Genomic DNA, 71,633 nt, shown 5'->3' on the forward strand with positions numbered 1-71,633 from the left:
AATGATTGAGTTCCAAAGTTCTCTGGGGTAGAGAGTTCAAAACATTCTGAGTGAAGAAATTCTTCTCAGCTCAGTCTTGATTGATCTGACCTCTATTCTGACATGATGGACGCAATTATGGGTTCAATAGCCAGAGGAAACTTCCTATCTACATACATCTTGTCAAACCCAGTGAGAATAAGTTGCAGTTATATCACCTCTCATTCTTTGAAACTCTCAAAAATACAGACTTGGATACCTAAGTCTGCCCTTATTCCTGGTGAACCTGCATTGCAAACCCTCTATGGCATGTATACCTTCCCTTGAGATGGAGACAAAAGAGTAACTAGGGACAGAATAGGGCCTCTCAAAGATCAACAAGGCGGCCTTTGTGTGGAGCTGCAGGAGATGAGAGAGATACTAAATTTTGCATATTTACTGTGGAAAAGGACGTGGAAGATAAAGAATGTCAGGAAATAGATGGTGACATAGAACAAAGATCAAAGAAAATTTACAGCTCAAGAACAGGCCCTTCAGCCCTCCAAGCCTGAGCCAATCCAAATCTACTGTCTAAATCTGTCAGTCAATTCTATGTCCTTCTGCTCCCCACCTACTCATGCAACTGTCCAGGTGCATCTTAAATGAATCTATGTGCCGACCTTTACTACCTCTGCTGGTAAAGCATTCCAGATACCTACCACCCTCTGTGTATAGTACTTGCCACATGTATCCCCCTTAAACTTTTCAACTCTCACCTTGAAAGCGTGACCTCTCGTTATTGAATCCCTCACCCTAGGAAAAAACTTAACTCTATCTACCCTGCCTATACCTTTTATGATTTTGTAAACCTCAATCAGGTCCCCCCGAATCTCCTTTTTTTCTAATGAAAACAAACCTAATCTACTCAACCTCTGTTCATAGCTGGCACCTTGCATACCAGGCAACATCCTCATAAACCTTCACTGCACCCTCTCCAAAGTGTCCACATCCTTTTGGTAATGTGGCGACCAGAACTGTACACAGTATTCTAAATGCGGCCGAACCAACGTCATGTACAATTTTAGCATGACCTGCCACCTCTTATACTCAATGCCCCGTCCGATGAAGGCAAGCCTACCAAATGCCTTCTTGACCACTCTACCCACCTGTACAGCAACCTTCAGGGGTACAATGGACCTGAACTTCACCAGTCCTTGTGTCATCTGCAAGCTAGTTGATCATACCAACAGTGCCCTCTTCCAGATCATTTATGCATAACACAAACAACAATGGCCCCAGCATTGATCCCTGTGGAATCCACTGGTCCCCTTTCTCCAATTCAAGAAACTCCTTCAGCCACGACTCTCTGTCTCCTATTGCTTAACCATGATTTGGAGATGCCAGTGTTGGACTGAGCTGTACAAAGTTAAAAATCACACAACACCAGGTTATAGTCCAACAGGTTTAATTGGAAGCACTAGCTTTCGGAGCGATGCTCCTTCATCAGCAGGTGCTTCCAATTAAACCTGTTGGACTATAACCTGTTGTTATGTGATTTTTAACTCTTTTTAGTTAAAACCTTTCTCTTTTACCAATCTCCTCCTCAGTGACTCCATGTAATTTTTATTATAGTTGGTCCCTTGAAGAGTCATGGAGCTTTTGTTACTATTTTAAACACACACATATACACACACAAAAACCCACATGCGCACGTATACATATATGTTTGTGGGTGAATTTGTACTTGCAGAGTTACATTGTACTTTGCTCAAAAACTGCATGAATTCATGTAAGACTCTGTTAACTCACTTTTTAGATTAGAATCAGTCTAAACATTATGGCACAGACAGGGAACACAGGGGGCAAACACCTTCAACATATTATCTGGCTAACATCAATTGTTACAGTTAACCTGAGAATGTAACTTTTAAAAAGTTTTGTGATTTACATATGAAAGAAGTGAAACTGCCATGGTACTCGAACAGACAAAAGACTCAACAAACAATCAAGGTATTTTTCAATGTATAATTTCAGTTACATCACACTGTAAACTTTGGCTATAAATTCTGTGCCTTACAATTGTGTCCTCCACAACCACCTAATGAAGGAGCAGCGCCCGAAAGCTAGTGTGCTTCCAATTAAACCTGTTGGACTATAACCTGGTGTTGTGTAATTTTTAACATTGCTCAACCAGTTCTTTATCCACCTAGCTAGTAAAACCCTGCACAATGTGGACTTCACTTTCTCTATTAATTTACCATGGGGAATCTTATCAAATGCCTTATTAAAATCCATGTATATGACATCTACAGTTCTTCCTTCATTGATCAACTTGGTCACTTCCTCAAAGAACTCTATTAAGTTGGTATGGCACAATCTTCCCCACACAAAACCATGTTGCCTATTACTGATAAACCTATTCTTTTCTAAATATAAATAGATCCTATCCCTCAGTACCTTCTCCAGCAAGTCTCCCACCACTGTCGTCAGGCTCATTGGTCTATAGTTAACTGGAATATCCCTACTACCCTTCTCGTACAGGGGGACAACATGAGTAACTCTCCAGTCCTCTGGCACCTCATCTATGTTTAAGGAAGCCACAAAGATATGCATCAGGGGCCCAGCTATTTCCTCTCTCGCTTCCCTCAGCAACCTGGGATAGATCCCATTCGGTCCTGGGGACTTGTCCACCTTAATATCCTTTAGCCTACCCAACACATCTTCCCTACTTATGTCAACATGATCCAGAATTATCAAACTTCTGTCTCTAATCTCAACATTCATCATGTCTCTCTCCTCAGTGAACACTGATGCAAAGTAATCATTCAGAATCTCACCCATTCTCTCAGGTTTGACACACTACCTTCCTTCATTATTCTTTAGTGAACCAATCCTTTAGGAGAAAGTGAGGACTGCAGATGCTGGAGATCAAAGCTGAAAATGTGTTGCTGGAAAAGCGCAGCAGATCAGGCAGCATCCAAGGAGCAGGAGATTCGGCGTTTCGGGCATGAACCCTTCTTCAGGAATGAGGAAAGTGTGCCCAGCAGGCTAAGATAAAAGGTAGGGAGGAGGGACTTGGGGGAGGGGCATTGGAAATGCGATAGGTGGAAGGAGGTTAAGGTGAGGGTGATAGACCGGAGTGGGGTTGGGGGCGGAGAGGTCAGGAAGAAGATTGCAGGTTAGGAAGGTGGTGCTGAGTTCGAGGGTTGGGACTGAGACAAGGTGGGGGGAGGGGAAATGAGGAAACTGGAGAAATCTGAGTTCATCCCTTGTGGTTGGAGGGTTCCTAGGCGGAAGATGAGGTGCTCTTCCTCCAGCCATCGTGTTGCTCTGGTCTGGCAATGGAAGAGTCCAAGGACCTGCATGTCCTTGGTGGAGTGGGAGGGGGAGTTGGAGTGTTGAGCCACGGGGTGGTTGGGTTGATTGGTCCGGGTGTCCCAGAGGTGTTCTCTGAAACGTTCCGCAAGTAGGCGGCCTGTCTCCCCAATATAGAGGAGGCCACATCGGGTGCAGTGGATGCAGTAAATGATGTGTGTGGAGGTGCAGGTGAACTTGTGGCGGATATGGAAGGATCCCTTGGGGCCTTGGAGGGAAGTAAGGGGGGAGGTGTGGGCGCAAGTTTTGCATTTCTTGTGGTTGCAGGGGAAGGTGCCGGGAGTGGAGGTTGGGTTGGTGGGGGGGTGTGGACCTGACGAGGGAGAGCAGAGGGAGTGGTCTTTTTGGAATGCTGATAGGGGAGGGGAGGGAAATATATCCCTGGTGGTGGGGTCCATTTGGAGGTGGCGGAAATGATGACGGATAATACGATATATATGGAGGTTGGTGGGGTGGTAGGTGAGGACCAGTGGGGTTCTATCCTGGTGGCGATTGGAGGGGCTGGGCTCAAGGGCGGAGGAGCGGGAAGTGGAGGATTTGCAGTGGAGAGCATCGTCGATCACATCTGGGTGAAATTGCGGTCTTTGAAGAAGGAGGCCATCTGGGTTGTACGGTATTGGAACTGGTCCTCCTGGGAGCAGATGCGGCGGAGACGAAGGAATTGGGAATATGGGATGGCGTTTTTACAGGGGGCAGGGTGGGAGGAGGTCTAGTTTAGGTAGCTGTGGGAGTCGGTTGGTTTATAGTCAATGTCCGTGTTGATTCGGTCACCCGAGATAGAAATGGAGAGGTCTAGGAAGGGGAGAGAGGAATCTGAGACGGTCCAGGTAAATTTGAGTACCCTTGAACTCAGCACCACCTTTCTAATCTGCAATCTTCTTCCTGACCTCTTTGCCCCCACCCCCACTCCGGCCTATCACCCTCACCTTAACCTCCTTCCACCTATCGCATTTCCAACACCCCTCCCCCAAGTCCCTCCTCCCTACCTTTTATCTTAGCCTGCTGGGCACACTTTCCTCATTCCTGAAGAAGGGCTCATGCCCGAAACATTGATTCTCCTGCTCCTTGGACCAATCCTTTCTCTAGTTACCCACTTTCTTCTTATATAAGAATAAAATGCTTTGGGATTCTCCTTAATTCTGCTTACTAAAGCTCTTTCATGACCCCTACTCCTCTGATATTCCTCCAGGGCCTGTTCTGTTCTTAGCTGCCTGGACCTTATGTACGCATCCCTTTTCCTCTTGACTAGTATTACGATTTCTCCTGTCATCCACGGTTCACGAATCTTACCTTTCTTATCATTTATTTTCAACAGGACATGTCTATCCTGCACTATCTTTAACCTATCTTTGAAAGCCTCCCATGTATCAAATGTGGACTTCCCTTCAAATAGTTGTGTCCAAGCCACATTTCCCAGCTGCTGCCTAATTTTGACATAATTGGCCTTGGCCCAGTTTAGCACTCTTCCCTTAGGACCACTCTCATCTTTGTCTACGAGTATTCTAAAACTTACAGAATTGTGGTCACTATTCCCAAAGAAATCTCCCACCACAATTTCTACCATCTGGCCTGGCTCATTCCCCAGCTTCAGGTCCAATATGGCCCCTTCCCTTGTTGGGCTTCAAAGGTGAGAATTTAAACAGTTTCCTTACATTCCCAGCACCCTCCTGATCTCCATGTCACCTCCACTCTGTCTCCCACTGCTCCTGAACAGGAAAAAGGGTACAGGCTTCAAAGGTAAGAACTTAAACTGTTTCCTTACTTCCTGGCACCCTTCTGGTCTCCACGTCATCTCCGTTCTGTCTGCCGCTGCTCCTGGACAGGAAAAAGGATATCTTGTAAAATATCCATATTACAGAGGAGGATGTCTTGAAACTCATAAAAGTGGATAAATCCCCAAGACCTGATCAGGTGTACCCTAGAATTCTGTGGGAAGCTAGAGGAGTGATTGTTGGACCTCTTGCTGAGATATTTGTATCATCGATGGTCACAGGTGAGGTACCAGAATACTGGAGGTTGGTTAACGTGGTGCCACTGTTTAAGAAGGGTGGTAAGGACAAGCCAGGGAACTATAGACCGGTGAGCCTGACATCAGTGGTGGGCAAGTTGTTGGAGGGAATCCTGTGGGACAGGATGTACATGTATTTGGAAAGGCAAGGACTGATTAGGGATAGTGAACATGGCTTTGTGTGTGGGAAATCATGTCTCACAAACTTGATTGAGTTTTTTGAAGAAGTAATAAAGAGGATTGATGGGGGCAGAGGGGTAGACATGATCTATATGGCCTTCAGCAAGGTGTTCGACAAGGTTCCCCATGGAAGACTGGTTAACAAGGTTAGATCTCATGGAATTTGTGGAGAATTAGCCATTTGGATACAGAACTGGCTCAAAGGTAGAAGACAGAGGGTGGTGGTGGAGGGTTGTTTTTCAGACTGGAGGCCTGTGACCAGTGGAGTGCCACAAGGATCGGTGCTGGGTCCACTACTTTTCATCATTTATATAAATGATTTAGATGTGAGCATAAGAGGTTTAGTTAATAAGTTTGCAGATGACACCAAAATTGGAGGTGTAATTGACAGCAAAGAAGGTTACCTCAGATTACAATGGGATCTTGATCAGATGGGCCAATGGGCTGAGAAGTAGCAGATGGAGTTTAATTTAGATAAGTGCAAGGTGCTGCATTTTGGAAACGCAACTCAGGACAGGACATCTAAACTTAATGGGAAGGTTCTAGGGAGTTTTGCTGAACAAAGAGACCTTGGAGTGCAGGTTCATAGCTCCTTGAAAGTGGAGTTGCAGGTAGATAGGATAGTGAAGAAGGCGTTTAGTATGCTTTCCTTTATTGGTCGATGTATTGAGTACAGGAGTTGGAAGGTCATGTTGTGACTGTACAGGACATTGGTTAGGCCACTGTTGGAATATTGTGTGCAATTCTGGTCTCCATCCTATCGGAAAGATGTTGTGAAACTTGAAAGGGTTCGGAAAAGATTTACAAGGATGTTGCCAGGGTTGGAGGACTTGAGCTACAGGGAGAAGCTGAACAGGCTGGGGCTGTTTTCCCTGCAGCGTCGGAGGCTAAGGGGTGACCTTATAGAGGTTTATAAAATCATGAGGGGCAAAGATAGGATAAATAGACAAAATCTTTTCCCTGGGGTCGGGGAGTCCAGAACTAGAGGGCATAGGTTTAGGGTGAGAGGGGAAAGATATAAAAGAGACCTAAGGGGCAATTTTTTTCATGCAGAGGGTGGTACATGTATGGAATGAACTGCCAGAGGAAGTGGTGGAGGCTAATAAAATTGAAACATTTCAAAGGCATCTGGATGGGTATATGAATAGGAAGGGTTTGGAGGGATATAGGCTGGGTGCTGGCAGGTGGGACTAGATTGGGTTGGGATATCTGGTCGGCATGGACGGGTTGGACCGAAGGGTCTGTTTCTGTGCTGTGCACCTCTATGATCTGTCATGGAAAGTTTTCTGCCTGGAGGTTAGTGATGAGTGGGGTACCGCAGGGCTCTGTTCTTGGGCCTCTGCTCTTTGTAGTTTTTATAAATAACTTGGATGAGGAGGTTGAGGGGTGGGTTAGTAAATTTGCAGATGACACAAAGGTTGGAGATGTCGTTGATAGTATCGAGGGCTATTGCAGGTTGCAGTACGACATAGACAGGATGCAGAGCTAGACTGAGAAATGGCAGATGGCGTTCAACCTGGATAAATGCGAAGTGATGCATTTTGGAAGGTCGAACCCAAATACTGAATATAGGATTAAAGACAGGATTCTTGGCAGTGTGGAGGAACAGAGGGATCTGGGTGTATAAGTACATAGATCCCTCAAAGTTACAAACCCAAATGGATAGGGTTGTTAAGAAAGCATATGGTGTTTTGGCTTTCATTAACAGGGGGATCGAGTTTAAGAGCCATGAGGTTTTGTTACACCTCTGCAAGTCCCTGATGAGACCACACTAGGGATATTGTGTCCAGTTCTGGTCGTCCTGTTATAGGAAAGATTACGGAGGCTTTGGAGAGGGTGCAAAGAAGGTTTACCAGGATGCTGCCGGGACTGGAGGGCTTGCCCTCTGAAGAAAGTTTAAATAAGCTTGGACTTTTCTCTCTGGAGAGCAGCAGGAAGAGAGGAGACCTGATCGAAGTATGCAAAATAATGAGTGGAATAGATAGAGTCAATAGCCAGAGACTTTTCCCCAGGGCAGGATTGACTGGTTTGAGGGGGTCATAGTTTTAAGATATTAGGAGAAAGATATAGAGGAGACGTCAGAGGTAGGTTCTTTATGCAGAGAGTTGTGAATGCATGGAATGCATTGCCAGCTGTGGTGGTGGAAGCAGAGTCACTGGGGACATTTAAGCAACTGCTGGACATGCACATGGATAGCAGTGAGTTGAGGGGTGCGTAGGTTAAGTTATTATATTTTACATTAGGATTAAACCTCGGCAAAACATCGTGGGCCTAAGGGTCTGTTCTGTGCTGCACGTTTCTATGGTCTATGTTCTATGACTCTATGACTCTAAAATCGTAGACAATATTCCAGGTATGATCTCACAAAGGCTCTGTACAACAGTAGGAGAAAGTGAGGACTGCAGATGCTGGAGATCAGAGCTGAAAATGTGTTGCTGGAAAAGCACAGCAGGTCAGGCACACAGAAGGGCTCATGCCCGAAACATCAATTCTCCTGCTCCTTGGATGCTGTCTGACCTGCTGCACTTTTCCAGCAACACATTTTCAGCTCTGTACAACTGTAGCAAACATTTTTGGAATTATGTGCCTGTATGCCAGTTTTCAGTGACCTATGGGAAAGGACAACCAGGTGCCTTCAAACACTCACACTTTGCAACCTCCACCATGTAAGAAAAATTCTGTCTTGTTGCTCTATCAATGTGAATAGCTTCGCATTAACGTTGTCTTACTCCAATGCAAACAGCTTCACATTTATTCATATTATATTACACCATGTGCTGACCCATTTACTTAGCTTCTCCATGACCCTTGAAGCCTCTATGCACCCACCTCACGCTTTACTTTCATACACACTCTTGTTTGGAAATGTTACAATTTGGCCCCATCTCTAAGTCAGGGGTGGCACGGTGGCTCAGTGTGCCAGGGACCGGGGTTCGAATCCAGCCTCAGGCGACTGTCTGTGTGGAGTTTGCACATTCTCCCCATGTCTGTGTGGGTTTCCTCTGGGTTTTCTGGTTTCTCCCACAATCCAAAGATGTGCTGGCTAGGTGAATTAGCCATGCTAAATTGCCCAGTGTTCAGGGATGTGGTGCATTAGCCAGGGGTAAATGTAAAGTAATAGGGTAGGGAAATGGGTAGGTTACTCTTCGGAGGGTCAGTGTGGACTTGTTGGACCGAAGGGCCTGTCCCCACACAGTAGAGATTCTATGATTCCATAGCTTATGAGCAACTCTGCATCTAGCACTATCCCACAAGTAATAGTCTGTACCCCAAATTTATGAATTTATTCCTGCTCTCTGCTTTCTGTTTCTTTAACCAATTTTCATGTCATACAGTACATTCTCCTCAATCCAATGAGATCTAATTTTATTTGCTTACATATGTGGAATCTTATCACAAGTGTCGCAAGTGGCATCCACAAAAATCTCAAAGATTGGTCAAATATTACTTCCTTTTTATCAATCCATATTGACTCTGCACAATTTTCGCCAATTTTCTAAGTGTCTAGTTATCCCATCCTTTAAAATCAATTCGAATGGTTTCCAGTTGTTGACAGGAAACTACCTGATCCATGATTTTCCACCCTCCTTCCCTTTTAATTGCAGGTTACATTTATTCCTTTCTGTCTGCAGGAACATTTTTACATTTTACAGGGTTTGATCCAGAGTAAAGCTCCTTGCACTCTGGGATAGGTACAGCAGAGGGTTAGTTACATAGTAAATCTTTCTCTACACCTGTCCCTATCAAACACTGCAGGACAGATACAACATTGGGATAGATACAGAGTAAATCTCACCCTGCACTGTCCCCATCAACTATTTCCAGGACAGGGACAGCAAGGAATTGGATACAGAGTAAAGCTTTCTCTACACTGTTCCCAACCAACACTCTCAGTATTAAATTTACATTATAGACCTGGCTTTCAGATCATAAAGTTTCTGTCTTAGAACTGAGTGCTGTATTCACTGACTAAGAGGCAATGTTGCACTTAAAACGAACCCCAGTCACCTCAGATGCATTAATTCAGGTCGGCACCCTGGGAGCATGTAAAACTCCGCTTCCCAGGCTGGCCTCAGGTCCTGAGGCGTGGCTGACACATAGCTACCAGGTTTACATGACACCTCTCTCATAGCACATAGAGGATCTGAAAGGTGAAAGGTGTTAACAGTGAAGAGGATTAAAGGTGAGAATCTGTGTCCTCCCTCAAGATATCAACAAGCATTTCAGGAATTGATTTCCAGAGGCACAACTTTCCAGTTTAACCTTCAATATAACTCTGTTGTGTTTTAAAGAAGAACAAATCTTTCTCAGAAAAGGAGCGGTGTAGCGTATTAAGGAAGATAGTTCAGTGAGTGGAGACTACAAGTTAATGAGACAGCTTTCATCTCTCTTGATTTACTGAGTGTACGTTTTCTAAACTCTGTTATCCTCCGTGGTGCTTTGTTTATAATGTGGTGACAATTATGAATTTGCAAGTCTCTTAGTGAATTCTCTGTTTTGTTTTCCCTCTGGATAAAGTAATTAGAAAAGAAAACTGGGTTGATAGTGCAGTCTAATGATGGAAAGCTTCTCATCGTCAATGGGAAATGGGTCAGCGCTAGGCTGTTGAATGTCCAATGTGGATAGATTCATTTCAGAAGGCAATTCCACAGAAGTGCGAACTGTCCCTGATTTGGGAGATAGGTTTTCTTCCAGTGATTGTAATTCAGGGTCCTGAGCGGTGGAGGGGGGGTGGGGGTGGGGGTGGGGAGGAATATAAGGATATTTAGGAATGTGGAACTGTGTGAATTTATAAAAGCACGTTGTAAGACCTGCATTGTTTTTGTCCGTGGAATTTCGAATGGTCTGTTTTTTTTTCTGCACAGTGGCAAGTACCCGGCTCAGACATCGCGTGGAAACTGATCTAATTGTTGGGAAGGCGGGATGGGGATGGCGCCAGCTTTTGTTCACCGTTTGCTGTGTGTTGCTCGGTCTGTCTGTAGAAAGCTGTTCACACCTTGCAGGCACAGCCACGTGTCGACACGAGCTGTCGACAAATTGAGCCCAAATGTGTATCAAGCAGTCAGGGCCTAACCTTTTGTCCAGTTGACTCCTTAGAAGTGTATGCAAAAGCACAAAGGCATCCAGGCGAACCTCCAACGCCAGTAAAATAAATATTTGGAAACTGAATGTATTGGTGGGGACTGGAACCTGTTGTTGTGAGTGAAACGGCTGAACGTCAGGTCTAACTCTAAACAAAGGAAGCAGATGCTAGAAATCCGAAATGAAAACTCAGCAGGTCTGGCAGCATCTGTGAAGAGAGAAAATCTGTTAATTTTTCGAGTCTGAAGGAGGGGTCACTGGACCCGAAACACTGACTGTTTCACTCCATAGATGCTGCTAGACCTGCTAAGTTCCTCCAGCACTTCCTACTTTAGTCTTTCTGTCAGTCGTTGCTTGTTTTTACTTTCTGTCTCCTTGATCCTCGAAGCATCTTTTATATGGTTCGCTTGCCAAATGGTGTTCCTATCGCAGACGTTAAGTCTTGGTTGGGGTTGGACTGATTATCTTATCGGCAGATATATAAATAATCCGGACAGGCTGAGCAAGTTTTAATATGGTCTCAGTTCGAATGCGCTGATAGCAACAAGAGCTGGTCTATGCTGTTCAATACCTTATTATAACCGCGAGTTTATCCCGCTAAGAGCCATCTGACATTTACTAGTGGCTATTGTAGGTGAGACTCGATGGGTCGAACGGCCTTTTCAGCACTGTATGACTCTGAGCAAATCTGCGCGACTGTGTTCATTACCTCACTCTCTCACACACTCCCGGGAAAATCTGACACCCTGCCCTACTCCCCTGTGTTTTCAATGTGGCTACTCGGCTAGAGCGGTCATGCAGATTAGAAATGATCCAGCCTAGTGCAAATCCCAGTTCGAAAGGATTTGGAGATGCCGGTGTTGGACTGTAGTGGACAAAGTTAAAAATCACACCAGAGTGGAGAGTGTGTGGTGCTGGAAAAGCACAGCAGGTCATGCAGCATCCTTCTGAAGGGTTCCTGCCCGAAGGGTCCATTCTCTGCTTCTCGGATGCCGCATGACCTGCTGCGCTTTTCCAGCACCACACGCTCTCGATTCTGATCTCCAGCATCTGTAGTTCTCACTTTCCCCCAAAAATCCCATCACACCAGTTTATAGTCCCAAAAGGTTTATTTGGACGCACTAGCTTTCAAGCTCGCTGCTCCTTCATCAGGTGGTCAGTTAGAAAAGATGTGATTTGATTAATTCGGTTAACTGCTCTTGATAAATGCTCTCATCGCAGTTCCGGGGCCACACAAGTTATCAACAGTCATTCTAACATGCCTCATTCTGAAAGATGACAATTATCCTGCTTCAGCCATTTACTTGTCCTCTCACACACTGGACGCTCTGTTACTGCATCAAATATTTGGCATCTTTTTAAAAGTGAGATTGTAACATTCACCAGTTCATAGCATGTGTATGGGTGGGTGGGTGTGTACATGTGGAGGGTATGTGTATTGTATGTGTTGCTGGGTATGTGGTTGTGTGTGTATGGGCGTGGGGATGGGTGTGTGTTGATGGGTATGTGGGTGTATGTATGGGTGTGTGTGTATCTATATGTCTGTGGGGGTGGGGGTGTGTGTTGGTGGGTATGTGGGTGGGTGTGTATTTGGGTGGGTGAGTTTGTGTATGTGTTGGTGGGTATGTATGTGTGTATATATTACTGGGTATGTGTGTTGCTGGATATGTGAGTGTGTGTATGTGTGTGTGTGGTGATGGGTGTGTGTGGGAGGGGGGGAGGGTGTGTATGTGTGGAGAGGATGTGTGTGCATGTGGGTGGTGTTATGTACCAGGCCTGTCCCCGCAAAACATTTTTAAGCAGGTAGCCCAGACCGTAACTTTGCTATTTGTTTTAGGTAAGTGTATAGTGGATATTCCTAGAGCAAATCAATTGGTCTGACTGCCAAGTTTTAAACAAATAGAATTTATTTACAAAATTACAGAATGAAAAACAAAGAACAGAAAGTAGAATACCAGATAACTTATCCTATTAAAAAAACCCTGCAGACTATCCCGACTTAATAATGCTGTTCCATAAATATTAGCAACAGTCTCAATAAACACATCTGTTTGCACAGGCTTTACCCAGGACAAACAGGCTTTAAGTTCGAGAGAGAGAGAGAGAGTACCTGCTGGGCTTGCCTCAGCAGCCTTTCTTCACCCACACTGCTGCTGAACTGAATCAAAAACTCTAATCTGAATGAAGGTTAGCTACACAGCTAGCTGGCCACTCCCCTTTGATCATACTGGTTTTTTAAGATATAAAAGCCTCAGGCTGGAGTCTGTGTGTGTGTGTGTGTGTGTATATGGGTGGGTGTGTGCATGTGGGCGTGCACGTGTGTGTGTATGTGTGTATATGGGTGGGTGTATGCATGTGTGTGTGCACATGTGTGTGTATGGGTGAATATGTGTGTGGGGGGTGGGTGTGGGTAGGTATTTTTGTGTGGGTGTTTGTGGGGGGGGCATGGGTGTGTATGGGTATTTGTGTGTGGGTGTGTGTGTGTTGAGAGTGTTGTGCAGAAAAAGCACAGCTGGTGAGGCAGCATTCGAGGCACAGGAGAATCGATGTTTCGGGCATAAGCTCTTTATCAAGAATTTTAGTGGGGGAGGTGATGGCCTAGTTGTATTATTTACTCTAATCTCCAGCATTTGCAGTCCTCAATTTCTCCTTGTGTGTGTGTGTGTGTGTGTGTGTGTGTGGAGGGGGAGGGGTCACTTCTTTCAATGTCTTTCCAGGAACACCATTCACAACCTGTTATGGTGCACTTCATAATAAAGCAACTGCCCCCAGCAATAAACTAACTTCACGTTGCTATAAAATCACACCGTAATACAGCATGGAAACAGGCCCTCTAGCCTAAACTGGTCTGTGCTGACCATGGTGCTCACTCAGCTAATTCTAATTGCCTGCATTTGGTTCTTATCCCTCTAAACTCTTCCCATCCATGTACCTGTTGAAATGTTTTTTAAATTTTTTATTATACTGCCTCAACCACTTTCTCTGACATTCCATATACACATCACTCTCTGCATGAAGAAGTTGCCCCTCAGGTCCTTCTTAAATCTTTCCCTCTCACCTTAAACCTATGCCCTCTAGTTTTCAATTCCCCATCCCTGGGAAAAAGACTATATGCATTCATCCTATCTATGCCTTTCATGATTTTATACACCTCAATAAAGTCAGCCCTCATTCCACTACATTCCAAGGAATGAAGTCCTATCCCGGCTAACCTCTCCCTGTAACTCAAACCTAATAGTCCTGACAATCCCCATCAATCTTCTTTGAACGCTTTCCAGTTTAACTATGTTTTTCCTACAACAGGATGATCAAAATTGTACTCAATACTCCAAGTGTGGCCTCACCAATGGCTTATACAACTGGAACATAACATCCCAACTCCTATACTCAATGCCTCAACCAATGAAGGTCAGTGGGCAGCACGGTGGCACACTGCTGCCTCACAGCACCAGAGACCCGGGTTCAATTCCTACCTCAGGCAACTGTCTGTGTGGAGTTTGCACATTCTCCCCATGTCTGCGTGGGTTTCCTCCGGGTGCTCCGGTTTCCTCCCACAGTCCAAAGATGTGCAGGTTAGGTGAATTGGCCATACTAAATTGCCCGTAGTGTTAGGTGTAGGGGAATGGGACTGGGTGGGTTGCTCTTCAGAGGGTCAGTGTGGACTTGTTGGGCTGAAGTGTCTGTTCCCACACTGTAAGTAATCTAATCTAAATTCCTTCTTCACTACCCTGTCTACCTGTGATGCCACTTTCAGTGGACTATGTAGTTGTACTCCTAGGTCTCCCTTGAATACAATACTCCTCAGGACCTTACCATTTACTGTATGAGTCCTACCTTGGTTTGACTTTCCAAAGTGCATCACCTCACGCCTTCTGTAATGAATTGTATTTGCCAATCCTCAACCTACTTCCCCATCTGATCAAGATCCCTCTGTAATTTTTGGTAACCTTCATTGCTATCAATGATACCTCCTAATTTTGAATCATCCACACAAACTTACTAATCATGCCTTGTACATTCACATCCAGATCGTTCATCTAAGTAACAAATAACAAACAACCTTCAACCATCACCCGCTGCTTCCTACCATCAAGCCAATTTTGAATCCAATTGTCTAGCTCTCCCTGGATTCCATGTGACCTAATCTTCATGACTAGCCTGCTGTGTGGGAACTTGCCATAGGCCTTACTAAAGTCCACGTAGACAACATCCACCACCCCACCCTCATCTATGCTCTTTGAAAAACTGTAACCAATTTGTCAGACATGACTTTCCATGCACAAATCCACGCTGACTATCCCTAATCAGACCTTGACTATCCAATTCGTTAATCCTGTCCCTTAGTATCCTTTCCAACAACTTGCCTCCCACTGATGTCAGGCTCACTGGCCTGTAGTTCCCTGGCTTGTCTTTGCTACCATTTTAAACAATGGAACAACATTAGCCATCCTCCAGGCTTCTGGAACATCACCCATGGCTAAAGATGAAGCAAAGATCTCTGCAAAGGCCTCTGCAATTTCTTCCCCAACATCCCACAGTGTTCAAGGATGGATTTGGTCAGGCCCAGGGGATTTATCCATCTTAATGTGCTCTAAGGCTGCAAACACTCCTAAGTGATAATACGAATGCAGTCCAAAACATCATCACTTGTTTCCCTTGTTTCCTTAGCAACCATGATTCTCTCCTCAGTAAACAGTGAGGAGAAATATTCATTAAAAATGTCCCCATCTCCTGTGGCTCCATACATAGATGTTCATGCTGATCTTTAACTCTTAATATAGATATGGAACTTCTTGGGATTATCTGCCAGATCCATTTTATAACATCTTTTTGCTCTTCTTATTTCCTTCTTAAGATTCTTCTGGGAATTCACTTAACCCTGATAGCTTAGGCGCAATGTATGCCTACTTCTTCTTCTTCCTGACCAGGTGTTATGACTTGGAAGTCCTGACAAAGTAGTGGGCAAAATGTTGAATGGTAATTTTCTGAAGGAAATTTATGAGGAAGAAGTTTGTAGACCTGATTGTGGCAAGCAGGGAGGTGATTCCAATTTGTTTCAAAAAGCCACTGGACCCAAATGGATTCTTCCTGTGCCACCAGGTCCCAATGTAGGTTAATACATACCTCAGTAATTCACCCAGAAGAGATTACACTGTCCTTTGGACTGCTTTTGGATCACCTTCCTTCTAATTATCATAAAAATAAAATACTGCAGGTGCTGGAAATCTGAAATGAAAGCTGAAAGTGCTGTAGAAACCCAACCTTTGGCCTCACCGATGGAGAGAGGAACAGAGTGAATGGTTCAAGTTTGGTGACAGCTAGATATCAGCAATCTGAGTTTCAGAAACTTGGTTCTGATCACAAGTTTCCATCAATTACCACTATACAATGTTTCTCTTGTATGGACTCCTCCTGTTAAATACCTCTTCCACATTACTCACACACTCTCTGTATTATTCTCAATGATCTCCTCAAAAATCATCTCAAGAAAGTTGCTCCCCCTGTGAAAAATAGGAAGTGCAAATTAATGGCAGAGTTGCAACTCTCTAAATTTATGTTGCGAGAAAATAAGATGGTGCCAAGACCATAATGTGTTTATATTCAGAAGACAGTCATAAGGTGTAAGTTTGCAGTTTCGGACACTCCACTGTGAAACAGATCTTAAAGCACCTATTCACCAGGAAGATGTCAGGAATGGCAATCTGTCGTGATAAGGAGTGACTTTGCTTATTTATTCAACGGATGTGGGGTGTCACTTTCTGAACCAGCATTTATTATCCATCCATTGTTGCCTGTGAGAAGAAGATGGTGAGCTATCTTCTAGAACTGTTGCAGTTCATGTGCTGGAGGTTGACCTCCAGTATTGCTATGGAGGGGCCTTTGAGAAGGGTATCATTGGACAATGTCAAGGAGATTGACAGATAATAGAGTCTTGAGCTTATTCATCTGATCCACAGATTTTTTTTATAGAGAAACAAGAGAAATTGAATGAAAGAAAAATAAACTTGGAATATTTCATGGATAGAGAAAATCTGCTAGTCTCAATTCTGCTTCATAAAATAATCCATTATATTTGGTTCTTTATATTCAAATCTACTTCTACATAGTGTCCCCCATCCAGCCATGTTATTGATCAGGTTCTGTACATGTTCTGCTAATATAGTATAATATATGACATGATAATAACATACAGAGGATGAATGTTTTGAATTCCTAACAAAAGTCAGAAAATGATGCTGGAGTAGCCCAAACATGCTGCATTGTGGATTTGCTCCTGACAATGGTTTGTCTTTGTCAGTTTGTCTATCCAGGTGGATCAATGTGAGGAAAGCCAGTTTCTCATTACCTTGATGGGACATGTGCAAAACTGCAGTTGTCAAACTTCACTTGGAGTGACAGAGGAGATTGAGGAGTTTCTGAAGAGGTTTGCATGGAATGGAGGGATAGGAAGCATCTGTTCCCTTTGGTCAAAAAAGGGGCATCATTTCAAAGGGAAAGGCAAGGGGTTTAAGAGGAGATTTTACACAATAATCTTTTACACAGAGGATAGTGAGAATCTGGATGAACTGCCTGGAATGGTAGTAGAGGCAGAAAATCACATAATCTCATAAGTACAGGGATGAGGCCTTGTAGTGTCATAACAATCAATGCTCGGGGCCAAGCCATAGAATCATAGTCATACAGCACAGAAACAGTCCATGCCAAAAGTTATCCCAAACTAAACTAGTATCAGTGCCTGCTCCTGGCCCAAATCTCTCCAAACCTCTCCTGATCATGTATTTATCCAAATGTCTTTTAAACATAGTTAAAAATCACACAACTCCAGGTTATAGTGCAACATGTTTATTTGGAAGCACTGGCCTTTGGAGCGCTGCTCCTTTATTAGGTGGTTGTGAAGCAGGACCATAAGACACAGAGCTTGTAGCAGAAGGATTGCAGTGTCATGGAGCTGAAATTAAGTCTTTCATCATTTAGAATGGGTTTGTTCGTTTCAGTTCTTTAATTTGTAAATTCCCCAATTCTTTTAAGTTACATTCTCAAGATAATTTCAGGTTTTCTAACAATAAGTTCCATTTCAGCTCAGACAATGCATTAAAGGTGTGAGGTTAAAGTCTGTCAGTGGCCTTAACTGGTTCTATTTCTAAAGTGGGATTTACAGAATCTTACATGGATTGACTGCAGGTTATGCATTTCTTGAGCAAAATAAAACAAAATTCTGCAAATACAAATTCACCTTATAAACTTATATGTGTGCACATGCAGGAGAGACAGAGTGAGTGTGGTGTGAGTGCATGTGAGAGAGTGTGTGTATGCATGTGTGTATAAGTAACGTGTATGAGTATGTAGGGGTATAAGCCTGTGAGAGGGTGCATGTGTGGGTGAGAGTGTGGGGTGTGTATGTGTGCGCTTATGAGAGGGAGAGCTTGTGTATGAGAGAGTCTGCATGACTGCCTATGTAAGAGTAGGCAAAAGTGAGCACTGCAGATGCTGGAAATCAGAGTCTAGATTAGAATGGTGCTGGAAAAGCATAGCAAGTCAGGCAGCATCCAAGGAGCAGGAAAATTGACGTTTCGGCCAAAAGGACTGGCCTGTGTAAGAGAGTGTGTGAGTGAGAGAGAGTGTAAACATTGTAGTTGTGCCCACATTCACCACTTCCTTAGGAAGTTCATTCCACACATGAACCACCCTCTGTGTAAAATAAAATGCCGCTGTGTCTTTTTCCAGTCTCTCCTCTCACCTTAAAAATGTTCCTCTAGTCTTGAAATCCCACGTCCTAGGGGAAAGACACTATTAACCCTGTTTTATAAACCTCTATGAGGTCACTTCTCCACTTCTTATGCTCCAGTGAAAAAAGTCCCAGCCTATCTATTCTTTCTTTATAACTCAAACTCTCCATTCCTGGAAACATTCTGATAAGCCTCTTCCGAACCCTCAGCAGTTTAATAATATCCTTTCTATAGTTGGGCGACCAAAACTGGACACAGTACTCCAGAAGAGGCCTCACCAATGTCCTATACAACCTCAACATGATTTCCCAACTCCTATACTCAAAGGTCAGAGCAATGAAAGCAAGAGCGCTGACCAACCTGTCTCCTGAGATTTGTTTTTGATTTATGCAGAGACATCCATGACTGGACTGCAGCTTCCTCTCCCTGCAGCCCAGTATCCAGGCCTGAAACCACACAGAATTCTTTCCCCGAAACCTTCCTCCCCTCTACCTTGCTTTTCTCTTTTTAGTTATGATGTGGAGATGTCGGTGTTGGACTGGGGTGGACAAAGTAAACAATCACACAACACCAGGTTATAGTCCAACAGGTTTAATTGGAAGCACTAGCTTCCGGAGCGTCGCTCCTTCATCAGGTGGTTGTGAGAGAGCAGCGGTCCGAAAGCTAGTGCTTCCAATTAAACCTGTTGGACTACAACCTGGTGTTCTGTGATTTTTAAGTCTGTTTAGTTAAAACCTTTTTCTTTTACCAATCTCAGTGACTCCATGTAATTTTTTTTCATAGTCGGTCCCTTGAAGAGGGACCTTTCGTTACTATTTTAAACCCACTACATAAAGGCAAGGTGTTGTTTGGTACTTGTGCAAATGTTAAAGTGCTTTAACAACGTGAAAATATGTTCAACTATTCGGCTGCAGTTACCCCGGCTCAATTCGCGGCACGGTGTGAAATTACCAACGTCTTCCTCAACCCGTTCTCCAGACGGTTCCCAGTAAAGCACTGACTGAGCGAGATCTGAAAGAAAGACTGCCCTTTCCCACGGGAAGCACCGGTATTATTTACTACACAGAATGTGTGGTCTATTCTCCTTCCCAAACACGTGTTATTGACTCTTACATGGTTTAAGGGTCCGATAGAGTTTAACAGACATCGCAAGACAGAAATGTTCCCACACCGCTCATTGCCTCTGAGATTTTAATAGCACCCAATTCAGTGCTGTCAGCATTAACTCAGTGCTGACATTTTCGTGTGTTCAAATTGCATGGAAAAGGAATGCTGAAGCAGAACAGCAGTTTGCCACTGAACTGTAACTCTGTTCATCAGAGAGAAGGTTCGACTATTGACATTGTATAAGGAAAATTTCTATTGCACTTTCTGTAGTATTTAATTGGCAGTAACTAGCTCTAGCGCAAGGGCAACAGATACAGGGGAATACCATCATTTACGGGCGTGGTGATGGCTTCTTCCTCAAGTGGAATTGTCCAGTCTACTTTCATCGTGTTCACCAGAGAACAATGCCACGCATTCATCAATCATTTCAGACAGGTACCACCTCAAAGAGCACTTTTTTTGAAAAAAAGCTTCGCTTCACAGCCGTACCTCAGTTTTATCTCCGTTTTTTCTTGAAAATATCAGTCATTTCGTTGACCTAGGAAGCTGAGTCCTAATTGGTCATAACTAATAGTTGTTTAACATGTGCCCAAAATCCTACAGGGTGAACATTAACTATCTCAACGAAGCAAATTTCGGTACTAAACCAAAAACTATTTATGAATCAAACCACAGAAACAATGAAACTATGAGCAAAATTAAGCTATTCAGCCATTGGATCATGGATGATATGTTTCTCAACCCTATGTTCTTGCCTTCTCCCTGTAACCTTTGATCCCCTTATTAATCAAGAACCTATAAAATCTGCCTTGAAAACACTCATGATTCGGTCTCCACAGCCTTCTGCAATAATGAATTCCACAAATTCACCACCTTCTGGCTGAAATTCCTCCTCATCTCAGTTCTAAACACTCATCGCTTCATTCTGAGGTAGTGCTCTCGGGTCCTTGACTCTCCTGGTAGTAGAAACATCTTTTTCATGCCCACTCCTCCAGGTCTTTTCAGTGTTCTGTACGCTTCAGTAAGGTCCACGCTCATCCCCCTAAACACCTTCAGGTGCAGGCACAGAGTCCTCAACCACTCCTCATATGACAAGCTATTCATTCCTGAGATAATTCTTGGGAGCATCATCTGGTTTTTCTCCAGTACCAGGGCATTCTTTCCTAGATACAGGGCCCAAACCTGCTCAGAATGTTCGAAATGTGGTCTAACCAGAGCCTTATACAGTCCCAGCAGTGCATTTCTGTTCTTGTATTCTAGTCGTTTTGAAATAAATGCTAATACGGTATTTGCCTTCCGAAGTGCCTTCCGGTATTTGCCTTCCGAAGGTCAGGCAGCATCCAAGGAACCGGAGAATCGACGTTTCGGGCATAAGCCCTTCTTAACGTCGATTCTCCTGCTCCTTGGATGCTGCCTGACCTGCTGCGCTTTTCCAGCAACACATTTTCAGCTCTGATCTCCAGCATCTGCAGTCCTCACTTTTTCCTCTAAGTACCAACTGAACCAACATGTTCATCTTAAGAGAATTAGCACTAGGAGTCCTTAGTCAGTTCATGATTCAGATTTCTGAATCATTTCCCTGTTTACAAAACAATCTGCCTGTTTTCCTCCAACCAAAGTGCATAACGTCAGACTTTCCCACATCTGTCACTTCTTTTCCCACACTCCTAACCTGTCCAAATCCTTCTATTGTATAATTTTCTATTTTAACTGGTTGTAGGAATCATTTAGAATTCGAGGTTTTGGAAACAATGCCCTGGGCCCATTTCAAGCCAGTCAGAAATGCAACTTCTGATTCTTCAAGAAGCTGGAATCTTGTGAAAACTGGCTAAAAATCACACGAGCTAACACCTCACTGCAATCGTTTGAAGTTAATTTCAGCCACGGCTAAAAGCATGGCGCAAAAGTGCAGCATGGGGAAGGACATATCAAACAAACGGTGCATCAAAGGAGTGGGTGTGAATCGCAAGTCACTGACAACTCGTGTCCTCCAATTCTGTCTTTAATCGGGTAAAATGACCTCGGGGCTGGATCGGGAAGCAGACGGTGGCAATGAGCGGACACTTGCACGTACTTTAAGAGTTTGGAGATCAAGGACAGAGTCAGTTTAACCAGAATGGAGAACCGACGCAGAACCCCATCAGATTGCTACGTGTTGAGGGACTCGCTGGAGCTTGGGGCAGCTGCTGCCAAGGCGCGGTGGGGAAAGACCACCGTGTAACATCTGCCTGCCTAAGAAGAACAGGGGGCCCACTCAGAAATTGGGCCCCGCTGGCGCCTCAGCTAAATATCTGGATGGTCAATGTACAGACTTTTATATGCGAATGATTAATTCCGATCTCTGTGTGTAAAGAAATGCACAGTGTGTATAAGAATGGCATGACCAAAATAATTTTATGAATAAAGTATATTTTTGAAATTTAAAAAATCAGATTGCTCAGAAACAAAAATAGAAAGCGTTGGAAAAACTCAGCAAAGAGAAAGGAGAGTTTCGGTCCAGTGACCCTTCTTTAACTCTTAATCCTCCTGAAGAAATCTAGGTTTGTTCAATATATCATTTCAGTTGCATGACACTGAGATCTTCTGTTATAAATTCTGTGTTTTATGATCCTGCTTCACAACCACCTGATGAAGGAGCAGCGCCCCGAAAGCTAGTGCTTCCAAATAAACCCGTTGGACTATAACCTGGTGTTATGTGATTTTTAACTTCTGAAGAAGGATTATGGATTGCAGATTTCTTTCCCTAAAGGCATTAGAGAAGTACATAGGATTTTCTATCAATCAGCAACAGTTTCACAGTTATCATTAGACTCTTAGTCCGGAGTTTTAAAATTCGACAATCTACCATGGCAGGATTTGAACACTACCTAGGGTGCTGGATTAATAGTAAAGTGATGATACCATTAGGTCATCACGTCCCCATGCCTGATGGGTCTAGATAGAATATGGCATTGTGGGAAGGAGCGAGATTCAATAGACAGTATTTAAGGTGACTCAAAAATGCAACCGCGAATTGAAGAGAAAACCTTTTATATATATGAAGAGAATTTAGCAGTTGGCGTGCACTGTTCGAAAGTCTGCTTTTAAAACGAGAAATGACTACTTTGATGAGGTAAAACTTCCACAACTATAAAGAAAAGTTGTTGCCAGACAGGATACCAGTCTCGGTCAACATGCACGATTTACATCCGTTGTTTCAAAAGGTGTAATACCTTACCATTCCAGCAGTCTTCACAAGTTATCCGTTTTATAGCAGACTCACTCCTGTTGCATTCTAACTGAATCCAAATGCACTCCTAGTGGACACTGAATCCATATTCATTCCTGGTGCACACTGACTATATTCACACTCAGCTTTTTGAATCTACATGTCAAACAGGATCTTCTTGATGAAGGAAGTATGATCCATTGGACTGTCCCCTCCACATCCCTCACTGCCACCCGAATGGTGTATCATAACTCTCTTTGAGGCATCCCTAGTTACACCTGACACTTTCCTGATCATAGACTCACTGCTGTATTACATGATAGCAGTGCTATTAGCTATTAGAATGGGCAAAAATTTAACAACAAGAATCTGATGAAGAGGAAGAATAGAAAATCAATATGTTTAAGCTATAGGGAGAGGTTGAATAGGCTGGGGCTATTTTCCCTGGAGCATCAGAGGCTGTAGGGTGACCGTATAGATGTTTATAAAATCATAAGGGGCATGATAGGGTGAATAGCCAAGGTCTTTTTCCCTGGGGTGAGGGTGTCCAAAACTAGAAGGCATAGGTTTAAGGTGAGAGGGGAATGATTTAAAAGGAACCTGAGGGGTAACTTTTTCACACAGAGGGTGGTGCATGTATGAAATGAGCTGCTAGAGGAAGTGATGGAGGCTGGTACAATTACAACGTTTAGAAAACATCTGGGTGGGCATATGAATAGGGAGGTATTAGAGGGATATAGGCCAAATGCTGGCAAATGGGACGAGATGAATGTAGGCTATCTGGTCGGCATGGACAAGTTGGATCAGAGGGTCAGTTTCCATGGTGTACAGCTCTATGACTTTATGACTATCTAAAAGAAGTGTGGGCATTTCAGAGGGATCTGAATGTCTTTCGACATGAATCAATTAGGTCAACTGAGCAATTAGGATCAAAAAATGTGGCACTGGAAAAGAACAGCAGGTCAAGCAACATCTGAGGAGCAAGAGAGTTGACATTTTGGATACAATGGCAAATGGAATATTAGCCCTCACTGCAAAGGAGGAGAAATGAAAACGAACAGAATTTTTACTATAAATACATCAGGTGCTGGTGAAACCACACCTGGAGTATTGGAAGCAGTTTTGATCTCCTTCCCTAAAGAGAGAGCTACTTTCAGAAGAAGTAGTTCAAAAAAGCTTTACACCATTGAATTCTTGAGATGAAAGGATTGCCTCAGAAGAATGCTTCAACAGGTTGGGCCAGAATCAATTGGGATTGAGAAGGGATTTTATTGAAACATACAAGATTCTGAGGAAGACTTGGTAAAATGAGTGTTAAGAGGAAGTTTCCTCACAACTTAAAAATAATAATTGAGGATGCAAATCAGGAGGAATTTCTTCCCTCAAGAATTTCAGATATTGTGAAACTCTCTTCCCCAGAGTAGAAGGGCATGGAGCCTGGTCTTGTGAAATACATTCCATAAGATGTTGGAGCAGGAGTGGGCTGTTTAACCATCTGACCCATCAAGCCTGCTCCATCATTCAATGACAACCTGGCTGATCTGATCCTTTTCAAATCTACTTTCCAGCCTTTTCCTCATAATCCTTGATTCCATTACTGATTAAAAATCTACCTCAGGGCTCAATGACCCAGCATCAATAGCCCTCTGCAGTAAATAATTCACCACCCCTCTGACAAAAGAGGTTTACTTAGACAAACTTCTGATGAACAACAGAGTCAAGAAAGAGTGGAGAAGCAGAAAAGTGAAGCTGAGACCACAATCAGATCAGCCATCAACTTACTGAATGATAAACGGCTCAAAAGGATGATTGGTGTGCTCCTGCTCCTATTTCTTATATTCTTACAACTGTGTGTCTGTATGGTCTGATGCAAGGAGTTGACCACAAATTCTCAAGGAAGCATCCTGCCCAATTTTAACGAAGGACTATCGGTTGAGAGTGAAACTAATCGTTTGAGATCAGAAGAATGGCTGTCTTAGTACAATTAAATGGGGCCTTGGTGAGACCATACCTGGTATACTTGGTATAGTTTTGGTCTCCCTACCTAAGAAAGGATACACATGCCATCAAGAGAGTGCATAGGAGGTTCAATAATCTGATTTCAGGGATGCCAGGACTGTCCTATTAGGAGAATTTGATTCTACTAGGACAGTATTCACCAGATTTTAGCGGGATGAGAGAGGATCTGATTAAAACATATAAAGATCTAAGGGCAGGAGACAGGGAGGGTGCTTCCCATGTTGGGGAGTCTAGAATCATGGGATACAATTTCAGGATACACATTACGCTATCTAGGACTGAAATGAGGAAACATCTCTTCAAGGATTAGTGAAACTTATGCAATTTAATACTGGAGTGGCATGTGGAGGTCACTCATTGAATATATTCAAGCAAGTGATAGATATGTTTTTAAATTTTTAAGATATCAAGGATATGGGAAGAAAGTGGAATATGGCCTTGAGATAAAGAATTGGTCATAATCTTATTGAATGGCCTGCTCCTGCCCTTAGTTTTACTGCTTCCTTCTTTCTAGCAGTGAGTCAGCAGTCCAGAGAGCAGAGTAAAGTTGATAAAGAAACATAAAATTCATGGAGAGTTTTGGGGTAACACTTCATTCAAAGCCACCTCTGACAATCATTGTCAAACACAGATCCTTGATTTAAATGCCCTTTTCAGAGAATGCTCTTTTAATAAAAAATATCTGCTCTCTGTTTCGTGTGGATTTTGTGTTGTTGAACCTTTCCAAAAGGAAAGAACATTGAGCTGCAGACAGAGGGAGATTTAATCCTTCCTTTTACCCTCTTGATGTTCATTCAATCCCTGATTGGGTTTTGAGAGAGGTGGATCCGCCTCACTGACCTTCTGGGCAGACACAATGCTCTATCGGCTGAAAACTTTAACAAATTTAAGGGAGCCATCTGTTCGAGAGCGGACAGAGGATTAGCAGGAATGACCAGTTAAACTGTTTAAGCACCGTCCTTTATGAAGAAAAGTAACAGCTCGTTATTGATGATCACTGGGGTTAAAATGTTCCCATTGACTCTGGGAAATAATTGAAATTCTACCTGAACAATTCTGAGAAAGCTCCCCAATAAATGTCTTCTCTCATCTCAATTGCATTGACTTTGATGCCGAGACCAAACCCAGTTGCTGATAAGTGTGTTTGTAAACTGTAAGAAACCTCATCAAATCCTAATTCTCCCATTTGTCTGCACTTTCTCATTCAGAATTAAAATTTATTACAAGGGAGACAGTTGGTTCTCATGAACAGAGTGTTATGATCTTTTTAATTAATAAAATAAGACAGTTCTCTTTTCAAATTAACGCTAATTTTAAAAACTGACAAGTGACCTAAAGGGATACAGTTGGTGGGTTTGGAATCAAAGTGGATCTGGTCATCAGGGTGTGTGGGGTCCGGAGGCTGCAGTAAGTTCACTCACGAGCTTATGATTAGCATCAGCATCAGCATAAAACCAACTAACAAGTCTGCCTTAAAGGTAGGTAGGTAGGTAGGTAGGTAGGTAGATAGATAGATAGATAGATAGATAGATAGATAGATAGATAGATAGATAGATAGATAGATAGATAGATAGATAGATAGATAGATAGATAGATAGATAGATAGATAGATAGATAGATAGATAGATAGATAGATAGATAGATAGATAGATAGATAGAAATTCTTTTCCAACTTGAGCTCTTTGATCAGCTGCTATCTCCCACACTCCAACTGGCAAAAGTTCCACACAAAGGTTACTATACAAACTAAAAATTAATAATGTAGGGTGCAACATGTTAACATGGGTAGACTAACAGAAAAACAGAGTGGGATCAATAAGTACATTTTCATGTTGGCCAGTTATAAGAGTGGAGTGTAACAGGGATGAGTGCAGGTTATTTATAATCTGTACCAGTCATTTACTGAAGCAACCCAACCCACACAGTTGATCATTTAATACTGATGTAAAGATTGTGATGGAGACAGGTCCAGTGAGCGCACAAAAAATGATGGGATATGATTAGGGAAAAAATGAAGTTGTCTACTTTGGCAGGAAGACTAGAAAAACATTATGCAATTTAAATGGAGAGAGAATGCAGGATCCTGAGATACAAAGGGAAGTGAGTATGCTGGAGCAGTAATCACAAGTTTGTGTATACTGTAGTTGCAGAGGTTTATTGCAAGGGAAATGGAATCTAAGAATAAGGGTGCTTTGCTACCATTTTACAGGAATTGGTGAGTTCTGCAGCATTGTGTGCAGATTGTGGTATCTAAGAGAGGTAATTCATTCCTTCAGAAGCAAGACAGAGAGACTTCTCATCAACTGATTCCTGGGATGGAGGGCTGGGTTTTATCTCAGGATGAAAGGTTGGAAAACTTTGGCTTGTACCCATTGCCATTTAGAAAACTGAGAGGTGATCTTGTTCAAACAGAAAAATCCTGAGAGAATTTTATAGGATGAATGTTGAAGAGGTGGTTTCTACTTGTGGGAGAGATCTGGGGAACCATGATCTTAACATAAGAGATCTCCCATTAGTAGGTGAGGAGATTAATTTTCTCAGACGACAATGAATCTGTTGAATTCTCTTCCTCAGAGATCACTAAGACAGGATCATTGACTATTTTTAAAAACTCCTTTTGTTGATCCTAACTCTTAAACCCTCTCAGTATTGATCATTCTCCCAAAAACTACAAAAAGAAGAGGAGATGGCAATGGAAACATTCACCTCCCGTTTGGGGTGTGCAGGGGTCAAGGGATCAGTTACTCAGACTATGTATAATTGTGAAACTGAATTAAATCCCTGGGAATCATTTTTGATCCTATGCAGGTATAGCTGAAACTAAAATAGAGAATGCTCAAAATATCCTTGAGAATGCTCAATGTTTTGAATCCAGCATGACTGCTTTCAGAGCAGAGATAAATGAGTTGTATTTATATTATCATATCCAAGTGATCTATGTCATGTGGTGAGGAATTGTAGATTTACTTCCATTTACTTTCATCCAATAATCACATTCGTTCATCAATTCCTAGTAATTGGTTGAAATTTAACTTTGAGAACAAATTAGCAATATCTTTTTCAATTCTATGCTTAAATCTTCTTTTACTTTTACAGACCTGACATTGTAATGTTGAGTACTGAATTAGCAAAGTGTAAGGTCAAGACAGTATTCACTGTCTCTCTGTCAAGCCTCACAATTAGGTTAACTGCATTTACAAATTTTCTGGTGATGGACAGTTAAACAGTCAGGAACAGGCCAATCAGACAATGAGGTGTATTCTTCCAAAAATGTCTTTTTTACATAAAACTTGTTAAAGAGAGTCACAGTGTAATCCATGCCTAGCTGTTCACATGATATGAGAGAGAGCACTTTCAGTAAATGCAGTACATTGACCCTGTTGAGTGTTTCACTGCTCTTACAATGAAGATTGCACAAGCTTCTGCACTGTCACAGGTCACTGTCCAAGGCCTTCAGGCATTGTGTTTCAAGAGGCTTGGAACAATCATACCACTTGTGCTGTGTGGATTATGAGGAATGTATGGTGTAAATCAGCAGTTCAAAAGGTACCAAGGCACCTCACAGTGCAGCGTGTTGTATAGAGGATACTTTAATAAGCCGGTCAACATCCTCAGTGAAGGACCACCCTTTGCACAGCAAGATTTCAGACAGAATGAAGATGGTCTTTCACTAGGTTAATGGCTGTCCACTGCAGTTGATGTTTGTCTAAGTATGTGCCTCAGGGAACAATTCATAGGTCTCAGAGTCCTTAGCATGGAGCTACACAGAATGAACCTCACCAAAAAGCCAATTCATCTCTTTCTAGATCTTCTTTGCAAAGGCATATTCCATGAGGAGGTTTGCAACAGTCACCTCCCCACCAAAGCTCCCTCAAGGGCAATATGCAGAAAAGTGATACTCTGGGCATTGGTCCCAAATTAAAATAGAGAATGCTCAAAAAATGCTCGAAAATGCTCAATGTTTTGAATCCAGTACAACTGCTTTTAGAGCAGAGATAGCCGATTTGTATTTACATTTTCATATCCAAGTGATATATGTCATGTGGTGAGGAATTGTAGATTTACTTTCATCCAATAACCAGATTCATCTCTAAGGACTGCTCTCCCATTAGGGAGAGAGAACGACTGGTGTTGAGTTTAACCTGAGGATTATAATAACTCAGATGGTGGAAAGGTCAAGTTGATGGGATCTTTAAGGTGACTTCAATCACTGTAGGAAGTGGTTATATAGGAAGGATTGAATGGGAAGGGCGTTTCTCACCACCAGACAAGTAACATTTTGGTGCTTGCTTCAGAGTTCCAACATTGGAGCATTCTTCCAAATGAGTTTTACACTCTGCTCAGGGATCAGCCCAACCGAATCAAATTTCCCCTTTTCCCAAATGACCTCCAGTTCAGCATAGTAGAGAGTCAACAGTCAGGCTGTATAGAATACTTACACAATCAACCTGGTTGTGTGAATTACCTTACAGTGGTCTGGCTGTGCAAGATAACTGCATAGTCATTCTGATTGGTCAGGAACCTGCATCGTAAGTCTAGTTGTGCAGGGTATCTCACTGCAGTTCTGGCTGTGCAAGATATCTGTACTGTAACACAGGTTGTGCAGGAATTTGCACTGTAACTCTATGCAGGAAATCTGTACAGTAACTCTGTGCAGGATATCCATCCAGTAACTCTGTGCAGGACATCTGTACAGTAAATATGTGCAGGAAATTTGCACTGTAACTCTGTGCAGGCTATCTGTACTGTAACTCTGTACAGGAAATATGTACTGTAACTCTGCAGGAAATCTGTACAGTAACTCTGTGCAGGATATCCATCCAGTAACTCTGTGCAGGACATCTGTTACAGCAACTGTGCAGAAAGTCTGCACAGTAACTCTGCAGGAAATTTGTACTGTAACTCTGCAGGAAAGCTGTACTGTAACTCTGCAGGAAATTTGTACTGTAACTCTGCAGGAAAGCTGTACTGTAACTCTGCAGGAAATTTGTACTGTAACTTTGCAGGAAAGCTGTACTGTAACTGCAGGAAATTTGTACTGTAACTTTGCAGGAAAGCTGTACTGTAACTGCAGGAAATTTGTACTGTAACTCTGCATGAAATCTGTACAGTAACTCTGCAGGAAATCTGTACTGTAACTCTGTGCAGGAAATCTGTACTGTAACTCTGTGCAGAAAGTCTGTACCATAACTCTGCAGGAAATCTGTACCATAACTCTGTGCAGGAAAGCTGTACTGTAACTCTGCAGGAAATCTGTACAGTAACTCTGCAGGAAAAGTGTATTGTAACTCTGCAGGAAAGCTGTACAGTAACTCTGTGCAGGCTATCCATCCAGTAACTCTGTGCAGGACATCTGTTACAGCAACTGTGCAGAAAGTCTGTACAGTAACTCTGTAGGAAATCTGTACACTAACTCTGCAGGAAATCTGTACTGTAACTCTGTGCAGGATATTTGTGCTGTAACTCTGTGCAGACTATCTGTATTATAACTGTGCAGGATATCTGTATTGTAACTCTATGCAGGAAATATAAACAGTAACTCTGTGCAGAATATCTGTTACAGTAACTCTGTGCAGAATATCTGTACTGTAACTCTGTGCAGGAAATGTGTACAGTAACTATGTGCAGGAAATGCATACTGTAACTCTGTGCAGTGTATCTGCATTGTATCTCTGACAGTGTAGGATATCGGGACTGTAACTGTACGTTTGACTGTGAAGGATGTTTGGACTGTAGGTCTGACTGTGCGGCATAATCTTTGGGATGATAATATCTGGACAGAGAATTGAAAGTACCAAATGAAGAGGAGACACGGGACATAAAGACTCGGCCTTTTGTTCTGATTCCAGAGACGGCGGTCGCATCAAACGAGCGTGTGGTCGGCACAAGTTGTCACCTCCGTGTGACTTTCAGCTTCGCAAACACTCTAAGATTCTGTGACCAAGAACCAAGAACCTATCACCTGCATCCCCTGAGGCTAGTTCCAGCGGCTTAATATTTATTCAGTGCCGATCAGTCGTAGAGGATTCAGAATTAAAACTCACATAACACCACCTTATAGTCCAACAGGTTTATTTGGAAGCACTAGCTTTTGGAGCGCTGCTCCTCCATCACGTGGAGAACTTCATAAGGAGCAGCGCTCCGAAAACTGGTGCTTCCAAATAAATCTGTTGGACTGGGTGTTGTGTGATTTTTAACTTTGTATACCCCAGTCCAACACCGGCGCCTTTACATCAGGATTCAGAATGGCTAATGCAGATTTCACACCCAATAGCCTGCCTGAGCACTGTACAACTGCATCACTAAATTAACGCAATCAAACTTTCCTCTTTAAATCTGTAAACAAGTCACATCGCACTTTATCCTGCTCAACATGATAGCCAGCCACTTTATCCCAATCATCAGATTCTATAGGTAGATAGATAGATGACAAACAGAGCGTGTGCGAAACTCGCTTTCAACTTTAACTCTTTGATCACCCGACAGCTCCCACACACCATTGAAGTGAAGCTGAGAAAGTGTGGTGCAGAGCCGAGTATGCAAATTACAGTGTTTCCCACCCTGACACCTGGCTCGGTAAAGTGTACTGGGAATTAAGGCTGGATTCCAAACCTTTCATCGTTGTTATATTAATCCAATCATTTGTGTACATCCCTGAACAATTCTAAGTGCTGTGAGGCCGTATTTTCTTAATCCAACCGAGGAATTGTTTGTTTTATAAATTTTTTAAAAGTTTAAAGGATTCAATTAATTAAAATCTTAGTCTTGTAAACTCTAAATAGATTAAACATTTTTCGTTAAACATGATTGATGTTTAATAATTGCGGTATAATGCGGTCTGCAATCTACAATCCCTTTTTCAAATACTGTATTTCGATTGGAAAGTAGCAAAGGATTTAGTGACGCTGCAGTTTGCATTTCAATGTTAGATGCTTTTCCTTCACAGCTCTGCGGGAGTCCCCGGAAACAAATGCATGCAGATAGGAACAAGTGGGGAGGATGAGGGGGGTGGGGGCGAACATCAAATGACCCGTCCCCCAATCTCACGTGTCTCGGTACCTCCCCTATAAATAAAGGCAGCCTTTAAGGTTTTCCTTATGTTTAACCCCGGCGAAGACACCAGGACAAGCTCTTCGATGAAGATGGCAGCAGAATCGTCTGATGTCAGGGAGGTTAAAAAGGTAAAAGTGATTTGACAATGGACTAAACGAAATGTGCTCCACATTAGCCCGTTTTGTTTTGTTTTCATATGTATTAAAAGCTGCATTAACCAGGATACAGTTATTCGTTGGTACTGAAGTGTTATTTAAATTATTGCAAGAAAACAATTGGGAGGGAGTCAGGACGTTTCCTCCCAGATTTGAGCAGTTTAGGCCCCCAACCCCCGGATGCAGCAACAGCCCCCAGCTCCGAGCTGGACCGGGCAAACTGGATGCAAAGTGTGGTCACATCAATATAAAAAACCCTTTCCATTCTATATCAACAGTTACTTAAACCTTTAGTGGAAAAACGGAGACGCGATCGAATGAACCGCAGTTTGGACCAACTGAAATCTTTCTTATTGACGCATTCCCAGAACGAGGTGAGGGCACCTTTTTGTCGCGAAGTGACACAGTTGAAGGAACCTTTCCGCGGCTTAAGTGTGAAATTTCCCGGGATTAGTATGAAGTGTGTGTGGCGCTCCGAACAAAAAGATACCTTGATATCTCTCGCATGTCCTTCCACTTTTACCCAGGTTTCGTTTCTCTTTCCCCAACCCCGTTTCTGTCTCTTTCTGTTTAGAGTTTCCGAAACGGTAAAATGGAGAAGGCTGAAATCTTAGAAATGACGGTTCAATATCTGAAAAACGCGGCGCTTGCGAATGGACCGGGTGGGTATCTGCCTTGATCTTGCTGCTGTGGCTAGTGATTCCAGTTTCCATGCGCGTCTTTGCTCACCATCCCATCTGCGGAGTTGGCTTTAAACATCCAGTTTGCGTTCGGTAAAATCGATACCTTTAGTGTGCATAGATTGGGCATTGATACTTGTTGTATTGGTAATCAATGATTCCTCCTGCCTTTAGTTCGCTACCTTGTGTTCAAAAATAAAGCTGGGACATGCAAAATCATAACCCACCTCCCAGAGGGGCCCCGGATCGGGATTTGTACCCGGAGCTCGGAATTGATTCTTTGCTGAGATCCTATTTGGAATTTCGAAGTAATCGGTTATAGATTGGTTTAAGTGGAACACTATTAATAAGGGGCGTCCATTAATGTAAATATATTAACGTACAGTTCCAAAATGTACAGGATCGTGCGTTCAGTATAGTCCTCAGGGGCAATTTTCGGATGTCCCCAAACGCATATCACTGACCGACCTTGTGTTTAAACAGAACATCAGGGAGCAGAAATCACACGGCAGAACTACGAGGCTGGCTTTAAGGAGTGCCTCCTGCAGGTGAATAGCTTCGTTCGAAGCTGCGCCAGGTTCAACTCGCAGTCCCGGAGCGGTCTGATGGAGGGTCTAGCGGTCTTCCTGGAGCGAGCTTCCGAGAAGAACAGTAACCGCCGAATGCCGGAGTGCCCGAGCCCCTCCGGCCCCACTTTGGATCCTCTCCGACCAGGACAGCGAGATTCCGGGGCTTGGGATGTCGGTCCCGCCGCCTCCAACGCCGTGAGGCCAATGGCTGTTGTCCCCGCAGTCGCTAGCAACTCTCCCGCAAGCAATGTTTCGCATTTCCTCGCCGCTCGGTCCGCAGTCTCGCATCAGATGCCAAACCCCAGCGACTTCACAGCGAAACATCATGAACTTTATGACTCCGGCTCAACACCTTTTCTAGAGTGCCCCCAGAAAGTTATTGTTTCGCCAAAACCAGTCCCTGGTCACCAGGACTCATCGAGAGGGACTGTTTCACACAGTGTCTGGAGACCGTGGCCGTAGGTCGGTGAGAGAAGGACCTTTCTGCTTTTGACATTATTGCATTTCTCTTACGTTTGTAAATCACTAAATCCTGCGCTTTATCCAAATAAAATCCTATCTACTATTTTAAGATGGGAGTTTTGATTAGTTTAAATTTTCTTTAATATTTCTCGTTATTACGTACGTTCCGCTTTTCACTTGTGTATATTTTGGATTAAAGATTTTAATAAGATCTTTATTTGCGTCGTTCTATTTTAATTAAAACAACTGGATGATATTGTGTCCTGTCGGACTGAGAACCTCACCATCGACACCTCTCCCTACCCCGTCTCACCCCGCACCCCTCAAAACCCCACCCCATACACAGGAAAGCAACAGAGCGTTGACTGAGCTGCTGCCTGCCAGAGATACAATCTCTACCCTTGGAGCTGATGTTTACAGAGTAGTCCCTCTGTCAGTTTGTCAGCTCTATCTATCTGTAGCAGGTGAGACTTGAACTAAGGCAGCTTGGCAAAGACGCAAGGCCACAAAGACGCCCCATTCATTATTTTCGTCTCTGGATTACGAGCCCAGGGACATTTCCATTATTCCACCCAGTCCCCACCTCTGCTTCCCGTGAACTTGCAGTTATTTTCTCCTAATTCAAGGGTTACAGGCAGAAGGCAGGAGAATGTGATTGAGAATAGCCGAGCACACTCAATTGGCTGAGCCTAATTCTGCTCCAAAATCTTATGGTCTGAGGGAATAGAATCCATCCTCACCCCTGTTTTAAATAGGATCCCCTCATTTTGGATGTGCACCCCTAGTTCTCGTCTCCAATAAGGGATGAGAACACTTTCAGCATCCACCCTTTGAAACCCTCCTTAAAAACTGACAGGTTTCAGTAAGTAAATTTGTCAGCTCTTCTCGTTCTTACCCCATGTCAGTGGCTGCAAGGCCAACCTGTTAATCCTTTCCTGCGAATACAGCTGTTATCCCAGTAATCAGCCGAATCAACCTACACTGACCTACTCCAATGTAATTGTACTTTTCCTTGAGAAAGGGTTTACATCAGAGTGGTGCTGGAAAAGCACAGCAGGTCAGGCAGCATTCGAGGAGCAGGAAAATCGGCATTTCGGGCAAAAGCCCTTCATCAGGAATGGAGGCGGAAACGTCGATTTTCCTGCTCCCCGGATGCTGCCTGACCTGCTGTGCTTTTCCAGCACCACTCTAATCTAAACTCTGGTTTCCAGCATCTACAGTCCTCACTTTTGCCTAGTTGATTTTTTCCTTGAGAAAGGCGACCAGCTCCATACACAGAGCTCAAGATGCAGCCTCGCTAAAGCCCTTTACGGATGTGAGAACACTTCCCTACTCTTTTTATTCAATTACCCTTGCAGTAAACGCTACAGAACCTGTTGCCTCCGTAATAACGGGCTGTGGCTGAATATTAGATTGAAACCTGATTGATGACGGAGACGGGAGAAGCCAAAGAGCAATTCCAGTGAGAGAGTTTAGCTGCGGTTTGAACCAGAGTCTGCACCCCGCGATCTCGGCAGATCCAGAAGGTATTGGTTGTCTGCTCCTCTTCACTAGACTTTTCTTTCTCCAGATTCTTGTACCTTGTCACGAGTTGGATATTGGGAGATCAGCCTTCAGAGTTATGAATGAGGAGGTGCCAGTGTTGGACTGGGGTAGACAAATTTAAAAATCAGACAACACCAGATTATAGGCCAACAGGTTTATTTGGAAGAAGCGAGCTACCTGATGAAGAAGCAGCGCTCCGGAAGATTGTATTTCCAAATAAACCTGGTGTGTGTTTTTTAACTTTGTCCATCAGAGTTGCACCAATTTCCCTAAGTGTCAGTCAGTCGCCAGCTTCAGACAGAGAGCCTTTTCTCTTTTTGCAAAGTAACAGCTTTTGTGGAAGACTACATAACATCTCGATTTGAAACATTAAAATTTTCAGTGAAGTTTTATTCAACAATGTATATTTTATGTCCCATTAAATGTACCGCTGCTGAGCTATTAACAAATACAAAACAAATGTGGAGCTGAAATATCAGACATCATCGCAAGATCAAGAAGGTTAGGGCAGCAAGCGGTTGCGCTGAATATTGAATTCAATCTAATAATCAGCTCGCCACAAGGAACGGTTAACAGCTCTGAGGGTCCTTCTGCAAAGGTCTGCTTTAAAATGTATACGACGAGGATGGGATTCGAACCCACGCGTGCAGAGCACAATGGATTAGCAGTCCATCGCCTTAACCACTCGGCCACCTCGTCTAGCAGTGGCACCCTTTTCCCCCCCATTACACAGCTTTTAGAATATCTTTTGGTGAATAAGTAAATATTTTATTAGAATTTGCAAATTATCGTAAATACTTGAAATCCCATCTTTAGCTTTACTGAGATGTTACTGAAATCCGCTAACTGAGGAGCAATATTTCCGTGAGGACATCGGAACAAGGCGCCTTAAAGAGCAGAAATTGCGAGGGCACAGGGGTGAAACTTCTCAAACCAGATTAGAATAATAGAAATTGAAATATAACATAATTATCGCGGCATGAAAGGAGGCCATTCGGTCCATCATATTCACACTGGCTTCTCAAAATGAGCCTTTCCTTTAGAGTCACTCCCCCAGAATCTCCTCACCCTGCGACCCTGCACCTTCCTCCTCTTCCAATAACTGTCTAATGGTTTTATGAAGCTGTAAATTGAAACTGCCCCCTACACTGTCTCACAGAGCACATTCCACACCCGTACCATTCCATGCCTGAAAGAAAAACACTTTTTATTGTAATACTTTTGTTTCTTTTACTAATTTCAATCTCTTTATGTTTTCGTTCCAGATCCTTTCACCAGTGAGAACAGTTTCTCTTTGACTACTCTACCCAGACCCCTCCTTATTTTGAAAACTCCTGTCAAATCTCCTCTCAGTCTTCTCTCTGAGAAATGAATATTTTTCTGTACTTTCTCTAATGCTTTCACATCCCTCCGTCAGTGTGGAGCCCAGAGATGAATCCAACCCTGTCTTCCCTCAACTCTTTCCATCAATCACTTTAAACACAGGCCAAACTGATGTAAATGCCCTCTGTCCAGGCTCCCCACAACCTTGAATCTCTTTATTAAATTTCCCTTCTCTTCCAAGGTGAACACCCCTGCCTTTCGAAGTTTCCTCATTGTTGCATTGTACTGGTCCTGGTAACATCCTTCCAAGTCTTTTCTGTGGCCTATTTGGAGTAATGATATCCTTTACTTTATGAGATGGCCAGAACTGCATATAATATTCAAGTTGTGGTCTAAATAACATCTGTGAAGCCTCTTTGCTTTTTTATATTCCAAACCTCAGCTGAGAAAGGTAATTATTCAATGTAACTTTTAACCACATTATTAACATTTCATTCTCCCTTGAGGATTCTTTGGACATTCACTCCAAAGTCTCTCAATTCCTCCAAACTTAGTACCCTCTCAGTTCATAGAATTCCCTACAGTGTAGAAACAGGCCCTTTGGCCCAATAAGTCCACACCGACCCTCTGAAGAGTAACCCATCCAGATCCATTCCCCTACATTTACCCCTGAGTAATGCACCTACCCTACACATCCCTGAACACTATGGGTAATTTAGCATGGCCAATTCACCCTAACCTGCACATCACCTGATTGTGGGAGGAAACCGGAGCACCTGCAGGAAACCCACACAGACACAGGGAGAATGTGCCAACTCCAAACAGGCAGTCACCTGAGGCTGGAATCAAACCCAGGTCTCTGGTACTGTGAGACAGCAGTACTAACCACTGAATTACCATGCCATCCCATGGGCATTATTGTGTATGCTGCACCTGGGGTGGTATGGTGATTCCTTTACAACGATATCCTTTATTTTATATTGTCTAACCCTGTTTTTTCAACCAAAATTAATTACTTCACGTTTCTATGCTTAATCTGTCACCTGTTTGACCACTCCACCAACTTGTCTACGTTGTTCTGATGTTCCACACTGTCCTCTTCACATTTCCTAATACTTCTAAGTTTTGTATCATCTGCAAATTTTGAAATGTTGGCCAGCAGACCAAAGCTTAATGTTATTCATGCACATGGATCAAAATCCTGGAATTCCCTTCCTAGTTGGTCTACCTACACCAATTGGAGTGCAGCTGTTTAAGAAAACAGCTGGCCACCACTTTCTCAAGAATGACTGTTACATGCTGGTTCACATCCCATGAGTGTCTTTCATGGGATAATGTATTGGCATAGATAGAAGACTGGCTGGCTAAAATCAATTAAACTTTATTGGTCATTTTCTTGTTGGCATAATGTAACAAATGAGCTGAAAAATGTGTGGTGGAAAAGCACAGCAAGTCAGGCAGCATCCAAAGAGCAGGAGAATCGACGTTTCAGGCATAAGTCCTTCTTCAGGAAGAAGGGCTTATGCCCAAAACGTCGATTCTCCTGCACCTTGGATGCTGCCTGACCTTCTGCACTTTTCCAGCAACATATTTTTCAGCTTTGATCTCCAGCATCTGCAGTCCTCACTTTCTCCTCCATAATGTAACAAATAGTGTGCTACAGAGATCAGTGCTGGGGCCTCAACTCTTTTCAATTCATATAACTGTTTTGGATGAAGGCACTAAAGAAATAACACAAATTAACAAAATTTGTGACTTTACAACAGCTAAGAACTAACTAGGCTACTAGTGGAGATGGAATCTTCACTGAAATCCAGCAAAGTTCCCTAGATATGAATACATTATCTCATCTCTCTCATCTGAAAGAAGGAAGGCATCTGCTCTGAGGGCCAATGAGGTGGCAATGCACTTAGCTCCAGAATCCACAGCCGATGCCATTGGGCTTTGTGGTGTCTTAGCCTGACATGGTAAACTCTTTGTGCCCAGCCTGGCAATCTCTCAGCCCTACAGGGTGATCTTTTGGCAGTACATAATGGTCTCTCTACCTGGCAAAGCCTCAGCATGTACTTCTGATCTTGAGATGTTACCTCAAAGTGTGATCCCACTATAGCTAAGCACTTAAGAAAGATTATAATGTTTGAACTTTCAGCTTTACTTCTTTATTTTCTTCTCAAAACTAAGAAAGTATCACTGTACTATAATTACTGCAATGGTTAACTTTTAATTTTTTTTCTACCTTGTTCTGAAGACTTTCTACCCAGTGATTTGTGCCTAAGATGGCGTCTTGTGTGGTGACATCATACACTTTTCACTTTTGTACTTGAGTATACACGACAATAAAATCAAAATCAGAAGTCAAGGACCTCAGACATAAATGCAGCAGTTGGACAACTTTCAGGAAATGTAACTACAGAGAGACGTCCTTCATGTCTGCTAGGAGGAACATCCTCCTCAATTCTTTCCTCCCAGAGGCTGAAATATAAAAACATCAAAAATAGGATCAGGAGTAGGCAATTTGGCCCTTTGAGCCAGCTCCACCATTCAATATGATCATCCAAAGCATGGTCCTATTCCCACTTTCTTCCCATACAGAACATTACAGCACAGTACAGGTCCTTTGGCCCTCGATGTTGCGCCAACCTGTGGAACTAATCTGAAGCCCATTTAATTTACACTATTCTATTTTCATCCATGTGTTTATCCAATGACTATTTAAATGTCTTTAAACTTGGCAAGTCTACTACTGTTGCAGGCAGGGCATTTCACACCCTTATTACTCTCTGAATACAGAAAATACCTCTGATATCTGTCCTCTCTATCACTCATCAATTTAAACCCCTCTTGCTAGCCATCACCATCTGTGGAAAAAAGGGTCTCACTGTCTACCCTATCTAACCCTCTGATTATCTTATATGTCTCAATAAAGTCACCCCTCAACCTCCTTCTCTCTAACGAAAACAGCCTCAAGTCCCTCAACCTTTTCTCATAAGACCTTCCCTCCAGACCAGGCAACATCCTAATAAATCTCCGTTGCACCCTTTCCAAAGCTTCCTATCCTTTCTATAATGTGGAAACCAGAACTGTACTCAATACTCCAAGTGCAGATGCAGAATGACCTCATGGCTCCAAATCTTAATCCCTCTACCAATAAAAGCTAACATACCATATTCCTTCTTAATAACCCATCAACCTGGGTGGCAACTTTCAGGAATCTATGTACATGGCCACTGAGATCTCTCTGTTCATCTACACTACCAAGAATCTTACCATTAGCCCAGTATTCTTTATTCCTGTTACTCCTTCAGAAATAAATCACCTTACACTTTTCTGCATTAAACTCCATTTGTTACCTCTCAGCCCAGCTCTGCAACTTATTTATATTCCTCTGTAACCTGCAACATCCTTCAACACTATCCACAACTCCACTGACCTTAGTATCACCCACAAATTTACTAACCCATCCTTCTACACCCTCATACAGGTCATTTATAAAAATGACAAACAGCAGTGGCCCCAAAACAGATCCTTGTGATATACCACTAGTAACTGAACTCCAGGATGAACATTTCCTGTCCACCACCATTTTCTGTCTTCTTTCAGCTTGCCAATTTCTGATCCAAACTACTAAATTACCTTCAATCCCATGCCTCTGTATTTTGTGCAATAGTATATTGTGGGGAACTTTACCAAATGCCTTACTGAAATCCATATACACCACATCAACCACTTTACCCTCATCTACCAGTGTGGTCACCTCCTCAAAGAATTCAATAAGGTTTGTTAGCCACGGCCTACCTTTCACAAAACCATCTTGACTATCCCCAATCAAATTATTCCTTTCTCGATGATTATAAATCTTTCTCTTATAGCCTTTTCCAACACTTTACCCACAACTGAAGTAAGGCTCACTAATCTCTAATTACCAGGGTTGTCTCTACTCCCCTTCTTGAACAAGGAGACAACATTTGCTATCTAGACAATGATGACATAAAGATCAAAGCCAAAGGCTCTGCAATCTCCTCTCTGGCTTCCCAGAGAATCCTAGGATAAATCCCATTCAGCCCAGGGGATTTAACTATTTTCACACTTTCCAGAATTGCTAACACCTCCTCTTTGTGAACCTTAATACCATCTAGTCTAGTAGCCTATGTCTCAGTATTCTCCTCAACAACAGTCTTTTTCTGAAGCAAATATTGATGAAAAATATTCATTTAGCACTTCTATCTCCTCTGACTCCACACACCACTTCCCACTACTATCCATGATTGGCCCTAATCATTCTCTGAAAATGTATTGCTGGAAAAGCGCAGCAGGTCAGGCAGCATCCAGGGAACAGGAGAATCGACGTTTCGGGCATAAGCCCTTCTTCAGGAAATGTCGATTCTCCTGTTCCCTGGATGCTGCCTGATCTGCTGCGCTTTTCCAGCAACATATTTTCAGCTCTGATCTCCAGCATCTGCAGTCCTCACGTTCTCCTAATCTTTCTCTAGTCATTCTTTTATTCCTGATATATCTATAGAAAGCTTTAGGGTTTTCCTTGATCCTATCTGCTAACGACTTCTCATGTCCTCTCCTGGCCCTTCTTAGTTCTCTCTTTAGATCTTTCCTGACTAACTTGTAACTCTCAAGCACCCTAACTGAGCCTTCACACCTCATCTTAATATAAACGTTTTAATTTCACTTGACAAGAGATTCAACTTCTTTAGTAAAACACCGCTCCCTCGCTGGCTGGCGGGTACATGTGTATCAAAGAGATGCAGTAGTTATTCCTTCAATAACTCCACATTTCAATTGTGCCCATCCCCTGCAGTTTCCTTCTCTATCCTATGTATCGTAAATCTTGCCTAATCACATCATAATTGCCTTTCCCCCAGCTGTAACTCTTGCACTATATCTTTTGGTTCTTTTCACCTTAAACTATATCTAAATCTTTCTTGAAAATGTTTTATGTTTTGGGCTCAATACTTTCCTTGTCAGATCATTCCACAAGCTCTTGGTAAAGGAATTTATCCTTATCTTATCCAGAACTAGAGGTCATTGTTCATCAATAAGAGGGAGCCTAGTTCAGTCAGTCAGAGATGTGGAAACAATTTTTTTTTTCTCTGGAGACTCTTTGAAATTCTCTTCCCCAAAAGGTAGTGGATGCAAAATCATTAAGTATTTTTTAAGGCAGAGATCATCATCATCGTTGGTCTCTCACAGATGAGGTTGATTCTCTTCCACTTGCAGGGTGAGTCTGTAGGTGGATGCACAGACCGAAGGGACAGGTGGTGGCCATGGGCTGGGTGAGTTGAGTGTTGGTGAGGCAAGGTGCTCCTTTCGCGGTTTCCCCGTGGCTTCCCCCTGTTTTCCCTAACGGCAAATGTAGAGGTGCTTGAGCCTTCCCGGATGCTTCCTTCTCCACTTTGGACAATCTTAGGCCACTGATTCTCAGGTGTCTTCGAGAATGCTGCAATTTGACAGTGAGGCCTTGAGGATATCACTCTGTCAATCTGGGACTTGCCTGCCATTTAAAAGCTGGGAATATAGCACTTGATTGGGGAGTCTCCTGTTGAGAATGTGGTATTGGAAAAGCACAGCAGGTCAGGCAGCAGCCAACGTTTCAGGCATAAGCCTTTCATCAGGAATGAGGCTTATGAGTCTCCTGTTGGTCATGCAGAAGACATGCCCAGCCTGTCACAGCTATCAAGGCATATCAGTGCCTCAATGCTGAGGATGTTAGTCTGGTCAAGGGCGATGGTGTTGGTTCATCTGTCTTCCCAGTGAATTAACAGGATCTTGCAATGGCAGCATTGGTTATACTACTCCAGCACCTTGAAGTGTCTATTTGTAGACAGCTCACATCTCAGAGCCTATAAGCAGGGTGGGGATCACTAAGAATCTGATATTATTGCCCTCAAACATCATTTTCCTCAGGGGGATGAAGGCTGCACTATCACACTGGAGATGGTGCTGAATTTCTTCATTAATAGCTGCTTTGGACAACAGGATATTACTGAGGCACTGGGAGTGGTCAACATTCTCTAAGGCCTCCCTGTGGACCTTGATGGTTGGGGATTTACTTCCTGAAGAAGGGCTTATGCCTGAAACGTCGATTTTCCTGCTCCTTGGATGCTGCCTGACCTGCTGCGCTTTTCCAGCAACACATTTTCAGCTCTGATCTCCAGCATCTGCAGACCTCACTTTCTCCTCAAAGATTTACTTCACAATGCTAGACCAGGTTAATGAAGGACTTTCATCTTGCGGATGTTCAAAGTGAGACCCATGCTCTCATATGCCTGGTAAAGGTGCTATGGATGGCTGGAGTAAGGTCTCTGAGATTGACATACACAAGCTTCATTGCCACTGCATATCCATGACACTGGGTAGAGGTAACTTTGGTTTTGGGTTGAAGTTGACAGAGGTTGAATAATTTCCCACAGGTTTCGTAAGTTAGCAAAAGTAGATAGACTCTTAATTACCAAGGACAAAAAAGATTGTCAGGAATTATGCAGAATAGGAGAGTAGAGAGTGAAATTAGATCACCCACGATGGTATTGAATGGCGGTGTAGTCTCGAATGGGCCGAATGACCTACGCTGGTTCCTTGTTGGTATTTCCTGAGAGTGCGGTAGAGGCAGGATCAATCGAGTTTCTTCAATGGGAATTAGCTGATTAAAACTACTTGTAAGGAGTAGGGTTAGGCGAATCGCCATTGTAGAGAGCCAGTACGCTTACTACAGGCCGAATGGCCTCCTGTGTTCCACCTGCACTTTGATTCAATTATCTGAATTTTCCCCAAGCGAAAAGTAGAATATAAAATAATATCAACAAAGGAAAGAACTGCGGATGCTGGAGATCTGAAACAAAATCAGGTAATACTGAAGGAACTCAGACTGTCCGTCCGAACTGTTATTTAATACGAAAACATTGTCTTTGTACTGAAGCTGAAGTTGGGAGTGGGGTGATTTCGGAGGAGGAGGGGAAGAGAAGAAGTGAGCGGAGAGGTGGAGACAGAGAGAGAGACACACACAGAGTGGCTGTGGGGGTTGGGGCGGGGGAAAATTAAAATGATAGGTAGGCCAGCAGATGTGGACAGTAAAGCAGAACAGGAGAAAAGCTGGCGAAGTGAGGAAATGAGTTAGTCCAGGCCAGATAACGGGCGCAAATCACATTCTGACAATTACAATTAGATCAACGAATTGAACTATAAACCCATTTCAAGATGAACAACTGAATACTGTGATGTACGCTGCCGTAAGGCGGGTGTAGTGGTAGCGTGGCCGAGCGGTCTAAGGCGCTGGATTTAGGCTCCAGTCTCTTCGGAGGCGTGGGTTCGAATCCCACCGCTGCCAGCCGGCATTTTCTGCAATTACTGTTGTTCTGCTGCTTAGAACTGAAGTTTATTATTTGGATCACTTTTGCGAGAGACACTGTGTCGTATTGATTTTAGTTCCATTGAAACTAAAATTACTTACTGAAACGGCTTTCTCAGCTGTCAATGAACTACTGGTTTGTAACCCCCTGTTCCGATCTGAATTTGCTGCTCTCTGCTGGGGCAGCGACAGTGGTGCTGCAATGATTTCCAAGTTGTCGAGATCGGCCTGGATCTTCATCCTAGTGACTCCCCAGTGGCAACTTACAGGTCAACAATACTTCCTGCTTGGAGAAAATGAGGACTGCAGATGTTGGAGATCAGAGCTGAAAATGTGTTGCTGGAAAAGCGCAGCAGGTCAGGCAGCATCCAAGGAGCAGGAGAATCGACGTTTCGGGGATTCCTGAAGAAGGGCTCATGCCCGAAATGTCGATTCTCCTGCTCCCTGGATGCTGCATGACCTGCTGAGCTTTTCCAGCACCACATTTTCAATACTTCCTGTTTGTCGATTTCTGTCTAAGTCTCCTAGACCAAATAAAAGGTATTAAATAAAACAAAAAACTGCGAGTGCTTAAGATAAGAAGCAAAAATAGCAATTGCTGGAGGAACTTAGCACCTGCGGAGAGAAAGGAAAGTTGACGTTTGGAGTCACTAACTCGAAAAGTTAACTCTGCTGCCAGACCTAATGAAGGGCTTTTGCCCGAAACGTCGATTCTCCTGCTCCTCGGATGCTGCCTGACCTGCTGTGCTCTTCCAGCACCATTCTGATCTTGACTCTGATCTCCAGCATTTGCAGTCCTCATTTCCGCCTTGCTGCCAGACCTGCTGAGATTCTTCAGCAATTCTGTTTTTGTTGAAACTGGTTGTAGGTACTTCTCCGGCTTGTCCCTATTATCAATGGGTCCAAAGTCAGAAGTCAGGTGACGAAGGAGCAACTCTTCTTAAAGCTTGTGATTTCACATAAACCTGTTGAACTATAACCTGGTATCGAGTGACCTCTAACCTTGTCCACCCCAGCCCCAACACTGGTCCCTCCACCTTCTCTGCTGGAGTTTGGAAGACAAGAGACGATTTAATTGAATCATGTGAGATCCCGAGGGGTATTAACCAGACGGATGTTTCTACTTGTGGGAGAACGGAGAAATAGGGGTCACTGGTCAAAAATAAGGAATCCACCATTTAAAACAAATGTGAGCTTTTTTCTCCCTCTTTCAGAGGTCGTGAGTTTCCCTCAAGATAGAATGGATGCAGAATCTTTGAACTTTTAAGGATGAGGTGGATACATTCTTAAACAAGGCATTGAAAGGTATTCAGGGGTCTGGAGGGATACGGATTTAAGGTGATAATCAAAACTGCGATTATCCTCAGTGGGCGAGTAGGGTCGAGGGACCTACTTCCTGCTGGTATATTTGAGATCAGCTGTAAATTGAGATCAGCGATACAAGCTCGGACAATACCTTGAAAGGGGTTTTGTCCCCATTATTTGACCTGAATGTTCTCTGACATTAAATATGGGGCGCAGCTAATTTCAGCTCAATGTATCCGATCAGGCAAATGGCGTGTTGGTAACAAATGTAGGCTTATAATTTTCATGCTAGCTATAATACAAGCTGCTATTTATACCAAGAAAGAGTTTGTGCTTCGAACTGAACGCAAAAAATATTTTTCTGAAATCCAAGTTCACATTTGGAAAACTCAACATTGGCAGCGGTGGGATTCGAACCCACGCCCCCGAAGAGACTGGAGCCTTAATCCAGCGCCTTAGACCGCTCGGCCACGCTACCGCACAGGGTATGGGACTATCTGAGTCAAAACTGGAGAAATGCATGTTCAGTATCTGTATGGAGACAGACTGACGAGACTGGATTATCACCGAGGAGAAACTGAGGACTGCAGATGCCGGCGGTCAAAGTCAAAGATGTGGTGCTGGAAAAGCACAACAGGTCAGGCAGCATCCGAGGGGCAGAAGAATCAACGTTTCGGTCAAAAGCCCTTCATCAGGAAAGAAGCTTGTGAGCCCGGGGTGGAGAGATAAATGGGAGGGGGAATGCGGCTGGGGGGGAATGGGGGCGGTGTTAGCTTAATTGAAGTAACATCAACTATTTCACTGGGCAGGGAATTCCATAGATTAACAACCCTCTGGGTGAAGAAGTTCCTTCTCAATTCAGTCCTAAATCTGCTCCCCCTAATCTTGAGGCTCTGCCCTCTTGTCCTAGTTTCACCTGCCAGTGGAAGTATCCTCTCTAATTCTATCTTCTCTATTCCATTCATAATTTTATATGTTTCCATAAGATCTCCCCTCATTCTTCTAAATTCCAATGCATATAATCCCAGTCTAGAGTGTGACGCTGGAAAAGTACAGCAGGTCAGGCAGGGTACAAGGGTCGGGAGAATCGACGTTTTGGGCAAAAGCCCTTCATCAGGAATGAGGCTGGTGAGCCCAGGGGGTGGAGAGATAAATGGTAGGAGGGGTGAGTCTGAAGGAAAGGTAGCTGAGAGTGCAATAGGTGGATGGAGTTGGGGGAGCAGATTTAAGACCAAATTGAGAAGGAAGTTCTTCACCCAGGGGGTTGTTAAACTATGGAATTCCTTGCCCAGTGAAGTAGTTGGTGCCACTTCAATGTGTTTTTAAAGCTATGATAGATATTTTTTGAACAATAAAGGAATTAAGGGGTACGTGAGAGCGTGGGTAAGTGGAGTTGAGTCCACAAAAAGGTCAGCCATGATCTTATTGAATGGCGGAGCAGGTTCGAAGGGCCTACTCCTGCTCATAGTTTTTATGTTTTAATGTATATGTTTGAATTACAGTAAAAAGTGGTAGTTGAATCAAACGATTCTCAGTGATTCGTTCCTTCAAACATTACTCCACCATCCCCACAAAATTACTCTGTTTTGTTCAATGAGGGAAAGGGGACAGGATAGCGAGGAGCAGACAGCAGCAGCATTTTATTTAACATAAGGGTGTGGAAGCTGTTAGTTTAGAGCAGAGAGCCTGACACGATCTGTTTGTGGTGCCATCATTGTCACGGCCCTTCTGTAAGGGCGAGTGTGTACCAGATTGATACCAGCTTTTAAATGTGATATCCATAAAATGTAAGAGCAAAAATAGGCCATTCAGCCCATTGAGTCTGCTCCATCATTCAATAGTATAATGGCTGATCTGATCATCCTCTACTTTCCTGCCTTTTTTCCTACAACCTCGGATTCCCCTTATTGATTAAAAATCTGTCTCTCAGCCTTGAATATACTTGATGACACAGTCTTGACAGCCCTCTGCGGTGAAGAGTTCCACAAACTCACTACTCTCTGAGAGAAAAGAAATTATCGCCATCTCTGTTTTAAGTGGGCCATTCCTTATTATGAGAGATTATGTCCCCTAGTCTCATCACCCTGCCTTGCCCCCTAAAAAGTTTGTACTTTTCAATAAGGTCACTCTTCTAAACTCCAAAGAGTACAGACCAAAATTGCACAACCTCTCCTCAGAAAACACTCCCTTCATATGCAGGATCACCTGATAAAGAATACTGATAAAGAATACTGTCAGAATCTTCTCTGGTCTACCCGCAGTGTCAGTATCATCGTTGCATAGATGGGGGGAGAAAACAAACACCACAATGAGATTTCAGATCATACACCGAGATCATTAGTCCAGTTTACTAGTTTAGTAACATTATCACCTTTTCCACACAGATATCTATTGCCAAAAGGAGAAAATCTAAGTATCGCCCTATGACCTTTCCATCACTAAATTCCCCCACAATCAAGATCTAAGGGTTACTATTGACCAGAAAGTGAACTGAACCAGCCACATAAATCCAGTGGCTACAAGAGCAGGTCAGAGGAATCTTGCAGCAAGTAGCTCACCTCCTGATTTCTCAAATCCTGACCATTATCTACAAGACATGTGATGGAATAACACACCCCCACCCCTTCTCCCCATGCCCACCGGTTGGTTGCAGTTGCAACCACGCAAGTAGCTCAACACCATTCAGGACAAAGCAATCCACTAGATTAGCACTACATTCACAATCACCCATTCCCTCCACCACTGACACAAGGTGGCAGCAGTGTATACTATCTACAAGATGCACTGCAAAAATTCACGAAGCCTCCTTAGTAATACCTTCCAAACCCACAACCATTTCCATCTAGAAGGGACAAGGACAGCATATACATGGAAACACCACCCACTGCAAGGTCCCCCCAAGCCACGCACCATCCTGACTTGCAAATACATTCCTATTCTTTCAGGGTCTCTGGGTCAAAATCCTGGAACTCATTCTCATAACAGCATTGTGGATGTATTACACCCCACAGACTGCAGTTGTTCAAGAAACCACTACACCACCACTTTTATAGGGGGAAATTAGGGACAGCAATGAATGCTGCTCCAGCTGGCAACACTGGCATCCCATGAAAGAATGCTAATTGGAGATTTGATCCTATTTGGGGGTAGATTTGGGATTGGCTATATGTCAGACCTGCATTTGGCAGTGATTTCAAGAGCAATAGGACATCGAACCACAGAATTAGGGCAATTAGTCCTTTGTATACCTGCTATGCATGTATTTCAAAAGTCAATTGCACCGGCATTATACTGTTGTATTGATAAAGAATACTGTCAGAAACAATTCTTTCAAAGAACAAAAAACAAAGAAGAAAGAAAATTTACAGCCTAGGAACATGCCCTTCGGCCCTCCAAGCCTATGCTGATCCAAATCCATTGTCGAAACCTATCACCCAATTCTTAAGGATCTGCATCCCTTTGCTCCTACCTGCTTATGCATCTGTCCACACACCCCTTAAATTAATCTACCGTGCCTGCCTCTACTACCTCTGCTGGCAACACGTTCCAGGCACCTACCAACCTCTGTGTAAAGTACTTTCTGCATGTATTCCACCATAACCTTTTTTCATCTCGACTTGAACACATGATTGAATCCCTCACCCTGGGAGAAACCTTATCTCTATCCACTCTGTCTATTCCCTTCATGATTTTGTAAACCTCAATCAGGTCCTCCCTCAATCTCCTTTCTTCTAATGAAAACAAACCTAACCTACTCAACTTCCCTTCATAGCTAGCATCTTCCATACCAGGCAACATCCACAAAAACCTTCTCTGCACCCTCTCCAAATCATCCACATCCTTTTGGTAATGTGGTGAACAGAACTGTACACAGAATTCTAAATGCAACCGAACCAAAGCCTTGTACAATTTTAACATGACCTGTCAGCTCTTATACTCAATACCCCATCCGAAGAAGGCAAGCATACCATATGCCTTCTTGACCACTCTATCCACCTGTGCAGCCGCCTTCAGGATACAATGGACCTGAACTCCCAGATCGCTCTGCTCATCAGCTTTTCTCAAGGCTCTTCCATTTACTGAATAGTTTGCTCTAGAATTAGAGCTTCCAAAATTCAAATAAAGGCCTGTTCCTCCCTAACAGCTGGAAATCCAATGGCCCAGTGTTTTACTTGTGGAAATAAAACACTCCATTCATAGTTCTGGGTGTTACTCTACCCAGAGTTCTGCTCAACAGACAGTTCACTGTGATTTAGTCCTTTAACCCTCTCCAGGGTTCCCATAACACCAAAGGACGCTCCCCTTCGTCGGTGACTTTCTTTGTATCACCTTTCATCAAGCCATCTCTTCATTCTTTCTCAAGAACTGGTGACAGACTGTTTCACAAGGACAATAGTGCCATGTTGCAATCTCGGAGCTTTGCTCCATTTTCTGAAAGTTGCTGCTTATCTCTTTTTCAATATTGATGAAACCAAGGATACAGGAAGGGTTACGTGTTACAAGACTGGTTTAATTTGCTGTCTCAAAATCGTTTCAAATGCCTCCAAGGCTGGGGGAGTAGGAAAGATGTGAAACTTGAAAGGGCTCAGAAAAGATGTTGCCAGGGTTGGAGGGTTTGAGCTGTAGGGAGAGGCTGAATGGTCTGGGGCTGTTTCCCAGGAGCATCAGAGGCTGAGGGGTTGTTGATTTTATAGAGGTGAGTGAATTTATAGAGTGAATTTATAAAATCATGAGGGGTAAGGATAGACAAGGTCTTTCCCCAGTGTAGCAGTGTCCAAACCAGAAGGAAAGAGGGGAAAGATTTAAAAAGGGACCTAAGGAACAACTCTCACACAGACAAGGTGTGTGTATGTAGTGAGCTGCCAGAGGAAGTGGTGGAGGTTGATACAATGACAACATTTCAAATACATCTGGATGGGGACATGAATAGGAATGGTTTAGAGGGATATGGGCCAAGTGCTGGCAAATGGGACTAGATTGGGTTGGGATATCTGGTCGGCATGGACGAGTTGGACCGAAGGGTTTGTTTTCCATGTTGTACAACTCTGTACAACTCTAAATGTGGGATTTAGTGGTTTCCATTTCAAACTAAGCTGCTTTCACTCTTTTTCTACAAGGGTTGATGGTGTCTGAGTCAGTGTCTCCTTGAAACAGCTCACGGGTGCAGCGTGAGTAGTACATCTTGCTGATGTGACAAGCAGACACTGGACAGCAACAGGATTCCAGATATCGCTCCTGCGTGATGTGGAGCGGGGACTACGTCTGCAGCTGAGGCTACTGTCTTGAATGGGTCAGAAAAATGGGTCCAGATGTGGCTGCAAAATGTAAATAGAAGATATGAGGTTTAAAAATGAAAGTAAGGTGTGGTGAATCCGAAAAAAAGCTGGAATGTATGAAAACAAAACCTGACAGGGAAAGAAATTTAAAAAGATATGGAGAAAGAGAGATAAAATGGAAAGAGAACGGCAAATAAAAGAACAGAGAAAGAAATGGAAGATAAAGAGATAGAGGAGGGTGTAAAGAGAGAGAGAAAGTGAGAGCTTGGTCCTGGGGGTGGCTGGCGAATGCCAGTCGGCCCGCCCTATCTGTGATCAATTCGTGATATAACCCATCCCTCTCCAGTTTCCCCACCTCACAGGTACCCTTTATTTATCTCTCCAACTCCCTGGACTGTTTAGTTCCCTCTGGTTCCGGGCATCCCGCCTATTGTACCAGTTCCTTCTAATTAACGCCATATGTTTTTTAAAGAAAAACCTTTATCATTTTAAAACGGCGCCCTCCCGTTATTAAAACCGCCCAGTTTAGAACGAGCGTTAATTATCAATGGACCACTGATCCGAGTAATCCTTTCCCCGAGGACTGACCGAGATTTACGGGGGGGAGTGGGGGAGGGGGTGGTGAGGCTTGTCACAAATCAAAGATGAACTTTTTATAAAGAAATAAAACAGCAAGAGATTTCGCCAAGATAAACTCTAAACTTTAAACCATTGGTAAGGAGTATCTCTCGGTATTTTCTTCTAAACTGGAACATAACACATTTCAAAGTTACAGGTTCAATTGCGCAGGTTCTAATTGTTCTAGAAATAATATTATTCTAAAAATAATACTGGCCCTTGTTTAAGCGGAAGTTCGCTCCTGGCTAAGCCGGTTGTATACGGAAATGAAACTTTTCCAATTCAGACCCTAATCCTTTCCAATGAGCGCTTTCCCATCGCGGTGGTCAGACATCCAGGAAAGTGAGCGACTGCTGCTGCCTCTTTTGTGAGAGGGCGGCGGATTAAAAAAGCAATAAAAGTTAAAAGGAGCCAAATCCGATTCTGGCTCTTTGGAGACTCATTCGACGCGGTTAATCCGTGAGTTTGAAGCAGGAGCACAGACTGTAACTTGGCCGAGGGTCACCGGGAGCAGGGGGTGGCCGCAGCAATGCAGCACCCAGTTATAACATGGGAATTTAATTATATCTCAAAGAGAACTGTCTCGCCTCCCGCCAAGAAGGGACACAGGAGGCTCCTGAAAGCGAGGATTAATTTCAGAGATAACTTTGAGCTCTGCGCAGAGAGAGAGATAGTGAGTGCTCAACAGTAGTGCATAGGCAGACTCAGAAATAGAGAGAAGAGCAGATATAGATTGAGTGTGAATAGTATATGGAAGGCTAGATGGGATTACAGAGATAGGGAGGGTTGTAGGGACTGGAGGAGGTTACAGAGACAAGGAGGGGTGTAGGAGTTAGAACATAGAACATTACCATGCAATACAGGGCCTTCAGCCCTCGATGTTGCGCTGACCAGTGGAACCAATGTGAAGCCTACACTATTCCATTCTCATCCATATGTTTATCCAATGACCGTTTAAATGCCCTTAAAGTTGATGAGTCTACTACTGTTTCAGGCAGGGCATTCCTCGCACCCAGTGCTCTCTGAGTAAAGAAACTACCTCTGACATTGGTCCGATATCTATCACTCCTCCTTAATTTAAAGCTATGTGCCCTTGTGCTAGCCATCACCATCCGAGGAAAAAGGCTTTCACTGTTCACCCTTTCTAACCCTCTGATTATTTTATATGTCTCAATAAAGTCACCTCTCAATGTTCTCTCTAACAAAAACAGCCTCAAGTCCCTCAGCCTTTCCTTGCAAGACCTTCCCTCCATACCAGGCAACAACCTGGTAACTCTCCTCTGCACCCTTTCCAAAGCTTCCACATCCTTCCTATAATGTAGTGACCAGAACTATACACAATACTCCAAGTGTGACCGCATCAGAGTTTGGTACAGCCGCAACATGACCTCATGGCTCTGAAACTCAATCCTTTTCCCAATAAAAGCTAACACAGCGTATACCTCCTAATAACCCTATCAACCTAGATGGCAATTTTCAGGGATCTGTGCACATGGACACTGAGATCTCTCAGCTCATATACACTACCAAGAATCATACCATTAGCCCTGTATTCTGCATTCCTGTTACTCCTTTCAAAGTGAATCACCTCACACTTTTCCACACTAAACTCCATTTGCCACCTCTCAGCCCAGCTCTGCAGCTTATCTATGTCCCTCTATAATGTGCAAAATCCACAACTCCACTGACCTTCGCGTCATCCACAAATTTACTAGCCCATCTTTCTACACCCTCATCCAGGTCATTTATAAAAATGACAAACAGCTGTGCCTCCAAAAACAGATCCTTGCAGTACACCACTAGTAACTAGACTCCAGGATGAACCCTTCACCCTCTGACTTCTTACAGTTAGCCAATTTCTGATCCAAACCACTAAATCACCCTCAATCCCATGCCTCCATGGTGCAATAGTCTACCATGTGTCACCTTATCAAATGCCTTACTGAAATCCATATACACCACATCAACCGCGTTACCCTCATCCACCTGTTTGGTCACCATCTCAAAGGACTCAATAAGGTTTGTGAGGCATGACCTACCCTTCACAAAACCATGTTGACTATCTAATCAACTTATTCTTCTCTGGACAATTAGAAACCCTATCTCTTATAACCTTTTCCAACAATTTACCCACAGCCGAATTAAGGCTTACTGGTCTATTATTGCCAGGATTGTCTCTACTCCCTTTCTTGAACAAGGGACAACATTTGCTATCCTCCAGTCTTCTGGCACTATTGAGACATAAAGATCAAAGCCAAAGGCTTTGCGATCTCCTCCCTAGCTTCCCAGGGAATCTTAGGATAAATCCCATCTGGCCCAGGGGACTTAGCTATTTTCACACTTTCCAAAATTGCTAACACCTCCTCCTTGTGAACCTCAATCCTATCTAGTCTAGTCGCCTGTATCTCAGTATTCTCCTTGACAACATTGTCCTTTTCAAGTGTGAATACTGACGAAAAATATTCATTTAGCACATCCCCTATCTCCTCTAACACCATGCACTACTTCCCACTACTATCCTTGATTGGCCCTAAACTTTCTCTGGTCATTCTTTTATTCCTGATAATACCTATAGAAAGCTTTAGGGTTTTCCTTGATCCTATCTGCCAAAGACTTCTCATGTCATCTCCTGGCTCTTCTTAGCTCTCTCTTTAGGTCTTTCCTGGCTAACTTGTAACTCTCAAGTGCCCTAACTGAGCCTTCACATCTCATCTGGAAATAAGTTTTCTTCTTCCTCTTGACAAAAGATTCAACCTCTTTATGAAACAATGGCTCCCTCACTTGGCTACTTCCACCCTGCCTGACAGGTACATACTTATCAAGGAGATGCAGTAGCTGTTCCTTGAATAACTCCACATTTCAATTGCGCCCATGCCCTGCAGTTTCCTTCCCCATCCTATGCACCCTAAATCTTGCCTAATCACATCATAATTGCCTTTTCCCCAGCTATAACTCTTGCTCTGTGATATATAACTATCCCTTTCTTTCGCTAAAGTAAACATAACTAAATTGTGGTCACTATCACTGAAGTGCTCACCTACCTCCAAATCTTAACACCTGGCCAGGTTCATTACCCAATACCAAATCCAATGTGGCCTTGCCCCTTGTTGTCTTATCTGCATACAGTGAGAAAGTGAGGACTTTCAGTTGAGAACACTTAAACTCCTCCTCCCATTCCACCAAGTCCTGGGCCTCCTCCATCACCATACCCTCACCACCCGATGCCTGGAGGAACAATGCCTCATCTTCTGCCTTGGGACCTTCCAACCACACAGCATCAATGTGAATTTCACCGGTTTCCTCATTTCCCCAGCCCCACTTTATCACAGTTCCAACCTTACAACTTGGTACCACCCTCTTGAACTGTCCGACCTGTCCATCTTCCTTCCCACCCATCTGCTCCACCCTCCTCTCTGACCTATCACCATTGCCCCCACCTTCATCTACCTATTGCACTCTCAGCTACCTTTCCCCCAGCCGGACCCCCACCACCATTTATCTCTCCACCCCTCCACTCACAAGCCTCCTGAAGGACTCTTGCCCAAAATGTCAATTCTCCTGCTCCTCAGATGCTGCCTGACCTGCTGTGCTTTTCCAGCACCCCACTCTCGACTCTTGTCAGGAAACCATCCTGCACACATTGGACAAAAACTGACCAATCTAAAGTACTCAAACTATAGTATTTCCAGTCAATATTTGGAAAGTTAAAGACCCCATAGCAACTACCCTGTTACTCTTGCTCCTATTCAGAGTTGGAGGAGGTTACAGAGGTAGGAAAAATGTGGGGGCTGGAGAAGGTGACTGAGATAGCGAGGGATTAAGGGCTGGAGGAGGTTACAGAGATATGCACGAATTTGGGGAAAAAAGGAATTTTAAACTTGAAAGATTTGTGTTGCCTCAAATTGAGAAAGAATTTGGGAGTGAAATGGAGTGATGTGGAGTAGTCTGCTGTTGGGAATATAACATATATTAAGGGATTGTGTGGAGAATTTGAAGATATTAAAGTGGTAAAAATTTCTGTTTTAAAACAGATTTTTACTACGTCTTTGTGGAAATAAGGTCAAGAGGGTAAGTGGCACTGTTGATTACACAAAGTCAATTGATTTTGGAAAGTAGCTAAACAAAACATTTGGTGAAATATGATATGGGGTTTATTGCCCTTAATTGATGGAAATCCTGACTTTGAAAGAGACTAAGCTGCCTGTTCTGGTAATCCAGCAATCATTTTTCTGTTTTCTGTTTTAGGAATCTTGGCGATCTAAGAAGAAGGAGGGGTTAGAAAGCTGTTCGAAGCTGCAGAAGCACCGCAACACTGTCCTGTACTCGTCCAGTCTCTTGGGTATTTGGTAACGGGATAAAGTCTCTCTTGACGACCTGGCTGGCAAACCCTGTGAACATTATCCAAGGGAGTGAACCCAGCCAACTGCAGCTGCTTACAAGTTGTCACTCAGCTCATCAGCGGGATGGTCCTCAGTCTGTGTAGCATATGAAGGTTTCTCTCAGCTCCAGGTGAGGCACTCATAGATAATCGTCAAAGCCGCCTCTCCAATCAGATTCCGCTCACGGGCTTATATTCCGCCGGCTCTTTAAATCTGTAAACGAAGTGCAATAAGGCAAGTAAAAGGTAGATAGAATCTTCCGCTGTTTCCGGGGTAACAGGTGGGGGTAAAATATAAATCGGGGAGGATGTTGACTTTATGGGCTTGGCCTTTACAACAGCATCATTTTGAGTGTTAAACCGTAAGCCCCAGATAACTGGAGTAAATGCGAAATTGCTGGCTACAAAACAGAAACAATTTTATTTTTAAAAAAGAGATGAGGTTCTTGAACGACTCGACAGAGGTCGACTGTAAACCGATAAAGAGTTTAAGGAGTTGAATTGGAAACGTTCAAACCGAGACTCGGTGCTATTGCCGTCAATGGAACAGATCTGGGCAGTTCTCCCCAGTGTCCTGACCAGTATTTATCCCTCAGTACAACATCTTCAAGGCTTAGTTACGCATGAACTTTTGATGATCAAAAGTCAAAAGCTATGACAGTGGGTGTTAAACTAAAATCAGATCAGTCACCATCTTATTGAATGACGAAAAACCTCGAGGGACCGAATAGCCGGCTGCTTTCCTTATGATGTTAGGAACTGCACAGAAACATAAGCATAATTAACCATTAAGTGCTTTGAGATATTCTGAGCTGAAGCTGGCTGACATTTTTAAAAATGTACTGAGTGGTCCTTAGAGTTACTTGCTGCTTGTGACTGTCATTAAATCAATGACTGCCTCCTTCCATTTCCCAGAACTAAACTTTATTCATAACATTTAGGAAGATGCCTTAACTAACAGTTAAAATTAGACGTGACATACAGTGCAAACTCTGAGTTATCGGAGATTCTTCTCCATACTCACAAGGACAGCCACTATATTCACTTCCAGTGAGACACACTGCCCTGAGCATTTTACGTGCTGCCCCACTACACCACAGAGGCATCTTAGACAGCGGATTTTCCCTCTTGAACCTTGCAATGAGCCAGTCACATCAAGAGTTTTGTACACCCAAAGAGCAGTGGGTTTCAGATAAGCCAAACAACATCTTTCATTGTGCAGATCTCAATCCAAACTAGTGAATACTACCTTGGGTGGCTCAGTGATTAGCACTGCTGCCTCACAGCACCAGAGAACCAGGTTTGATTCCAGCCTCGGGTGTCTGTGTGGAGTTTGTAAAAACAATGACTGCAGATGCTGGAAACCAGATTCTGGGTAAAAGTGGTGCTGGAAAAGCACAGCAGTTCAGGCAGCATCCAAGGAGCAGGAAAATCGACATTTTGGGCAAAATCCCTTCATCAGGAATAAGGCAGAGTGCCTGAAGGGTGGAGAGATAAATGAGAGGAGGGTGGGAGTGGGGAGAAAGTAGCATAGAGTACAATAGGTGAGTGGGGGTGGGGATGAAGGTGATAGGTCAGAGAGGAGAGTGGGGGAAGGTAGCAAAGAGTACAATGGGTGAATGGGGGTGGGAATGAAGGTGATAGGTCAGAGTGGAGGGTGGAGTGGGCAGGTAGAAAGGAAGATAGGCAGGTAGGGCAAGTCATGGGGACAGTGCTGAGCTGGAAGTTTGGAACTGGGGTGAGGTGATTGAAGGGGAAATGAGGAAACTGGTGAAGTCCACACTGATGCCCTGGGATTGAAGTGTTCTGATGCGGAAGATGAGGCATTCTTTCTCCAGGCGTCTGGTGGTGAGGGAGCGGCGGTGAAGGAGGCCCAGGACCTGCATGTCCTCGGCAGAGTGGGAGGGGGAGTTGAAATGTTGGGCCACAGGGCGGTGTGTCCCAGAGATGTTCCCTAAAGCCCTCTGCTAGAAGGCATCCAGTCTCCCCAATGTAAAGGAGACTGCATCGGAAGCAACGGATACAATAAATTATATTGGTGGATGTGCAGGTAAAACTTTGATGGATGTGGAAGGCTCCTTTGGGACCTTGGATGGAGGTGAGGGAGGAGGTGTGGCGCAGATTTTGCAGTTCCTGCAGTGGCAGGGGAAGGTGCCAGGATGGGAGGGTGGGTTGTTGGGGGTGTGGACCTGACCAGGTAGTCACGGAGGGAACGGTCTTTGCGGAAGGTGGAAAGGGGTGGGGAGGTAAATATATCTCTGGCGGTGGGGTCCATTTGAAGATGGCAGAAATGTCGTTGGATGGTTTGGTTTATGCGAAGGTTGGTAGGGTGGAAGGTGAGCACCAGGGGGGTTCTGTCCTTGTTACGGTTGGAGGGGTGGGGTCTGAGGGCGGAGGTGCGGTATGTGGACGAGATGCATTGGAGGGCATCTTTAACCACGTGGGAAGGGAAATTGTGGTCTCTAAAGAAGGAGGCCATCTGTGGGGTTCTGTGGTGGAACTGGTCCTCCTGGGAGCAGATACGGTGGAGGCGGAGGAATTGGGAGTAAGGGATGTCATTTTTGCAGGAGGTAGGGTGGGAAGAGGTGTAATCGAGGTAGCTGTGGGAGTCGGTGGGATTGTAACAAATGTCGGTGTCAAGTCGGTGCGCAATCTCCCCTTGTTTGCGTGGGTTTCCTCCCACAGTCCAAAAATGTGCAGCTTAGGTGAATTGGCCATGCTATTTTGCCCATAGTGTAGGTAGGTGCATTAGCCAGGGGTAAATATAGGATAATAGGGTAGGGGAATGGGTCTGGGCAGGTTACTCTTTTGAGGGTCGGTGTGGACTTGTTAGGCTGAAGGGATTCTATTCTGTGGTGTCTCCCCTTTGGAAGGCTGCACTGAGTCCTATATGATGGAGCTTTGTTTACCAGACTGACTTTGTAAAAACACAGTGAGGTAGAAGATTGAAAATGCTCTCTTTCCTAGCTAGTGAGGAGTCAATGATCACAGTGAGGAAGGATGTGACTAACAGGGGTGCTTCTCACTGCCTGATGGATTTGTGGTTAGAAGTATTTTTCAGCATTTTATTTACTATCAGCACTGTCTGACTGATTAGTATGTTCAGTAAAACCACAACTTACCTTTCCCTAAAAGATTACAGGGAGAACGCAGAAGAATGGGGTTGAGAAACTTATCAGCCATGATTAAATGGCAGAGCAAACTCAATGGGCTGAATGGTCTAATTTCTGCTCATATGTCTTATGGTCTTAAAACTATATTCAAGTTTTTAAAAAGTACATCATATAACCAAAGTTGACATCAGAGAAAGTGCAAAATGAATCAGTTTAATCAGATTATTTATGTAACTGACTACATTTACAATTACAGTCAATACTTGCAATGTTCATTACATGTTAAACATACACCTCAGGAATTCACAGCTTCCAACCACAACGTACAAGTTCTGAAGGGCTTTAAAGAGTGTTCTTTCCTAATTGTTGTCCCATACTCCAGTCCATCCCTAAGCATGTAATCCTGGACTTGGGAATGTGCCAGTCAGCAAAATCCAATTGTGGACAGCTCATTACTCTAGGATTTTGACAGATCACATAGAATAATTCATGATTTGATAATCATCCATCCAGTCATCTTGATGTCTCCCCCTGGGAATATCCCACATAGCACAGAGCCTTGCATCATGAAGATGATTACAATAAACGAACAGTATTGTACCTTTCTCCAGGCTGGCTTTGCAGAGGCATGTTGCAGAACAATGTGGATAAAGGTTTCTGAATCACCTCAAGGGCAACCTGTAGAGTGAATGGCCTCACATTTGGAAAAATCTGTTGGAAGGATTTCCTATGTCCAGCCAAACTAGATTCTGGTTCTTGTTTCCAAAATCTGATGATAAGGCTTTCTGACAAATGACTTTGACTTTCTGCTCACAGAACCATGTTAACAGGATCCACCATGTCCTTTAACCCCCAAGATGTGGAGAACATGAAATGAAAACTAATGCCTTGTGGATTTGTGGTCAAAGATGTTTTTCTCTGCAAGGGTTAGGTGGAATAACACAGTTCAAATTCATGGCTTGTTCTGCTATAACATGGCTAGATTCATCCTTCACAATACTAGGGATGGGTAGCACATGGTGACACTGAGTGTTTGTAGACTCTGGGTCTATGGACAGCTTGATGCAATCCCCCACATGCACCCAAAGCTGACCATCAGAATGAGGATGACATTTACCTCTTTGTCTGGAGGTAGATGTAGCATCTCCCTGACAGGTTATGCATGGAATCAGAGAAAATGGGTGAGATTCTTAACAAGTACTTTGCATCGGTATTCACCGAGGAGAGGGACATGACGGATGTTGAGATTAGGGATAGATGTTTGATTACTCTAGATAGGTCAAGTCAGCATAAGGAGAGAGGAATAGTCGGTTGTTCTAAAACACATTAAGATGGACAAATCCCAGGTCCAGATGGGATCTATCCCAGATTACTGAGGGAAGTGAGAGTGGAAATAGCTGGGTCCTTAACAGATATCTTTGCAGCATCCTTGAACATGGGTGAGGTCCCAGATGACTAGAAAATTGCTGATGTTGTCCCCTTGTTTAAGAAGGGCAGCAGGGATACTCCAGGTACTTATAGACTGGTGAGCCTGTGGTAGGGAAGCTGCTGGAGAAGATACTGAGGGATAGGATTTATTCCCATTTGGAAGAAAATGGGCTTATCAATGATAGGCAGCATGGCTTTGAGCAGGGAAGGTCATGTCTTACCAACTTAGTAGAATTCTTTGAGGAAATGACAAAGTTGATTGATGAGGGAAGGGCTGTAGATATCATATACATGAACTCCAGTAAGGCGTTTGATAAGGTTCCCTGGCAGACTGATGGAGAAGGTGAAGTTGCATGGGGTCCATGGTGTACTGGTTAAATGGATAGAGAACTGGCATTTAGCAGGAGACAGAGAGTAGTAGTGGAAGGGAGTTTCTCAAAATGAAGTCCTGCGACCAGTGATGTTCCACAGGGATCCGTACTGGGACCACCGTTGTTTTGATATACATAAATGATTTGGAGGAAGGCATAGGTGATCTGATTAGCAGGTTTGTAAATGACACTAAGATTGGTAGAGTAGCAGATAGTGAAGGGGACTGTCAGTGAATACAGCAGAATATAGATAGATTGGAGAGTTGGGCAGAGAAATGGCTGATGGAGTTCAATCAGAACAAATGCGGGATGATGCATCTTGGAATATCCAATTCAAGAGCAAACTACACAGTAAATGGAAAAGTCCTGGGGTAAAATGATGTACAGAGAGGTCTAAGTGTTCAGATCCATTGTTCCCTGAAGGTGGCAATGCAGATCAATTGAGTGGTCAAGAAGGCATACGGCGTATTGAATGGGGTATTGAGTACAAGAGTAGGCAGGTCATGTTATGGTTTTGGATTATATTAGATTAGATTCCCTACAGTGTGGAAACAGCCCTTCAACCCAACAAGTCCACACCGACCCTCCGAAGAGTAACCTACCCAGACCCATTTCCCTCTGACTAATGCACCTAACACTATGGGCAATTTAGCATGGCCAATTCACCTGACCTGCACAGCTTTGGACTGTTCGAGAAAACCGAAGAACCCGGAGGAATCCCATGTAGACACGGGGGGAATGTGCAAACCCCACACAGACAGTCACCCGAGGCTGGAATCGAACCTGGGACCCTGATGGTGTGAGGCAGCAGTGCTAACCACTGAGCCACCGTGCCACCCTCTTTGGTTCAGCCACGTTTGGAAAACTGTGTTCAGTTCTGGTGCCACATTACCAAAACGATGTGGATGCATTGTTGAGGGTGCAGAGGAGGTTCACCAGGATGTTGCCTGGTATGGAGGGCATTTGATTTGAAGAGAGGTTAAGCAGATTAGGATTATTTTCATCAGAAAGACAAAGATTGAGGGGGGACCTGATTGAGGCCTATAAAATCATGAAAGGTGTAAACAGGGTGGGATAGCAAGAAGCTTTTTCCCAGAGTGGGTACTCGATTACTAGGGGTCACAAGTTCAAAGTGAGAGGGGAAAAGTATAGAAGAGATATATGTGGAAAGTTCTTTACGCAGAGATTGGTGGGTGCCTGGAATGCGTTGCCAGCAGAGGTGGGCACGATAGCATCAATTAAGATGTATCTAGACAGATACATGAAAGGACAGGGAGCAAAGGGATACAGACCCTTAGAAAATAGGCAACAGGTTTAGATAGAGGATCTGGATCGGTGCAGGCTTGGACAGCTGAAGGGTGTGTTCCTGTGCTGTAATTTTCTTTGTTCTTTGTTAACCAGGAAGATTATAGGGCTCATTAGGGATCAAGGGTGTAGCCTATGAGTAAAGCTGCAGGACATTGGAAGGATATTGAATGAGTACTTCCCTTCACTTTGGAAAAAGATGACATAGGTATGGAACTCAGGAAAAGGGGCTGTGTGGAACTTGCACAGTTTGACAGAGGAAATGGGGAGGAATTGGAGACTCTGTCAGGCTGAAAAACAGACAAATGACCTGGCCTGGATGAACTGCATCCCAGACTGCTAGGGCAGGTGAGGCAGAAAATTGCAGGGCCTCTGAGGATGGCAAATGTGGTTCCAAAGATCCTTAAACAGCATCAAATCCATGACCTTTTCTATCTAGGACAAAGGCAGCATTTATATGAGAACAGCACCGTCTGCAAGGTCTCTCCAAGCCCCTCACTTGGAAATGTATCAAATTCCTTCAGTGTCACTGGGTCAAAATCTGGAACTCTTTCCCTAACATCATTGTGGATCTACTACCACACATGGACCAAGAAGGCAACTCATCCCCAGCTTCTCAAGGGGGCAATTAAGACACAGTCCAGGTAGCATTGCCCATACCTCAAGTGAATATAATAAAATCATAGAGGTTTCTCCTCAACAATAGAGATGGATGATAACAGGTTTGCGTGTTTATCAAAAGCTCCAATAAAGATCAAAAGATCTATTGATGCTTGACCAGAGAGTCTGTTCTTAATGGAATATGAATACAAAATTAGGATTAAATATTTAACGCAGAGCTGGGGTCTTGAAAGATGAAATATGGAAATCTATAAAAGACATTGAGAGGCAGAAAGATGAGATCAGGTATGAGCAGAAGAGTTAAAAAGAGATGAAACAGTAACAGATGTGACATAAGAAATTATTGAAAAGATAGTAACAACAGGTGAATGGAGTATATCAGAGATGGGCCAGTTGGCAGCGACATGGAATTGTCCAAAAGGTTGTACCCATCCATCTAAAGTACTATTTGACATCAGACAGGGTCACTGCCTCTATGAACAGAAAAATGCCAGAGGAACAGCTTAATTTCATTGCTGGAAAGGCTGCATCTTATCTAAACATAATGCATATATAGCTCATAACCTTTAACCCTGATGCTCTAATGTGAGATATTACAGACTCTGGTGTGTGCAAACACCTTGTATGAGTAATACAACACAGAAATGCATCAGCAGTCAGAGTGGAAAGTGCACAAAGTCAATGTCAAGGCATCACCCTCATCAACTCCCTCCTTAAAAGAAACTGAATTCAAGTTGATCAATCACGATTTGCTCTATCAAGTCTGTGCTGGTTTTCATTAACCAATCAACATTAAGACAAGCATCTGTTAATTTTGTTCTGGATATCATTTTGAAAAGCTTTCCCACTATTGACCAGCCAGCAGCTTCTGTGCTGATTGTCTTACCCGGTTTTGAAAAATGGTTGTAAGATTATGTCAAGTGTCTTCACAATTTTCACTCTCAACTTCCCTCTGTCCCTGCATGCATTGCATCAGGCTCTTGTGATTTTGCAACTTTCAATACAATTAACATCCTGCCAACCTAAAAATGAACTTCCAATTCTGGTCTCCCTCATATCAGAAGGATGTTGTGAAACTTAAAAGAGTTCAGAATAGATTTACAAGGATGGTGCCAGGGTTGGCGGATTCCAGCTATAGGGAGAAGTTGAATAGGCTGGGACTGTTTTCCCTGGAATGTTGGACCCTGAAGGGTGACCTTATAGAAGTTTATAAAATCATGAGGAGCATGGATAGGATTAATAAACAAGGTATTTTCCCAGGAGTGGGGGAGTCCAGAACTGGCGAGCATAGGTTTAGGGTGAGAGAGAAAAAGATATAAATAAAGAGACCTAATAGGCAACATTTTCACACAGAAGGTGGTGCATATTTGGAATAAGCTGCCAGAGGACATAGTGGAGGCTGGTACAATGACAACATTTAAAAAGAATCAGGCTGGGTACACAAATAGGAAGGTTTTAGACAGATATGGGCCACGTGCTGGCAAATGGGACTGGATTAGGTTAGGATATCTGGTCAGCATGGAAGATTCGGACTGAAAGGTCTGTTTCCATGCTGTACATCTCTATGACTAGAAGAAGGTGCTGGAATGGGGCTTCTGAGACCAGGGCTGGCTAGTTTTCTTTTGGTTTCCTTTCTTCTTTTAGACTCTCTTCTTTAAAATCTTTTATTTAATTTCACTTACCTCATGATGAAGAGCTTGGTTGCAGCATTGACAGCAGTGAGTGGGCCCAGCAGCGCAGATGCATGGCAGCAGTGGAAGGGAGGTTGGGCTCCTGGAGGCTGCTGCTTTGGGAAGATGTTTGGGTTTAGGGTAGTGTCTGCATCCAGCACAAATTCATGGAGGAGGCATTGGAGCCAGGTTTGGGCCCAATAGAGGACCTGGCAGCAGCTGCTTTGATGAGGTGGGTGTAAACTCATCATGGGAAGCAGAATTGAGATTGGGCTGGTGCAATATCTGAATTGGTGAGGTTCAGCGTGGATTCATAATGGCAGGGTATTGGTGGAGGCAAGATGGCGCCAAAAAGAGCAAAGTACTTTCCGTCCAGCAACAGTGGCACAGTAAAAGGGAATCTGGCTAGCCTTTGTCTCTCTTGATCCTTGACTACCTCAGCTATCTATATTTACTCTTCAAACCAAGGTGGGGGGGAGGAGGGGGGGGAAAAAAAGAGGGGGGGGGGGGGAGGAAGAGGGGGGGGGGGGGGGGGGAAGAGGAGGAAGGGGGGGGGGGGGGGAAGGAGGAAGGGGGGGGGGGGGGGGGGAAGGAGGAAGGGGGGGGGGGGGGGGGGGGGGGAAGGAGGAAGGGGGGGGGGGGGGGGGGGGGAAGGAGGAAGGGGGGGGGGGGGGAAAGGAGGAAGAGGGGGGGGGGGGAAAGGAGGAAGAGGGGGGGGGGGGAGGAAGAGGGGGGGGGGGAGGAAGGGGGGGGGAGGAAGAGGGGGGGGAGGAAGAGGAGGGGGGGGGGGAGGAGGAGGAAGGGGGGGGGGGAGGAAGGGGGGGGTGGAGGAGGAAGAGGGGGGGGAAGAAGAGGGGGGGGGGGAGAAGAGGGGGGGGGAGGAGAAGAGGGGGGGGGAGGAGAGAAGAGGGGGGGGAGGAGAGAAGAGGGGGGGGGGAGAAGAGGGGGGGGGGGGAGAAGAGGGGGGGGGGGAAGAGGGGGGGGGGGAAGAGGGGGGGGAGAAGAAAGGGGGGGGGGGGAGAAGAAAGGGGGGGGGAGAAGAAAGGGGGGGGGGAGAAGAAAGGGGGGGGGAGAAGAAAGGGGGGGGGGGGGAGAAGAAAGGGGGGGGGGAGAAGAAAGGGGGGGGGGAGAAGAAAGGGGGGGGGGAGAAGAAAGGGGGGGGGAGAAGAAAGGGGGGGGGGGAGAAGAAAGGGGGGGGGGGAGAAGAAAGGGGGGGGGGGAGAAGAAAGGGGGGGGGGGAGAAGAAAGGGGGGGGGGGAGAAGAAAGGGGGGGGGGGAGAAGAAAGGGGGGGGGGGGAGAAGAAAGGGGGGGGGGAGAAGAAAGGGGGGGGGGAGAAGAAAGGGGGGGGGGGAGAAGAAAGGGGGGGGGAGAAGAAAGGGGGGGGAGAAGAAAGGGGGGGGGAGAAGAAAGGGGGGGGGGAGAAGAAGAAAGGGGGGGGAGAAGAAAGGGGGGGGAGAAGAAGAAAGGGGGGGGGGGGAGAAGAAAGGGGGGGGGAGAAGAAAGGGGGGGGGGGGAGAAGAAAGGGGGGGGAGAAGAAAGGGGGGGGGGAGAAGAAAGGGGGGGGGAGAAGAAAGGGGGGGGGAGAAGAAAGGGGGGGGGGAGAAGAAAGGGGGGGGGGAGAAGAAAGGGGGGGGGGGGGAGAAGAAAGGGGGGGGGGAGAGAAGAAAGGGGGGGGGAGAGAAGAAAGGGGGGGAGGAGAAGAAAGGGGGGGAGGAGAAGAAAGGGGGGGAGGAGAAGAAAGGGGGGGAGGAGAAGAAAGGGGGGAGGAGAAGAAAGGGGGGGAGGAGAAGAAAGGGGGGGAGGAGAAGAAAGGGGGGGAGGAGAAGAAAGGGGGGGGAGGAGAAGAAAGGGGGGGAGGAGAAGAAAGGGGGGGAGGAGAAGAAAGGGGGGGAGGAGAAGAAAGGGGGGGAGGAGAAGAAAGGGGGGGAGGAGAAGAAAGGGGGGGAGGAGAAGAAAGGGGGGGAGAAGGGAAGAGGGGGGGAAGAGGGGAAGAGAGGGGAAGAGGGGGGGGAGGGGGGAAGAGAGGGGAAGAGGGGGGGAGGGGGGGAAGAGGGGGGAGGGGGAGAAAGGGGAGGGGGAGAAGGGGGGGGAAGAGGGGGGGGGGAAGAAAGGGGGGGGGGAAGAAAGGGGGGGGGAAGAAAGGGGGGGGGGGAAGAAAGGGGGGGGGGGAGAAGAAAGGGGGGGGGAGAAGAAAGGGGGGGGGGGAGAAGAAAGGGGGGGGGAGAAGAAAGGGGGGGGAGAGAAGAAAGGGGGGGGGAGAAGAAAGGGGGGGGGGAGAAGAAAGGGGGGGGAGAGAAGAAAGGGGGGGAGGAGAAGAAAGGGGGGGAGGAGAAGAAAGGGGGGGAGAAGAAAGGGGGGGGAGGGGAAGAGGGGGGGGGAGGGGAAGAGGGGGGAAGAGGGGGGGGGAGGGGGGAAGAGGGGAAGAGAGGGGAAGAGGGGGGGGAGGGGGGAAGAGGGGGGGAGGGGGGGAAGAGGGGGAGGGGAGAAAGGGGAGGGGGAGAAGGGGGGGGAAGAGGGGGGGGAGAAGGAAGGGGGGGGAAGAGGGGGGGGGGAGAAGAAAGGGGGGGAGAAGAAGGGGGGGGGGAGAAGAAAGGGGGGGGGAGAAGAAAGGGGGGGGGGAGAAGAAAGGGGGGGGGAGAAGAAAGGGGGGGGGAGAAGAAAGGGGGGGGGAGAAGAAAGGGGGGGGGAGAAGAAAGGGGGGGGGAGAAGAAAGGGGGGGGGAGAGAAAGGGGGGGGGGAGAAGAAAGGGGGGGGGGAGAAGAAAGGGGGGGGGAGAAGAAAGGGGGGGGGGAGAAGAAAGGGGGGGGGGAAGAAAGGGGGGGGGGAGAAGAAAGGGGGGGGGAGAAGAAAGGGGGGGGAGAAGAAAGGGGGGGGGGAGAAGAAGGGGGGGGGAGAAGAAAGGGGGGGGGGAGAAGAAAGGGGGGGGAGGAGGGGGGGGGAGAGAAAGGGGGGGGGGGAGAAGAAAGGGGGGGAGAAGAAAGGGGGGGGGGAGAAGAAAGGGGGCGGGAGAAGAAAGGGGGGGAGAAGAAAGGGGGGGGGAGGGGAAGAGGGGGGGGGGAGGGGGAAGAGGGGGGGGAGGGGGGAAGAGAGGGGAAGAGGGGGGAAGAGAGGGGGGAAGAGGGGGGAGGGGAGAAAGGGGAGGGGGAGAAGGGGGGGAGAAGAAGGGGGGAGAAGAAAGGGGGGGAGAAGAGGGGGGGAGGGGGAAGGAGGGGAAGAAAGGGGGGGGGGAAGAAAGGGGGGGGGAAGAAAGGGGGGGAAGAAAGGGGGGGGAAGAAAGGGGGGGGAAGAAAGGGGGGGGGAAGAAAGGGGGGGGAAGAAAGGGGGGGGAAGAAAGGGGGGGGAAGAAAGGGGGGGGAAGAAAGGGGGGGGAAGAAAGGGGGGGGAAGAAAGGGGGGGGAAGAAAGGGGGGGGAGAGAAAGGGGGGGAGAGAAAGGGGGGGGAGAGAAAGGGGGGGGGGAGAAAGGGGGGGGAGAAAGGGGGGGAGGAGAAGAAAGGGGGGGAGGAGAAGAAAGGGGGGGAGGAGAAGAAAGGGGGGAGGAGAAGAAAGGGGGGGAGGAGAAGAAAGGGGGGAGGAGAAGAAAGGGGGGAGGAGAAGAAAGGGGGGGAGGAGAAGAAAGGGGGGGGAGGAGAAGAAAGGGGGGGGAGGAGAAGAAAGGGGGGGGAGGAGAAGAAAGGGGGGGAGGAGAAGAAAGGGGGGGAGAAGGGAAGAGGGGGGGGAAGAGGGGAAGAGAGGGGAAGAGGGGGGGGAGGGGGGGAGGGGGGGGAAGAGGGGGGAGGGGGAGAAAGGGGAGGGGGAGAAGGGGGGGGGGAAGAAAGGGGGGGGGGGAAGAAAGGGGGGGGGAAGAAAGGGGGGGGGAAGAAAGGGGGGGGAAGAAAGGGGGGGGAAGAAAGGGGGGGAAGAAAGGGGGGGAAGAAAGGGGGGGGGGGGAGAAAGGGGGGGGGAGAAAGGGGAGAAAGAGGGGGGAGAAAGAGGGGGGGAGAAAGAGGGGGGGAGAAAGAGGGGGGAGAAAGAGGGGGGGAGAAGAGGGGGGGAGAAGAGGGGGGAGAAAGGGGGGGGGAGAAAGGGGGGGGAGAAAGGGGGGGGGAGAAAGGGGGGGGGAGAAAGGGGGGGGGAGAAAGGGGGGGGGGAAGAAAGGGGGGGGGGAGAAAGGGGGGGGGGAGAAAGGGGGGGAGAAGAAAGGGGGGGGAGAAGAAAGGGGGGGGGAGAAGAAAGGGGGGGGAGAAGAAAGGGGGGGGGAGAAGAAAGGGGGGGGGAGAAGAAAGGGGGGGGGAGAAGAAAGGGGGGGGGGAGAAGAAAGGGGGGGGAGAAGAAAGGGGGGGGAGAAGAAAGGGGGGGGGAGAAGAAAGGGGGGGGGAGAAGAAAGGGGGGGGGAGAAGAAAGGGGGGGGAGGAAGAAAGGGGGGGGGGAGAAGAAAGGGGGGGGGAGAAAAAGGGGGGGGGGAGAAGAAAGGGGGGGGGGAGAAGAAAGGGGGGGGAGAAGAAAGGGGGGGGAGAAGAAAGGGGGGGGGAGAAGAAAGGGGGGGGGAGAAGAAAGGGGGGGGGAGAAGAAAGGGGGGGGGAGAAAGAAAGGGGGGGAGAAGAAAGGGGGGGGGAGAAGAAAGGGGGGGGAGAAGAAAGGGGGGGGAGAAGAAAGGGGGGGGAGAAGAAAGGGGGGGGGAGAAGAAAGGGGGGGAGAAGAAGGGGGGGGGGAGAAGAAAGGGGGGGGGGAGAAGAAAGGGGGGGAGAAGAAAGGGGGGGGGGAGAAGAAAGGGGGGGGGGAGAAGAAAGGGGGGGGGAGAAGAAAGGGGGGGGGGAGAAGAAAGGGGGGGGGGAGAAGAAAGGGGGGGGGAGAAGAAAGGGGGGGGGAGAAGAAAGGGGGGGGAAGAAGAGGGGGAGAAGGGGGGGGGAGAAAGGGGGGGGGGAGAAGGGCGGGGGGGGGGGGGAAGGGCGGGGGGGGGGGGGAAGGGCGGGGGGGGGGGAAAAGGAAGGAAGGGATTCTAACCTATGGCTAGGATTGATACCTGGCAATGTGAGGCAGCAATGCTAAACACTGAGCCAGTGTGTCATCCTGGTTAGGGGGTAAGGAGTAAACAGCCAATTATTTGAAACAGATGTGATCCACAGTTTTGGGTCAATTTCATCTGACATTTATGAAATATGCATCATTGTTTTATATAATCAGATGTGTGATTGTATAGCCACTGGCATAAAGTTAACAGTACAACTTACATCTTACAAAAAGAACCATATCTTAATTGTATTTTGTAGAACATTTATTTCAAAGTGATCAAGTGAAGATAACAGAAAGCAGATTACATTCAGAACACATTTCTTTGTCTGCAAATGTGCAAAGGCATCTTGATCAATTTTGTACAATGAATCCAAAAAGACATCATAAAAACATTATTCAGTAAACATGAAAGCTTCAACAGTTGAAGTTATTCTGTCACCAATTCATAATTCTCATTGAAGCATGTATTCTGCACAATAACCCCAAACTAAAAATATTAAGTTAAAACACATCAGAAGGAAAGCAGAATGTTTGTGGATCCCCACAATGGCTCGATAGATTTGTCATTTTACCCACTTTACAAATGATTTTCAAAAGTAATGCCTTTCTCTGTTTGGATTGAATGAAACATCCATATCTGTTACAGTCACCAGTCCCTCCAAACTAGAAATAAAACCATGTATCCTTATCCCATCCACTCAAACATATCAGCTTTAGAAAGTATTCGAGCACCCATTGAAACAATAAGGCACGACTCAGGCCAACTTGCTAACGCAAGTTAATGAATTTCCAAATATCAAACATGACCCTTAATTCAGCTCGATATTGAAATCAGACATTTCCACTTATCATGCTCCCAGTTAAATGAAAGTATCATTTAATTCTAAAGATTTCGTAGAAATCTTAAGGCCAAAACACTCCGAGAACAACATTCACACATTCTTCTCCCAAATTCACATATTGCATTGAGCACCACTCAAAGTCACAGGATGGCCTTCACTGAACAGATCGGCTGATCCAGGCTGTTGCATTTCATATGCACCAAACACTGGTGCAAGTGTCAGATAATCTGGCAAAGATACATCATTTTGTACTGGATTGCAGTTATTTGGGTTCATTTGGAAGTCCTGAGTAGAAACAATCAGTTCTCTCCCAACTGTCCCCATGTTAAAAGAAGACGAAACTTGGTGACATTCTGAGGGAGGGTAACTTGTGGATGTAGCAATGCATTGAATGTCCTCCTTGATTGATGGAGATTGGTGAATTCTGACAGCTGGGAATCCCATTCCTGATCTTGAAATCTGATTCCGGAAACTCAAAGACTGTGTGCCAGGGATTATAAGGCATTCTTTGTGAAAGTTGCCAAAATTGGGATCTGAGCATTGAGCTGGTGGAAAGTTCTGGAAATATGAAGAAACAGGTGGATATTGAAGATCTCTACGGATTGGAGAAGACTGTACAATGTCCACAATCGGATGCTCCATGGAGGTTTGATGCCTCCTATAGGATATAGCTTGGCCACTGGAGAAAACAGACTGTTGCTGGGAGCTGATAAGATGGGGCTTTGTTACAGTCGGTGTTCGTCCTCGAGTCAGGGGGCAGGTCTGGAATGAGAAACAAGACATCAATTGTGTGTCTGAAGAGCTAGTTAAATGCCATAGACATTGGGAAACAGTAGTATAAAGGGAATAGTTTAAGTGAGTTGGGACCCTATAAGAAGTCAATCAATCATTCACTGTAAATAATGGTTCAAGAAAGCAACTCACCACCTTCAAGGCCAAGGGATGGGAATATACATTGGCTGAGCCAATGACACCCATGCCACAATAAGTGAATAAGAATAAAAATAAAAAATTATGAACCAACCGTAAGATGTTTAATCATAGAATGGTTGGAACACAAATCATATTGTGTGTTGGAAGCCACTTCACCCATCTCTGCAAAGGTAACTCACGTAATCCATCCAACCATGCAAATGTTTTGACATTCAGGTGCTTTTCTCATTCAGTTTTGAAAGCGGAGATTTAAATTGGATCCACCACATACTTGATCCTAAACACCTCGTTGAGTATAGGAGTTGAGAACATCATTTTGCGGCTAGAGGAAAGTGGTTAGGCCACTTTTGGAATATTGTGTGCAATTCTGGTCTCCTTCCTACTGGAAGTTGTGAAACTTAAAAGGGTTCAGAAAAATAAAAAGAGTTACAAAGGTGTTGCCAAGGTTGGAGGATTTGAGCTAGAGGGAGAGGTTGAATAGGCTGGGGCTGTTTTCCCTGGAGCATCGGACCCTGAAGGGTGACCTTAGAGGTTTTTCAAATCATGAGGGGCATGGATAGGATAAATAGACAAAGTCTTTTTCCAGGGGTGGGGGAGTCCAGAACTAGAGGGCATTGGTTTAGGGTGAGAGGGGAAAGATATAAGAGGGACCTAAGGAGCAACATTTTCACCTAGAGGGTTGTGCATGTATGGAATGAGCTGCCAGAGGAAGTGGTCAAGGCTGGTACAATTACAACATCTAAAAGCGTCTGGATGTGTATATGAATAGGAAGTGTTTAGACGGACATGGGCCAGGTGCTGGCAAGTGGCACTAGATTAGGTTGAGATATCTGGTTGGCATGGATGAGTTGGACGCTATGACTCGTTGTGCAGGCTAGAAGATGAAGGAGCAACCAAATCGCATTGAGTCTACTTCATCAATCAACGAGGTTGTGGCTGATTGGATAATCTTCAATTTTACTTTCCTGCATTTTCCC

The 71,633-nt window shown here is 44.9% G+C and overlaps 2 protein-coding genes and 3 non-coding genes across 6 annotated transcripts in view; 2 read left to right on the forward strand and 3 right to left on the reverse strand.

Moving 5' to 3' along the window:
• Positions 1-32,189: 32,189 nt before the first annotated feature.
• On the forward strand, positions 32,190-33,583 carry LOC122543432 (transcription factor HES-5-like). The gene is made up of 3 exons (XM_043682146.2): positions 32,190-32,246; positions 32,447-32,534; positions 33,036-33,583. The coding sequence occupies exons 1-3, from the start codon at positions 32,190-32,192 to the stop codon at positions 33,581-33,583; spliced, it is 693 nt and encodes a 230-aa protein (XP_043538081.2).
• Positions 33,584-35,745: 2,162 nt separating this feature from the next.
• Positions 35,746-35,827, reverse strand: trnas-gcu (transfer RNA serine (anticodon GCU)). Its single transcript has one exon. It is a non-coding gene; the product is annotated as a tRNA-Ser (tRNA).
• A 7,875-nt stretch (positions 35,828-43,702) lies between these two features.
• Positions 43,703-43,784, forward strand: trnal-uag (transfer RNA leucine (anticodon UAG)). The gene has a single exon. It is a non-coding gene; the product is annotated as a tRNA-Leu (tRNA).
• Positions 43,785-45,506: 1,722 nt separating this feature from the next.
• On the reverse strand, positions 45,507-45,588 carry trnal-aag (transfer RNA leucine (anticodon AAG)). The gene has a single exon. It is a non-coding gene; the product is annotated as a tRNA-Leu (tRNA).
• A 23,543-nt stretch (positions 45,589-69,131) lies between these two features.
• The window catches only part of LOC122545756 (uncharacterized), a 30,211-nt gene continuing 27,709 nt past the window's right edge, over positions 69,132-71,633 (reverse strand). Inside the window, exon 5 of one of the 2 annotated variants that reach the window (XM_087982729.1) lies at positions 69,132-70,485. In XM_087982729.1, coding sequence (XP_087838855.1) covers positions 69,835-70,485 — 651 coding nt within the window. In that variant the 3' untranslated portion in view covers positions 69,132-69,834. The remainder of the gene's footprint in view (positions 70,486-71,633) is intronic. The other variant, XR_015754332.1, reaches the window with a different exon arrangement.

Source organism: Chiloscyllium plagiosum, unplaced genomic scaffold, assembly GCF_037043375.1.
Source record: "Chiloscyllium plagiosum isolate Xiang-an unplaced genomic scaffold, Cpla_swu_hap1 HiC_scaffold_44, whole genome shotgun sequence".
NCBI lineage: Eukaryota > Metazoa > Chordata > Chondrichthyes > Orectolobiformes > Hemiscylliidae > Chiloscyllium > Chiloscyllium plagiosum.

What these genes read in the sequence shown, in the direction of transcription:
- LOC122543432 (XM_043682146.2), top strand. Translation starts at nt 32,190, where the DNA reads ATGAACCGCAGTTTGGACCAACTGAAATCTTTCTTATTGACGCATTCC. An exon ending in TGACGCATTCCCAGAACGAG is followed by an intron (nt 32,247 to 32,446) that starts GTGAGGGCACCT and finishes CTTTCTGTTTAG; the next exon opens with AGTTTCCGAAACGGTAAAAT. An exon ending in GGCGCTTGCGAATGGACCGG is followed by an intron (nt 32,535 to 33,035) that starts GTGGGTATCTGC and finishes GTGTTTAAACAG; the next exon opens with AACATCAGGGAGCAGAAATC.